Source organism: Cydia splendana, chromosome 21, assembly GCF_910591565.1.
Source record: "Cydia splendana chromosome 21, ilCydSple1.2, whole genome shotgun sequence".
In the NCBI taxonomy this organism is placed as follows: Eukaryota; Metazoa; Arthropoda; class Insecta; order Lepidoptera; family Tortricidae; genus Cydia; species Cydia splendana.
The window spans coordinates 12,907,873-12,971,880 of record NC_085980.1 but is presented as its reverse complement, the minus strand read 5'-3'; the positions used below and the strand labels follow the sequence as shown (position 1 = coordinate 12,971,880).

Genomic DNA, 64,008 nt, shown 5'->3' with positions numbered 1-64,008 from the left:
GATTTCTCACCAATTTACATGAAGTTTTTAAACCTTAAGGCAGAGAAAATCTAAAAGTCGTGACGTGTGGGGCACGAAATGTAAGCACTGACTTTATATCAAGTCAATGGCGGCGAAAAGGTTAATCATCATTCATCATCATCATTTCAGATTATATACGTCCCACTGCTGGGCACAGGCCTCCTCTCATGCGCGAGAGGGCTTGGGCTATAGTCCCCACGCTAGCCCAATGCGGCTTGGGGACTTCACATACACCTTTGAATTTCTTCGCAGATGTATGCAGGTTTCCTCACGATGTTTTCCTTCACAGAAAAGCTAGTGGTAAATATCTAATGATATTTCGTACATAAGTTCCGAAAAACTCATTGGCCAGGATTTGAACCCGCGACCTCCGGATTGAAAGTCGGATGTCATATCCACTCGGCTACCACCGCTCTTCGAAAAGGTTCATCAGACGCCCAGTAAATCGTCTGACAATCTCGACTGACACTGGAAATGACGTTCGCAGGGATCAATTTCCTTTGTTTTTGACGTTATCATTATATTCTTGTTGTTATTACGCAGCTTAGAGCATTTAATAACTGGAGTCGCCTTTAAGAGCTTACCCCCCTGCCGAAAAGCTTGCAGAATTGTGCAAACTTTTGTATGGTTTGACGTTTATGTGACATGGCTATTTGTACGTTACGTACAAATCATGTAGAAATAGCCATACATTTGACGTGCCCCTCCCCCGCAAAAACCGACAGCCAAGTGAGCCAAGGCGTCTGCAGTTACTCATGGTATAATAATATACTCCGCCTGGTACTCCATTCCCGTCTTTTCTAGGTCACCTAACTGACACAAGCCTACGTCATCATGCGACAGCGCTATATGATAATATGCGATAGCGCTATATATAGCGGCCATGTTGTTGTGACATAGGCCTGTGTCACTCTGGGAATAGAAGACCATGTTTTATTAGACTATGCAGTTACTAAATGCTCTAACGCAGTAATAACATTTTCACAGATAAGACATTTATTATTTTTATAGTTCGCTTTTTTTAGCATTAGAAAGAACTTGAAAGAAGGTAAGCGATCTTGACACGTCTGTTAATTGAAAAACGCTTTTTAAAAATCAATAACTATTACTTATGAAAGCAGAAGAATATAAATGATCGTATTAGATTCATAATTGTTCATCATCATGGGATTAGTTGTCAAGCGGACCCCAGGTTCTCATGAGCCGTGACATTATGCCGGGATAACGCAAGGAAGAAGAAGATTATATTCATAATTGTTACATATTTGCCGTAATTTATTTTTAAAATGTGTTTTTCATTTAAAAGACAGATCAAGATTGTTTACCTTATTTCTAATGCTAAAAAAAACGTACTATAATTCAGATTGAATCTCCAAGCTTCTTCTTCTCTCGTGTCGAGGTTCCTCTAAAAACTCTAAACAGTGGATGCCCAGAAAGCAGCGGTGCTGATAGCCCTGACCGTCGCGTCCCTCAGGTCAGATTCCGAGCAGGAGTACGGGCACGCGGGGCATGCCAACAGGATCGCCATGGTTTGCGGTGCTGTGTTGCAGGCGCAATGAGTAGAATGGCCGCGAAGCAGTCCCCAGACGGCCATGTTTTGTTTACAACGGCCGACCTGGGACCTGAGCTCCAATAATCATACATTTTGAAATGTATTGCAGGCAGGCGGCGACAAGATAGGCGTAGTGGCGTTCAAGGTTCAAGGTTAAGGAGCCAAAAATTAAACGCTGTATGTACATAAATAATTTGATGAAACATTTTATTCTTAAAAAATATGAGCTTATATAAAAATATAATATCATGGAGACCGAGCTTTGCTCGGAAAACTTATAAAAACACAAAAATGCGCGTTTTCCCAGAGATAAGACCTAGCTAGATCGAATTATCTCCCCCGAAAACACCCATATAGCAAATTTAATCGAAATCGTTAGAGCAGTTTCCGAGATCCCCGAAATATAATTATCGTCAGGTGACACGCAAAACTCACCAATTACCATTGGCTGAACTTGTGGTGGTAATTAGTGAGTTTTGCTTGTCACCTGACGATATATACATAAATATACAAGAATTGCTCGTTTAAAGTTATTAGGTAGATTAGTTAAAGTATCTTTCAGTTCATTTGATATCAAGAAAAACGATTATCCTAATCTATCATTCCATTTTTATTTGATTAAATTATTATATTTAAAGTGGTACCGCAACGTTAACGGGTAGGTATTTAAAAATGTACCTACTATTTACTTTTCCCCCAAACTTACAACATTTTAAAAGTTACCACTAAAACATATTTATCATCACTAAGTATAATTTAGTAAATACGAAATAAATGCCAAATAATTAACGTTTTCTGTAATTATTTCTATTAGCAAATAGGTACTTGAGTAAGTAATAGCACATTTACACATTGCACATTTAGTTTGGGACGCCACAAAACTGAGTAGAAATCAAGTAGAAATCCCCCAAAATTTGTAAACATTAAAAAAATGAAAAACCTATTTACTATTCTTAAGAAAACTAATTATTTAAGTACTTGAAATATTCTCACGCATTACTAACATAATATTTATATACATCCTTAGTAAATAAATCATTATCTAAGTACTTAATACTAATTTTAAAAGCATGCAAAATAAGCTTTGACCAAAATTACATTGATTGAATAAGATGCGTAAAATCTAATACAATTTCGTGCTTCGAATTTGACAGGTAAACCAGATGGCGCTGTACAGCTCCACACATTTTGTGGTAAGAGCGTTTTCACATTGTCCGATCCGATATGGGATATAGGATCCTACATCCGCGTAGTCAGGCCGCGGGGACACGCCCGGGCGCCGTCTTTAGCGGTCACGCACACTACAACAAGCATTATGCCTACACATACGCACACAATCAAATATTATCCGTCCGACAGCTGACGGGGGGCTCCGACATGGCTTAATTAATCGAAAGCGCCTTTCCGATATCGGATGTCGGAAGGCGTCTATGACAAAAACAGGTGCAGGAGTGTTATTGGCATTAAGTCCGCCTTTTTAGGTTATTTATCGTTTTTTAGTAATAATGATTTATTAAATGCATAAATAAATACCTATAGAGAAACACATATAAATCTTATATTTTACTTCTTTCCGACATCCGATATCGGATCGGACAATGTGAAAACGCTCTATAGAGAGTTATAACTCTGATTGTCAAAAGTTGACGTTTCACAATTCAGTGACCGCAAACATATGGCCCAGTACAGCGCCATCTCAGTAATCAGTGTGTTTATTGCTTTCATAGGTTAGACAGGTTGGTACATTATATTGGTTCAGCTATGACACCCTGTAGGGCACTGCAATGTGGCTTAAATCTAACTTAATTACTATGGCTTAAGGCTGTCTCTTCTACATTGCTTATAATGGCCATGCGATCATGCATCATATTATATACATGTATATCTTTTAAACGGTTACAAATAATAATCTGTTTTGGATGTCAAACTAAGGCGTTACGTTTTAAGACTTTACCACTCTATTACAATCGATTAACTTTGGCTTTGACTAACCCTTAGCCTAAGCCTGTTTTTCTGTGCTGCGTGATAGACTAATTCCTAAGTTCTAAAGCGATGTGATGTCCCTCCACGTACTTGAGCAGCAAATCGTACTTTCGTTTCACTTTACTGTAGTCGGCTGTAATGTGGAACTTTCGTACCAAGTGCACTAGGTTGGTCTTGACCGACATCAGCGCGTAGTTTTTACCTGAAAATATGAAGAATTTATTGTTTAATAATTAATAATTAATCTTAAAAAAAAGTAAAACCGATTTCGTTTTCATCAGCAGTTCCACGTTATCAAATGGCACTTTTTCTGAACGTAAATACTTGCTTTATTGATGAAAACATAAAAATCGCTATATGTATGCCTATAACATTCGAGGTAGGGATTGCAATCCGGTCTGGTTTTGAATCCGGCCGGATCCGGCCGGATTTTGGCCTCAATCCGGCGGATCCGGTCGGATCCGGCCGGATTGGTATTGCGTATAAAAAGTTCATCAAGTCACGTATTTTATTATGTTTTTTAGCGTTATGTGCGAAGATAAGGATATTTTTCAATTAAGTAACATAACGGCTGTTTTAAGTTTCAAAAATCAACGTTTTTATTATTACATTACCACTAAGTCTTATTACAATAATCAGTCTCACAAATGAAATCTTTTTCTCTTAAAATATCTATACCCCAACCAACATTTCCCACAAAAAGGTGCTTTCAATTCAACCATTTTAGTTTGAGCAAACAAAATCAATGAACGTGTATACCTATACAAGTATACATTAAAACATTTATTCACACAAAACATTTTCCCGCTTTATTTAGTAGCATAATAATAACAAAATAACATACTAAATAATAATAAAAAATAAATATTATAGGACATTTTTACACAAATTGACTAAGCCCCACGGTAAGCTCAAGAAAGCTTGTGTTGTTGGTACTCAGACAACGATATATATTATACAAATACTTAAATACATAGAAAACAACCATGACTCAGGAACATCTCATCACACAAATAAATGTCCTTACCGGGATTCGAACCCAGGATCGCGGCTTCACAGGCAGGGTCACTACCCACTAGGTCAGACCGGTCGTCAAAAGTCAACATAATATATTCCACTAATTACTTTTAATTATTCCACTAATTACTTTTAATTAATCCACTAATTACTTTTAATTCGACAAAACATTTAACTTAACTGCTGAAGTGCTGAATGAAGTTTTATAAATATTTATTCATAATATTTTAAATGCAGGTAACACTATAACTAGGCTATAATGGTTTGTACAAAATAAAATGAAAGAGCATGTACATTAAATTACAATGTAACAACACAACAAATTGAATATAAACCAATCTAGTACTTACGGTGCACGGAAATCTCAACGCTACGACGACACATATTTCGTCGGCTAGAAGACTGGCGTCAACTAACAAACAGGTTGTTGTGTTGCTGTTTGCGAGCGAGAAAATTCGAATATTGGCGAGTACTTTTAAATTTTAACAGTGTTTTAAGCTGTTATTTTATATTTTAGCGCTTTGATTCACTTTACCGGATCCAAGACCGGATCCGGTGAATTTTGCCGGATCCGGTATCATGAAAAATGTTCCGGGTCCGGCTGGATTACCGGATCCGCCGGACCGGATTGCAATCCCTAATTCGAGGAGTATCCTGGATTCCTCATGAATCCCATCATCAGAACTGAGATTTGATAAAAACGGGACCACCTTGGAACTATATACTTTCAAACACAAAAATAATTTTCCAAATCGGTTCACCAATCACGGAGTTATGAGGTAACGTACATACAATAATAATACGGTTGAATTGATAACCTCCTTTTTTTTGAAGTCAGTTAAAAATATTGTTACATTCATGTCTTATTAGAAGGGCGAGCTTGTAGAATCCATAGAATCGCTATGTTAAAAAATATCACTTTAAAGTCAAGAAATGAAAAACGTGTTTTTAATTCTCGCAAAAATTTTCCCATTGAGTGTTTTATTAAATTTTCTCTCATCCGAAGCGTCAGACCCGTTTTTTTTTTTAATTATGTTGGAGTCGTAACGTGCTCTTTATCAGTGAAGATCAAGCTAAAGGAGCCCACTGATTAACAGTCCGCCGGACGGTATCGGCCTGTCAGTTAGAACAAAATTTTGACAGTTCCGAACAACTGACAGGCCGATACCGTCCGGCGGACTGTTAATCAGTGGGCCCCTTTAGGCCAAAAATTCACCTATGCAGTTCCGCCTTCCAAGGCTAAAGGCACCATAGCAGCCAGGGTTCTGAGGCAGCTTGGAGGGGTCCAGCCAGCGCTCTGGCTTGAACTCCATGCGGTCCGGGCCCCATATTGGAAGGCGGTGTATGCCCCACAGGGACACAATGCAACCGCTGCCTGCTGGGAGGGTGTAGTTCTCTGGAAGAATTAATAAATAATTAGGCTGTCTTATTATATAAGTGGGAAGCCGATGAAATCCTAGAGATTTTTTGTTTTTCTTTTTTAGGGTTCCGTACCCAAAGGGTAAAAACGGGACCCTATTACTAAGACTCCGCTGTCCGTCTGTCCGTCTGTCTGTTACCAGGCTGTAACTCGAAAACCGTGATAGCTAGACAGTTGAAATTTTCACAGATGATGTAGGTGTTTTATGATATAGGAGGCAAACGAGCAAACGAATCGCCTGATGGTAAGCGCTTACCGTCGCTCATGGACACAAGCAACACCAGAGGGGAAGTGCGTTGCCGGCTTTTAAGATGGGAATACGCTTTTTTCTTGAAAGTTTGAAGGCCGTATCGGTCTGAAAATACAGGCGACTGTTCATTTCAGACTGCAGGCAGTCAGTTTCTGGAGAAACGCACAATTGAGGACGGCCATCTATGTGGTGAAGATGGAAATAATGTCACGTAAGCAGTACCGTCTTTACCATAAGGGCACACTGGGCTCGTGCCCAGCGCCCCCATCCTCAGGGCACCCCGTAGGGCAGGAAGAGTATATTTGATTACCCATAATAAATAGAAGATCATACTATAAAAATGTTAGTTTAATTCGTTTTCGCTACTTTCCAAAAGGGCCCCAAATTCTTATGTGCCCAAGGGCCCCAGCATAGTTTAAGACGGCCCTGCACGTAAGGCTTGGGGTAGCGAGCTGCAAAAGTGCGTAAAAAGCACTAGGAAGATTAAGGGCCAGTTGCACAAACCACATTTAATGGACTGATTAACGTCAATCAGCAGTGTAGTATGAAACTTCCCATACAATAAAATTTAGCGAACGCTTTAACGGTGACAGACGGTTTCGTGCAACCGACCCTAACGCTACGCTACACGCTCGCCGTACTGCAGGACGCTCCTTATTGTGTAACGAGTAGACCGACAAAAATTAAAAATAATAAGAGCATAAAGCCTGAAGAATCCAAGTCAGGAAAAAAGCCCTAAAATCATCATTAACTTACTAAGTTTAAGCTCCTTGTCGATATCCCTCGCGATGATGGGAGTCACAGGGCTGATTCGCAGCACCTCTTTAATGACCGCCTCCGTGTACACCAGCTTCGCCATGTCTTCCTTGCACAAGTCCGCACTGGAGCCTAGGACGGCCAGTATTCTGTAACAAACAGGAAATATTTAGACCAATTATTTGGTGAACCAAGAGTTTTGACCGAAGGGTTTCAAGTTCGGGCAGTTCGGTCGGCTCCCTGACACTGCATAACGCATCGCAGCCAGTGGCGGATTTGCAGTCTTTGCCGCCCTAGGCTCCAGGCCCTGTAGCCGCCCTTTTCTCAACACCCATCATATTGACTACATTTTGTGTTATTTCTTGTTCAGCGAATTATTTGTCACAATTTGCCGCCCCTAAATATCTTGCCGCCCTAGGCCCGGGCCTACTGGGCCTTAGGGCAAATCCGGCACTGAACGCAGCCATAATGTGTTTTTTAGTTTTAAGGTTTTTTTTTTATATTATGCTGCTTTTAAGGTAATTATCTATTATGGGCCACTAGTTGCCTAAAATAAAGATTTTCATTTCATTTAAACTCCAACCCTGTTAAGATGACGTCCGAATAACGACTACTCTTTCTCTCTTCTCCTAGACGATTTTGACCACAGCTACTGCATTTTATTCCTTAGGTACGGGAACTAAGCTGGTCCGCCCGGTCGTGCGCCCTCATGTGACTACAGTATCATCATCATCACCATCATATTAGGACGTCCACTGCTGGACATAGGCCTCCCCCAAAGAGTGCCACAATGACCGGTCTTGCGCCACCCGCATCCAGCGGACTCCCGCGACCTTTACCAGGTCATCAGTCCACCTTGTGGGGAGTCTACGCACGCTGCGCCTTCCGGTACGTGGTCGCCACTCGAGAACCTTTCCGCCCCAATGGCCAGCGGTTCTACTAATGTGCCCCGCCCACTGCCACTTAAGTTTCTTCTTCTTCCTCGCGTTATCCCGGCATTTTGCCACGGCTCATGGGAGCCTGGGGTCCGCTTGACAACTAATCCCATGATTTGACGTAGGCACTAGTTTTTACGAAAGCGACTGCCATCTGACCATCCAACCCAGAGGGGAAACTAGGCCTTATTGGGATTAGTCCGGTTTCCTCACGATGTTTTCCTTCACCGAAAAGCGACTGGTAAATATTAAATAATATTTCGTACATAAGTTCCGAAAAACTCATTGGTACGAGCCGGGGTTTCAACCCGCGACCTCCGGATTGCAAGTCGCACGCTCTTACCGCTAGGCCACCAGCGCTTTTTAAGCCACCCACTGGGCCACTTAAGTTTAGCGATCTTAAAATTATGACATTTAAATAACACTTGTGACTGTGCTATCGAAATCGCTGCCGAGTTACCTTGTTCTGACTCTAATAACTTTTGATAAAAGAGAATAGAGAGTATAGAGGGGCCCTGTCATAGTAAATTTTGTAGTCACAGTAAATCTATCGACATACGACTAAAACTCAAAATGAAAACGTATAAAACTATCGAAAAAATTTATATATATGGATAAATGATTTTATTATTTTTATATCATTTTATCATTTTGACCCATGTTCATTCACTGATACCTATGTGTTAAAATTGTTAAATATGAAACGGTGTCGTCAACGCCATCTAGCCGACCATAGGCCAAAGGTGTGTGCGCCATCTATCCGAGTATGACTTTTTCTTGATTTCCGAGGCACGTTTTTTTCTTAGACTTTATTCATCTTATACGGAGTTACATATGTCTTTGCTTTTGATTGAGCCTGGTCACGGCCACCATTGCCTTGACCCTACCTAATGGAGTCACCTGCGTGAATCAGGTGTTTACGGCACACGAGAAGGCACATTCGACTCGCTTTTATGATAATTCGAGACATGACGACCAATGCTATAATGAGTAGCACTCACTGGGTGGTTTTACTGCTAATTGTAGAAAGTTTGATACAAAAATAGGGGTAAATAAAACTAGTTTGCGGTCATAAACTTTTGTATAATATATCTTTCCCATTTATTAAATGGATAAAAAATATGCTGAGAATAAAAATAATAGCATTTCATTTGCCCTCATTTGAAAAGATTTGGAGACTGAAATATCTCCTTCTTTTTAATAGCCAGATATAATGGTTTAAGACTTCAAGTGAGAAAAGATAACATATTGTCAAGAATTATGTTTAAATTTTGTAAATTTGTATGCGAGTATTGGTTTGAAACGAAAATGACAAAATCTGTAGCATGGAATCGGTTCGGTATCATAAAATCGGTCGAAGTCATAAATATTTTATTTTGTATTGATTCCGAAATATGGCGACCATGTCACAAAGCGAGAGGCAAGGTCGAATTGCTCTTTAGGGTTTTTACCGTAGACAAGTTATCAGTAGGTATGGCACGTGTCAGGTTTCGCAATGTTTATGTACATAAATTAACAATCATTTCAATCATTTGTGTATTGTTTTTCTTTGTCTTTTCTTTTATTTTGTAGTTTGACAGTGCCTTGGTTTTATACTGTGTAACTTATTTGATCAATAAATAAAAATAAAAAAATTTGACGAGGGATCCATTTTGTTGTGTATTTTTTAACATACCTAATCTGAATATTTTTATTTGTCACATTAACGCAGTAGGTATAAATTTTAATGTTAAAAAAAGAATGAGCATGGATTTTAAAATACCTTAGGTATATTATTATTATTATACCTAGTTAGAATATTTTTTATTGACACACCTTAGTAAAATATACAACATAAGGAAAAAAACAATTCACAAGTCATAGGACAAAGTTGTTATTATTTAGGATTTTTATTTATCTCATATAACACTATTTAGTTTTTAAAAATTGTTCCATAAATAGCTAGACATCATATTAATTTGCTATGCCCTACCAGGGTGCCATGTGTTCGTAATTTTTTTTTATTGTAACAACTTTATTATGTAGGTTCCATGGTTCGCAATAAATAATTCTATTCTATTCAAGGCAGACAACAGATGGTCTTATAACTAAAGAGAATATAATCAAAAAGTAAGTAACTCTGTTAATGTAGACCGGTAGGGTTTGTTTTAGCTTCTTACTCTACTCAATACTACTCTTAGACATCGAGTATCCTGTAGCTATTACAGTTGTCGTCTAGAGCAGCGGTCGGCGACCTTAGCAGCCAAGGGCCACATAGTAGTTAACGAAGTTGACGCGGGCCGCACTTTGTTAATATTTGTGACTTTAGCAGTCTATCAATATTACATACAAAATAGCTAGGGAGGCTAGCGGGCCGCAAGTGAGAGGGTCGCAGGCCGCATGCGGCCCGCGCGCTGGTCTAGAGCTTCTTATCACTTTGTGAGTTTAAAGGACATCTACTCTGCTGCCGAATAAATTCAAAGGGCTTTTGATCTCCATTATCTGACTCATGGAAATGGTCGAAAAAGCTCTTGAGTAAGCACAAGGTAGCTATTGAGGGAGTGATTACATAAAAAATCCCGATAGGTCAAAGTGTGGCAAGGGCCAACTGAAATAATACAATAAGATAATAATTTAAGGTCCTTACTGTTAACTTTTGTAGAATTAAGTACGATAGTTGCGGGTATTTGAGATCGTATTGGTATAGTTGTACCTTCGCATTCTCATGGCTTTATTGATATCACCGTTGGACTGTTAAAATATGTATGATAGTCGAAGGTAGATTGGTTTGTACATTTAATGGTGATACCTTCAATAATTATAAGATCATTTGTTTGGTTTAGACATTGTGGGTATATTAGATTGATGTTTACCAATATACCCACAATGATTAATTTTAATGACTAGCGATTAATATAAAAGTCGAGAGCCACGTGGTTCGAGGAACAGTACTGTAAAACGATTCATGGAGTTAACATCTAGTAATGTTTTGTGAATAAACAGTGTTGTAGTATTTCACCGTTTCATTTGGACTTCATCATCGGCCGCTATCCTTGTTGTCGGGAGTTATCAGCTCCAGAAGGTGGGATGTAATACTGGCTCACTAGAAAAGGTACACTATATATATTTTTTTTTTTTCGTTTATTGTATTTCGTTTCCGTTAAGCGTTTAAAAAACTTAACGACGTATGATGTAAGGTGTAATGAGTATGTGATAATACTACTTTAAAGTAATTGTTCTGTAAGACAAATTAATGCAGTTTAATGCAACGTAATTGTTGCTTTTATACAATTTTGTTTAAATAAGGATAAAATGGTGCCTTAAGTGCTTGTTTACTAGTATTTATTAGAAAATCGAACATTATTTAGTCCCTTGTTTGATTATGAGATGAAATGGAACTTGTGTGTAGATATTAACTTCTGTGTGCAATCAGGTTTGCGTAAATACATACTTTGAGTTAAGCAAGATGTATTCATTTGCGACATTTATATTAAATAGAAATCCTGCTTTTAAATCACAATGATTACTTGATTAGCATTATGAATCCTGTCTTTGTCCTTTTTTATTCTTTAGTATGGATTATTAAACTTGTTAAAAACGAAATCTTAATAAGAACATTACATGTCCGTTACAATAACCCGTTTCAGCCATGGACAAGATACCCACTGAGCGACGGCTGGCAACGCCAGATGATGGCGGAGAGCGCCAGGAGAGGCAGAGTCGGCGGCGCAGCCGGGCACCAGACGAGCGGCGCAGTCGCGGCTCCAGGAGGTCACGCAGCCAGCAGCGGCGCAGTCGCGGCTCCAGGAGGTCACGCAGCCAGCAGCGGCGGGACTCCTATCGACCGTGCAGTCACCGGAGGGACTACGAGCGGTCGCGTTGTCGACACACAGCGGAGCGACCGTCTCGCAGCCGTTCTAGAGGTACGCGACGTTCATGTAGTCATCGTAGAAGCAGTCGCAGGACGATTAGTGAACATAGATATTATGCGAGGGTTCGAGGTAGTCGAAGTGGAGGTCGGAGATCTCGCAGTATAAATAGAAGGACAAATGAAGCTTTACATAACGTTAGATCGCGTAGTCCCCATATGGGTGATAGTCGTCGCGATTTAAGGGTTAGTGAGGACAGTAATGTGCATGCTCGTGCCTCAATAGCTAGGTCCCTAGCTGGGCATACAAATGCAAACAATAGTGATTTAAATGAGAACACTGGTATGACTTTATTGTCCTCTCAAGTAAATCAGGTTCAGAATAATGAAAATCTAGATAGCAGCAACAACCAAACGGAGTCTAACGTCTATGGGCAGCGCGGAGAGCCGCAGGATGTAGCGGGTGTGTTTAAAGAATTTATTAAAATCATGAAAGCCGAAAATGCTAACTCTAAACCATCTGTGAGATATCCTGTTGCTACCAGCGCAGTTCCAGAGTTTGATCCAAGCAAAAGTAGTCAAACTATAGATATGTGGCTTAATAAAGTTAATGAGTGTGCTGCTATTTACAATTGGTCTGAACCTGAAGTGCTGCACTATGCATTACCTAAATTGAGCGGTGTAGCGCAACGTTGGTATCAATCATTGCCTAGTATGAAATATACATGGCAAGAATGGCAGGTAAAATTAAGTACTGCGTTCCCAAGCATCGAAAATTACGGGATTTTATTAACAGAAATGCTAAACTTACGAGCCAAATTTGGCGATTCTCTTGAGAATTATTTTTATGATAAAATGATTTTGTTACACAAGTGTAGATTATCCGGCAAAGATGCCGTAGATTGTATCTTGCTGGGTATTGATGACAGATCCGTGCGAACAGGAGCAGAAGCTGCACAATTTAGTGATCCAGATAAATTATTAGTTTATTTGCGGAGTGTAAAATCAATTAAAAGACCTGAGAGATCCTTTCAAAAACCATCTTCTGCTTCTGATTCGACGCCAAAATCAAAACCATTCATGAAAACTAGTAGAGATAATAAGGTTTTAAAGTGTTACAACTGCGGAGAGGAAGGTCACCCAAGCTTTAAATGCAAACAGCCGCAAAAGAAATGTGAAACATGTTCAAAACTAGGACACTCGTCTGAATTTTGCTTTACTAAGAATTCGAGTAATAAACCGCCTGTAACGGAACAGAAATCAATTAATTTAATAAATGGTTCTAATAAAGATGACAGCAAATACTATAAAACTGCTGTTGTCAATGGTAAAGAGTTCGCGTGTTTTATAGATTTCGGTGCGGAATGCACTATGATGCGAGTATCTGATGCGGAAAAGTTTTTAAATATGAGCTTTGATGACCTTCCCATTCTAAATGGGTTCGGTAAGGGAACTGTAAAACCTGTAGCTAAATGTACTGTGGATATGTCAATTGAAGGGGTTGGTGCTAGGGTTCTGCTTTACATAGTTTCAGATGAGTTTTTGTCGGTACCTTTACTTGTAGGTCACTCATACACGGAACAGAGTCATATCACTTTCGTGAAAACTCATGAAGCGGTCATTGTGATTGATACAAGTAAAAAGGCGGATAAAATATTACTTTATGCTAGCGAAGACACTAAAGTTGATGGCGTTAGTACTGTAGAAGTTTATTCTAAGCCAGTGTATTCTGGCGAACTTTATATTGAGCATCAATTAAGACAGGAGCCACGTAAAGAATATGAGGTATGTCATGATTATTGCCGGATTGACAATGGCAAAGGTCAGATAACTATTAGGGGATTTCCGTCTCGACAGTTTGTAATACCGAAAGACACACTGTTAGTTCGCTCTCATGCAGCTAATGTATTACAGGTTAATTTGATAGAAACTTGCAGTGATGATTCTGGTAAAGTAGATATTCAGCCTAAAGACTTGTTAGTTGATACTGATTTAGATCCTAATTATTTGAGTAAGTTAACATCTTTATTAACTAAATATAGAGAGTGTTTTGCCTTTAATACTAGTGAAATAGGATGTACCAATGTTTCCGAAATGGAAATTCGTTTAAAGGACTCAACCCCAGTGGTCTATCGGCCTTACAGATTGTCCCACACGGAAAGAGAAACTGTTAGGCAAATTGTTGGTGATTTGGAAAAGTGTGGTATTGTAAGAGAGTCGTGTTCGGAATTTGCATCGCCAATCGTATTAGTTAAGAAAAAAACAGGGGAGACACGTATGTGCGTAGACTTTAGAAAACTTAATAAAAACACAGTCAAGGAACATTATCCAATGCCACGAATCGAAGACCAAATAGATAATTTAGCCGGATTTAAATACTTTACGACTCTGGACTTGGCATCTGGTTATTACCAGATCCCAATGTCTGAGGAATCTAAACCATTGACCGCTTTTGTGACCCCAGACGGTCATTTTGAATTTAATCGTATGCCTTTCGGGCTCGTAAATGCGCCGTCTACCTTTCAACGTACCATTAATAAAATACTAGGTCACTCTCGGTTTAAAAACGCGTTTGCTTATATGGACGATATTGTGATTCCATCTACAGACATTGATACTGGGCTAGAGGATTTACGTCACGTTCTTTCCTTGTTCAAAGAAGCCGGATTGACTTTGAAATTATCTAAATGCCATTTCTTTCGGAAAAATATTGAGTATCTTGGTTTTGACATTAGTGCTGATGGGGTCAAGCCTGGTAGTAGAAAGATTGACGCCGTTAAGAATTTTCCAAGGCCACAGGATCAACATAATGTCAGACAGTTTATAGGTCTTGCAAGTTTCTTCAGGCGATTTGTGCAGGGCTTTTCTGTGATTGCTAGACCACTTACACAATTATTAAAAAAGGATTCAAAATGGAAATGGGGTGAAGACGAAGAAAGTGCATTTAATACGTTGCGTAAAGTATTAGTCGAACGGCCTGTCTTAGCATTTTATAATCCAACCTTTGAAACGCAAGTACATACGGACGCGAGTAAGAGTGGCCTTGGTGGGATATTACTACAAAGACAAAATCCGAACACTCCTTTTAAAGCAGTTGCATATTATAGTCGCCAAACCTCGCCCGAAGAGCAACATTTTACGTCCTACGATTTGGAAACGTTAGCTGTTGTCTGCTCATTACAGCGTTTTCGTGTTTATTTACTGGGGCTACATTTTAAAATCATCACGGACTGTAACTCACTGAGAGCAACTCTGGAAAAAAGAGATATGATACCCAGAGTGGCTCGTTGGTGGAATATCATGCAAGAGTACGATTTTGACATGGAGTATAGGCCGGGCACTAACATGCAGCATGTAGATGCGCTTAGTCGTAATCCCGTTGACCCTGCCACAGCGGTAGTAGAATATGATGTTAGAGTATGCGAAGTTAGAGAAAAGGCTGTCGATTGGATCACAACGGTTCAACAAAACGATTCCGAAATTAAACGCACTATGGAAATCTTAAATGATTCCTCATTGGATAATGTCCCCGATATTAAAGCTAATTATGTCGTCAAACGCGGTTTACTCTACCGGAAAACAGAAAGTGGCGAACACTGGGTTGTTCCTAAAGGGGTCAGATGGCAGATTCTAAAGTCTAACCATGACGATATAGGCCACTTCGGGTATGACAAGACGTTGCACAAGGTTAAAAGTCAGTATTGGTGGCCTAAGATGAATCGATTTGTAAAGAAATATGTGCAGAGCTGTTTAGAATGCGCATATTCGAAAAGTCAAGGGGGTAAGAAAGCAGGTGAACTGCATTCTATTCCCAAGGTAGACTCTCCGTTCCATACTTTACATTTCGATCACTTAGGACCATTCATTAAAAGCAGGCGAAATAATGTGTACTTGTTTGTGATCATAGATGCTTTCACTAAATTTATCGTATTGGTACCAGTCAAAAATACTAAAGCATCTACCTCTATTAAAGCTCTTGAGCATTATTTTGACCTTTTTAAACCCCCAACAAGGATCATTTCTGATAGGGGTAGTGGTTTCACCTCAAAGCGTTTTAAGTCTTTTGTAGCTTCTCTAGGAATAAAGCACGTGCTTAACGCCGTTGCAACGCCGCGTGCAAACGGGCAGGTAGAGCGCTACAATAGGACCATACTGGGAGCGCTGACGGCAGCAAATTGCGGGAAACCTGAAAATGTTTGGGATGAGGCAGTTTCTAAGGTACAGTGGGGACTGAATAACACAATTAATCAAGGGACGGGTAAAACTCCATCGGAAGTGCTATTTGGTCTTCAACTTACGGGCAGAAGTGATGCTCTTTTAAAATCAAGTTTAGGTGATAATGATGCAAACACAAAAAACCTGGAATCAGTAAGAGAAGAAGTAGCGGAGCATGTACAGAAAAATCAGGAAAAACAGAAGGAAAGATTCGATAGGCATAGGAAGGTAGTGAAGTTCAACTTAGGAGACTTAGTTAGAATCGAAAGAGAGATACCTGCGACTGGCCAAAGTCGGAAGTTAGTACCTCGGTTTCAGGGACCTTATCGTATAACACAGGTACTAGATCACGATCGATATGAGATTTGTGATACTCCTTTGTCTAAGAAAAATAACCGCCCTTTCAAAAGTATAGTTTCTGTTGACAAAATGTTACCCTGGCTTGTATTTAACAGGGATGCAGAAAGCAGCGATAATGATATGACTTTGTCCGAGTAATTCATAACTTAGGTATGTAAAAATAAGTATGCTTATGAATGGTTATACTCAGTGAGATATAAATATAAGAGTATATAATATAAGCATTCGATAGAATCATACTTTTACAGTATAAGGAAACAAGAAGGATTTCCCATTACTGATTATCCTAAAAGAATCACTATGTTACTTTATGCACAGTATAAGGAAACAGGAAGGATTTCCCATTACCGATTATGATAAATAGTAATTAAGGATGTGATAGAATCACATATGACAGTATAAGGAAACGTGAAGGGGTTCCCATTACTGATCATAAGTTAGTGAAGATTCGATAGAATCATTTTAGACAGTATAAGGAAACAGGAAGGGGTTCCCATTACTGATCGTAGTTGTTTAAGAGATTTAATAGAATCATAATTATAATAATATAAGGTTTCATTAAACATGATTAGTAAGGCGATGATTTGAACATGTTAGAGTTCAATGCAGTTGTCCAATAATTATTCATGATCTTAATGAACTGTTAGTTCCACTATATAGGTATCATGATTGTGATTTAAATATATAGTTGTATACCTTATGGATTAATTGTAATTAACAATAATATAGTACATTTAAATATAATAATAAAGCCACGAGGACGTAGCTTAGCCAGGAAGGCCGACTGTTAACTTTTGTAGAATTAAGTACGATAGTTGCGGGTATTTGAGATCGTATTGGTATAGTTGTACCTTCGCATTCTCATGGCTTTATTGATATCACCGTTGGACTGTTAAAATATGTATGATAGTCGAAGGTAGATTGGTTTGTACATTTAATGGTGATACCTTCAATAATTATAAGATCATTTGTTTGGTTTAGACATTGTGGGTATATTAGATTGATGTTTACCAATATACCCACAATGATTAATTTTAATGACTAGCGATTAATATAAAAGTCGAGAGCCACGTGGTTCGAGGAACAGTACTGTAAAACGATTCATGGAGTTAACATCTAGTAATGTTTTGTGAATAAACAGTGTTGTAGTATTTCACCGTTTCATTTGGACTTCATCATCGGCCGCTATCCTTGTTGTCGGGAGTTATCATTACTCTTCATAAAATCTTCTTTTGGACATCCAGGTGTCCTAACGAGCACTAGAGTTGAGTAAGAGCTCGTTCTGAGGTATGCTGTTGTATGTAGGGTTACCAGATGTCAGGAATTTACCTGACATGTCAGGAATTTTGCCCGTTTGTCAGAAATGCGGCCGGAATACGAAAATGTCAGGAATTTTAGTGAATTAACAGATTTTTCTATTATGTACCTATTCAAATTTAAACAAGATATCCAGCATACACAGATATCGCTTACGGTTGGCCAGTCGCCGATATGAGCGTCAGGAAAAATATTCGCAAATCAGGAATTTTGTCAGGAAATCCTAGGATCTGGTAACCCTAGTTGTATGGAGCTCCTCAAATGTCACTTTATTGGTTGTAAGGGACTGAGCAACTTACTCTTCATAAATCTTCTTTTGGACATCCAAATGTGTTCCAACGAGCACCAGAGTGGAGATGAGAGCTCGGGATGATGTATCATGTCCTGCCGCGATGAGGGTATCCAGCTCCTGCTGGATCTGATCGTCTGTGAAGGAGCCGTCTTCGGCCAGGTCGAGGAGGAGATCCAGGAAGGCTATGAAGCGGCGAGCTGCGTGACAATATACACTTTGCAGATTAGAAATACCTCATAGATTGGTAATGGTACTGGCGGCCTAGCCAAGGTGACAATTTTTAATTTAAACAGACTTACATGATGTGTTAGCTAGCCTAGCTTCTTGGCGTTCCTTTCTCCTTTTGTGTAGAACCTGAAAAGAATATTAGAATATAACGAAAGTTTTCAGAAAAATGTTTTTTTTTGGGAATAATATTCAGGGACAATCAATTGTTTAAGTACCTACTACAATAGTTTGTAAGATTTTATTTCTAATGCAACCGTCGCTCTTATTCTCTTGATTATAGAGCTCAGTATAAATATCAAGCAAGTACACTTAGAAAAAAAATCGTTTAAAACAATTGAAATTGCATTAACGTTTAATGATTTAACCAGTACCATATGATATGAGCCTATCGAACCAAGCAGTAAAGCTTACTGTTTGTACGTTACCGTACGAACGAACGTACATTAATTAATATTGTAATAGCAGTTAATCTTAATGAAATCACTTTAATGTGTGCTTGATAAATCATATTTTTTTCAGTGCAGTACTTTGCGTAAGCTTATTAGATATAGACGATATAGTTAATAGAGTGTAATGAATTTTAGAAACGCGCCTGGGTTTTCCACATTGCGTAATATGGTCGGAAAGCGGCGAATTTAACTTATGTTACTGCCATCTAATTAATAGCTGAGCATTGCGAATATATTTCGCGTTAGTAAAAATGGAGATTTATACAAATTATTTAATGACATCATTCTAAGTCAAGAAAAGTGGTCATTAAATTAACAAAGTATATGTATATGTATATGTATATGTATGTCACTTTATTGCACATAAACAGGTCATGGGATATCTAATTTTTAATCGAGGTAAACGTCCTGTTAATGACCCATCGTTATACTGTCTTCGATCTAAAAGAAAACGAGTCTTGTTTCGCTTTTTATGCAGGATACTTTTCGAAGCAAAAAAGCAAGCATAATAAGGAAAAGATACAAAAAACCCAATGGACTTTCGGAAAGATCGTTGCCCTCTATTCGTTTTTTTGCCCGCGCAAGGTTGTCTTGCCACTTCGTAAAAATGTGGGCGTTTTCTAACGTAGGTATTTCAACGACCGGTTGGTAGACTTGGTAGTCCCTGGCTATGAAGCTGATGGTCCTTGCTTCGAATTTTGGGTTCCGTACCCAAAGGGTAAAAACGGGACCCTATTACTAAGACTCCACTGTTCGTCTGTCCGTCTGTCCGTCTGTCCGTCTGTCCGTCTGTCCGTCTGTCCGTCTGTCCGCCGGGCCGGGGCCGGGCCGGAGGATCCGGCGCTTCGTTTTCTATGGAAAGCACCACGTGATCACCGATCAGCCATCATAGAAAATGACGTGTCGGACGCCTCGGCCCGGCCCGGGCCGGTCTAGCTAGCTAGCTAGGCTCTTTTTTATCTTTATCTTTATCATACTTTATTATCCCTGTCCGTCCGGCTCTTCTCTTCTATCGTTTGCATTACTTAATCGAATCTTGGAAAATTTTGTGAGCAGGTTCGATGAATATAATGAAAACTAAATAATAAATAAAATACCGTAGTTCTGTAGAAAGCGACCAACATTTTTATTTTTGTCAAAGTGACTTACACCCTAACTCAGTAGCTTTGGTCGCTTTCTGCATTGATAAAATAAGTTTTTGGCAAAAATTCCATTTTTGGTACAAGCTTTTATCGCTGACTGTACTTTTCATTCCACAGACAACTAATACTCATCGAGAGCATTCTAAAAACCCCAAACACAATTAGGTTGCGTTGTTTTATCACAGAGTTCTTATGGCCACCTCCTGTCTCCATCATCAGATCAGCTCGATGGTACCATAATATTGCATTGTCATCCGATTTATACATGCATGCAAAATTTCAGCTCAATCGGAAACCGGAAAGTGGATCAAATTTAACTTGCAAGATTTGATTACAGACCGACAGACAGACAGACAACGGGACAGGTGAAACGAAATAAAAAGCTTGTAAAAATTGAACTGGTCGTTTTCTGCATAACTACGGGCTTAACTATTTGGAATAGGAAATGGGGGGAATCGGGAGTCTCCCGTTGACCACGAACGCTGTTAAGGATTCGAAACGTCGGTATGTAACTTATTCATCCTTACTTGTCCTATCATGTAAACAAAGACTTCTCGAAGACATTATCACACTTTTCTCTGCGATTACACAATAATCATCACTTAAGATGTTGTTGTATACTTAAAGAAACTCACAAAGTATTGAAATCAACCAAATAACCACTGAATAATATTATTATCATTTCTAATAAGAGTTTCATCAATCATCGCAGTAACGAACGGATTACCTCAAAAACATCTGACATTACGATGTCTAGATTGTCAATGAATTGTATTGTTGGAATAACACTGACGTCACGTTTGTTTACACGATAAGACACGTAAGAATGAATACCTACACTTTAGGTACGCATGATAATCCGTTTACATAGTTAAATAAACCTTTAAACGAGCAATTCTTGTGTATTTATTTTTTAAAAATAATTATATATATATTTCATTCATTCATTCATTCTTTTAAAATTATGGCTTCAGCCCATTGGGGCAATTTCGCCAGTATCAAGGTCGTAGTAGCAAGGTAATACGATTGATATTGTACGGCTAGTACAAGACAGTGTACGGTGATTTAGCTCTTGTAAAGCGATAGCGAACTTTACAAGAAACACGTGGACAACCGGCCGTTGACTCCAAAATGATGGTTTTTAAACGTGCTTCAAGATTAATTCTCCATTCACTGCACACTACCACGTTAGTTTACTGTATAATAGGCTATCGATATTACACTTTAAACAATATTAATGAGCAAAAAACAAAGCAATTGATCACGACGCGTGACCATCAAGATGGCGCTCGAACCGGAAGTCCATAATTATATATTTCTGGGATCTCAGAAACGGCTCTAACGATTTCGATGAAATTTGGTATATGGGGGTTTTCGGGGCCCAAAAATCGATTTAGCTGGGTCTTATCTCCGGAAAAACGTGCATTTTTGAGCTTTTATATGTTTTCCGAGTTTTTCTCGCTCTCCCAGATATTAAATATTATATAGGACATTCTTACACAGATTGACTAAGTCCCACGGTAAGCCCGAGGAGGATTGTGTTAATGTGTACTCAGACAACGGAACGGATAGTTATATTTAATGAGTAATATCGCAGTAAACCTTATTCAAGTTTGATTTCAATGCCTTGTTTTTGATTTATTATGATGTTGATGAAACTGCGACACTATAGGGTTGTGTATAATACTTTTATTGTTCCGCTCTCTAAAATCTGGTGTAAACAATCTAAAGGTCATCAGAGGTAAACTAGTATACCAACCGACGCGTCTACAAAAAAAACCGGGCAAGTGCGAGTCGTACTCGCGCACGAAGGGTTCCGTACCATAATGCAAAAAAAAAAAACGAAAAAAAAAGCAAAACAAAAACGGTCACCCATCCAAGTACTGACCACTCCCGACGTTGCTTAACTTTGGTCAAAAATCACGTTTGTTGTATGGGGGCCCCATTTAAATCTTTATTTTATTCTGTTTTTAGTATTTGTTGTTATAGCGGCAACAGAAATACATCATCTGTGAAAATTTCAACTGTCTAGCTATCACGGTTCGTGAGATACAGCCTGGTGACAGACAGACGGACGGACGGACGGACGGACGGACGGACTGACGGACTGACGGACGGACGGACGGACGGACAGCGAAGTCTTAGTAATAAGGTCCCGTTTTACCCTTTGGGTACCGAACCCTAAAAATATAAATTTTGCACCTGTTTAGGTTACATTATTTTTTATTATTACTTTGTTATCGGTCTGTTAATGGACGTTACATAGATATGATGCATTTACGCGTCAGACACCGGGGGTAATACTATATTGTCATTACTACACCTAAAGGGGCCCACTGATTAACAGTCCGCCGGACGGTATCGGCCTGTCAGTTGTTCGGAACTGTCAAAATTTTGTTCTGACAGGCCGATACCGTCCGGCGGGCTGTTAATCAGTGGGCCCCTTTATATTCGTACATGTCTGTGTCGTAATTACTTATAAGTAGTGTCTGGCCCGCAATCCTATTAGGGGCTGTCCATAAATTACGTCATCGATTTTTGACGATTTTTGACCCCCCCCCCCCCTATAATCATCCAAAAATCATGCTTCAAATTACCCCATTTCCTCCTACTTCATGCTACCGTCATCCGATGTCCAGACCCCCCCCCCCCTAATTTGAAATGACGTAATTTATGAATAGCCCCTTAAGAGGCCAATTCGAGCGTACGCTAACATCAAAACGATATCTATTTATTTAAATATGAAACAAACGGTCATACAAAAAATATTGTTACAGTTTCTTCTCTTAATCTAGACCTATAAATAAGTTTTTGGCAAAAATTTCATTTTTGGTACAAGCTTTTATCGCTGACTGTACTTTTCTTACGACAGACAACTAATAATCATCGAGACAATTCTAAAAACCGATAACACAAATAGGTTGCGTTGTTTCATCACAGAGTTCCTATGGCCACCTCCTGTCTCCATCATCAGATCAGCTCGATGGTACCCATAATATTGCATTGTCATCCGATTTATACATGCATGCAAAATTTCAGCTCAATCGGAAACCGGGACGTGGATCAAATTTAACTTGCAAGATTTAATTACACACAGACAGACAACGGTCAGGTCAAACTAAATAAAAGCTTGTAATAGTTTCCATTTTTGTTAAACATAATTATATTTCTATAGAAGCACGGAAAAGTGCCCTATATTGGTTTAGGTTCAGCTGATTAATAAGAGGTTACACTGAATATGCGAAATCGTTATACATAAAATGATGTCAGTTATCGTGCGTATCACTCGCACCAATAAACAAGCGAGCAAACAGGTAGGTACCTATACGACCGAAATGCACACTAGCTGAGTGACATCTTTTCTCTCTATATTAGATATTCTCTCTAATTCAAACACTGACATCAGAAGCCACTAGCCAGTGTTTGAATTATCCTCTTAGATTAGAAACGTACGTGTTAACCAATACCATAGAGAAATATAGTAAGAATAAGAATAGAGTGCTCACTCCATACATCAGTTTTGATACCAAAAGGACTATTATTAGAGATGCCCCGAATAGTGAATTTGGGCGACCGAATATTCGGCATGACATGCGAACATTTTGAGTCATCATTATTATGAAAACTATTCGCCATCAAAGCACAACGTTTGCTAAGATATATTTTTATGTTGAACAGAATTAATCAATGTAATTAGAGTCAATCAAATCAAATCAGACCCATGATAAAAATAAAATATTTTGAAATCAACGACTGCTCAAAAACGTGCCTTCGTATTTAACTACTTTCCAAGAATACATTTTTAATATTAAATATACCTAGTTTTTGGTTATTTTGGTTAGTTTGCCGAATATTCGTGGCATCTCTTACTATTATTTTTGCAGTCGACATCTAGCATCGAGTAGCGGAATTATCAGTAAGTACTTGATACTAGAATTCTCTGGTGTCGCGACTCACGAAAACTCACGATGTATTGAACAACAATTTAAAACTAATATAATATAATATTAAAAGCAGAAGGAATTGAAAATAGAGTTCCGGTTAATCCGATTATAATATTAGCTGAAAATTGTTGAGCATTAGACTTTTCGGTTGTCGGAACATCTATTGTCAAGTAGCAGTACCTACTGATAATTCCGCTACTCGATGCTAGATGTCGACTACGAAAATAATAGTCATTTTGATACTAAAAATAATGTATGGAGTGAGCACTATGTATTTTTTTCTCTATGCCAATACGATGACTTCATGCACAAAAATGTTGTTGTTGTCTTCATATCTCGGTTTCAAAACGCACGCTCGACATTGTACATGTATTCAAACTTCACCTACATTTATAAGTTGGATGACAATACATTATTATGGTACCATCGAGCTAATCTGATGATGGATACAGGAGTAGCCATAGAAACTAACAGCAACACTCCTAACTGTACATCGGTGGACCTTATTACAAAAGGCTTAAGGTAAGGTACACCGATGTACAGTTAACTGTGTGGGTGATAGAACTCTGTGGTGAAAAACGCAACCTAATTGGGTCTTTATAATGGCACGTATTTAACCGGTCAACTAATTAATCGAATTTGGGTAGTTAAAAAAAATATAAATGGCTACTAAAATTAATAGTTTGGAAACAAAAACGGAGCCTTAAAATATATCAATATGAGTTGTATTTTAATGCATACACATATAGCTTTTGATTATTTTTAGGCTGGTACCAAGTATTTATGTGGCAACTGAATTAATAAAACCGGGCAAGTGCGAGTCGGACTAGCGCACGAAGGGTTCCGTACCATAATGCAAAAAAAAAAACGAAAAAAAGCAAAAAAAAAACGGTCACCCATCCAAGTACTGACCACTCCCGACGTTGCTTAACTTTGGTCAAAAATCACGTTTGTTGTATGAGAGCCCCATTTAAATCTTTATTTTATTCTGTTTTTAGTATTTGTTGTTATAGCGGCAACAGAAATACATCATCTGTGAAAATTTCAACTGTCTAGCTATCACGGTTCGTGAGATACAGCCTGGTGACAGACGGACGGACGGACGGACAGCGAAGTCTTAGTAATAGGGTCCCGTTTTACCCTTTGGGTACGGAACCCTAATATTGGAGACCATTTATGAAGCACATTTTAAAAAGAAAACGGCTATCTATTAATTAAAAAATGAAGTTCTTTTAAAATATTTTGTTTGGTCATTACACGGTCAACCTAACACGCTCCTCCTCGCTTCGCTCGTCGTCGCACCTATCTGTTGACTCTAGCAGAACACGGTGGTAGCTATTGAAATTAGTAATTAAAAATTTAAAGATCTAATGGTATAATGGCCATTGGGCGTTTCATGATTAGAAATTTCGACTATAAGTATACTGACCATTGCGTATTGGTAAAATAATTTGAGGTGTTTTGTGTAAAAAGTGACCAATATTCAATAAATTTAACTGCTTTCGTGTTAAAATACTACCTACCTGAAACGATATGCTCAGTTATGATTAACAACATTCCACATTCCAAGTCACGTGAGATGGCGAAGAATAAGGCAAAGTGGCGCTCTCTTGTGTCAGAGGCCAAGATCCTTTTTCGGTCACTGAGCCAGTGAAGTAAGTATTTTTACTTACACTTCTAGACATGTTGTGAAGCGTAGCCATGGCGATATCCTCCTTCTGCTTCATCGCCGTGAAGCGGTAAATGAAGTCGGGATGAAGCCAGAAGCTGGCCAGCCTCTGCGCTAGCACATCGAACGCTGTCTCTACGGCTTTCTTGTATTTGGTGTCGATGACCGATCTGTCGTCCAGTGATATGCCAACAGCCGTTTCTGAAATGCAAGAGTTGTTATTGGATTTTGACAATAAGATTAAAAACTGTCATATACGAAAGAAAAAGTGACTAAGACCTCCAGTGCCCAAATCTGGAATTGAACAAGCGCCCTCTGCATTTACGGCAGATGGTTAAATAAACCGCTCGGCCACCCGGGCCACGGCAGCATGGATCGAGTTGTCTGAAGTATTTGCATTCTCTTAAAGGTTAAATCACAAATTACAAATTGTGTCTGAAACTGCCTATGGTCATGTTATTCGCTCCATTTGTTTTGATGATAATGATTCAATGATATTTTTGATGATATAAAAGGACGTGATGTTAATAAATTTACATTATTTTAAAAGGACCTCTGATGCTCGCGCGGGTTCGTAACTTCGTACCTGGTGTAAAGGTTACTTCGTACCACAACGTGGTAACGTGGATAGTGTGATGGGCACATTTGCACCCGGTGCAGCTCGCGGAGGTCTTATAAAAATATTTTATAAAAAAAATCTAAAAGTACTTAGAAACATTCATGTCTCAAGTCTTTAACTCTTTAACGCAAGTACATATTATATTGCTATGATCGCCAAGTCTTAATTCTATAAAATATTCCTGCGCCACCGCACAAGAACCATAGCCTAGATGACAATCGTACAGACAAACGCATATTGAGAAGTAAAATTGATCGGGATGACAGATGTAACGAAATTTGCATTCATACATTTATGTTTTAAAGCATTCACTGTCAGGGGCGTGGCCTAGGAACAAACGTATGACGGTGGACGCACATGTGCGTCGGGGGCAGTGAACGTGTTAAACGATTTAGAAACGCAACGACGAAACGAAACAACTAAAAAGACCGGCAGCGGAAAGGACATGAAAGTCATTTGACAAAAAATAATAGGGTCCCAATTGTCACTTTTCGGGTCCGGAAGCCACAAAATGACAAATCGTTTCACTCGCGACAGAGTTATCTTTATATTCTGTATAATTAATGAGATCCCAACCTTTTTGGTTAATGTATTGTATGTCAAACCTTAATAAATAATTTTGTTATTTTTTTTGCGCTTTACTTCTACTTCTACTTTGCAGCGGTGGCGGCCGAGTGGATCTGACGGCCGACTCTAAATCTATAGCAAGCAATGCCGCTTGCCAGTTAAATATGGCCACAAAATTACTGAATACCAATTTTAGCAGTAGGCATGGGGCGGAAGGGAAATAGAAAGAGCGAGAAACAACACACTCCAGAGTCCTTTAATTAAAAAAAACTCAAATCTCATATTTAAAAGGACCTGTAGCAGCTATAGCTTCTAAATTTTGAGCCAACAATGGCAATGCCGCTCGCCGGTTAAACATGGCCACAAAATTTTAGGCTGAATATCAGTTGGGGGGAGAGTCAAAGCGTTTGTGACCCTCCTCCCTCAGATGCGGGTGCCCCGGCGGAATTCCGGGGATACCAGGGATACCGGGGGGGCGTCCTGGTAGAATGTTCGCGGAGAATATTGTGGGAAACGCCGGTGTGGGTTTAGTGGGTAGGCTCCTCCCTCTCTGTTCACAATTGAAAAGAGCTGGGAAGTGAGAGTCCCACATACCCCCCCATAATGAGCCCACCTCAGGGCCAGGGGGACGATGCGTAACAGCATGCCCACATCGACAAAAAAAGGCTGAATATCAGTTATAGCGACTAACATGAGGAGTAAGGGATAAAAACAGAAAGAGCAAAAAATATATAACTTACGGCACACACTCTCCAAGGTTCTCTCAGTCAGATACAGCTTCTAAGTCTTGAGCGAGCATTGCCGCTGTCCGGTTAAATCCATGGCCACAAAATTATAAGTTTTAGCAGCTAGCATGAAGAGGAAGGGGGGATAGAAAGAGCGAGAAGCAATTGTAACTTACGGCATACAGACTCCAAGGTCCTCTCAGTCAGATAATCCGTGGGGTCGAATGGACCTCTACCAGCCTCAGCTTCTAAGTCTTGAGCCAACAATGCCGCTTGCCGGTTAAATATGGCCAGGAACCCGTCGAGAACGTGCTGACTGAACGTAGGGTTCAGTAGCTTGCGGTGCCGCTTCCATGTGGGCACTGAAAGGAAAATGGGTTTTAAAAGGAGAAAATTGTTTTTGTGAAAAAAAAAACTGGCGAGTGTTTGAGATTCTGTAGTTAGTGTCACTGTTTGTTGTCGTTGAAAATCTAGACTTTTATTACTAGTTTAGAGTTTAGATTCCACGAAACGATTTTGTTTCATTGCATCATACCATATCGTTGTGTAATTTTGAAACATTCTAAATGAAATTATGATAGTTAGTTTTTTTTTACAATCAAAAGATAAGATTTATTCAATAACAAAACTTAAACTATTATCAAAATTAAGTATAAACTAAATAAATTAAAACTAATAAAATAAATAAATAAATAAAACTTACCCACCTTATCTTAGGTCCCCCAGATCTGTTCCCTGCGGAAGGGTGCCCATAAGGCTGGCTACGTTCCCACGCTAAATAGCTATGCCTATTCTTTGGCCTATTAGGAATGAGCCAGCCCTGGGTCACCCGTAGTTAGTTATATTAACAAATTATAGTTATTACTCTTAATTTTAAGGTCTTGAGTAAGCAACGTCCTCAGGTGCCGCGGCTGTGGCCATAATAACAAGCTTGTAGCAACTTTTTTGAAGTGAAAACTTCTTTAGCGGCGCTTTGCACTTTTTGGGGTGGGGAAAAAATGATAAACTCGAGACAGCGTAAGGCGTAACGCGTAAGGCGTAACGCGTAAGGCGTAACGCGTAAGGCGTCTCTCCTCTCTTTCTACCGCACGGCGAAAATGTATGCCTGAGCCTGCTGTTTCATGTAGGCGGCGCAGGGCGCTTGCGTGACTTATGTTATGTGTGACGGACAAGGTCATTGTTTTTTTCATTTAAATGCCATCTAGTGAGTTTCCTTCAAACTGGTATTAATACTCACAGTGATGTGCTTAGGGGTTTCAAGTAATGCGACGATACAACGCTAGATGGCGTTAACGTCAATTACACATAGTGCTGCAGACATTTTGCACTATATGGCCCTGTTATTAATATTTTGAGTTACAATGTCGTTGAGTTTTCACTTCTGCCGGCACTCCCGGAGTTGTTTTTTTAGTATGAGTTAAGTTTATGGGACTTTCCTTGTACCCCTAGTGTAAATTTCATTCGTGACGTGACGTACGCGTTTGCGTTAAGTCTCATGTTGTATGGGATCTTGAGTTTCTAAAATAACCCGCTTGGCACGCTGTTCAAAATCCCACAGGAAATCAGACTTAACGCAAACGCGTACGTCCGTCACGCTATCGAATGAAATTGACACTAGGAGGGGTTCTGTGGACGTCACAAAATATACAACCTTCAAAGTCAAATTTTCGTACGTAATTCTTAAAAGCATGTTTATAACTTTCTATTACGCACTTCAAATTTGTATGAGGAAAGCAAAGAATATAATACTCATGGAGGAAAGTCTTAGAAAAATGTATCCAAATCGTAAATTTTTGTAATGTTTACAGTAAATACGCCGGTTTTCCCGAAATATTTAGCCAAAATTTTTCCTGTATAAATACAGATAGTTATTCCAAATATATTTTTCGGTTTAGTGAGACATTATTAAAAGGCGTCAAGCCATCCAAGCCAATAATAATATATTTATTCTAAAATGGTTACATCGTTCAAATAAAATACCGCTTTAAAGTATAAATCTAGACACGATAATATATGCAAACCGATGTTTTATTAAACAATCTATTTCTATTCCTAATGTGTTCGGCAGAAACCTATGCTAATAACCAGAATAAATATATTTTGGGTAAAATCGGTGGCCTTTGCTAACACGGCATTAGCAGAAGCTTTTTTTCAATTTGATTTAAATAAAGGAGAATAAATAAGTTGAATTAATCCTGAATTTAATGTATATATATCGGTAATATTTAAACCGTGGTTAGCATAGGACCTAAGATGTATAATGAGATAAAATTTACTTAGAAATACAATAACAATGTAATATTAACCATACAAAATAATTCGGCCTGGCCCGCAATGTAAAGCATCACACAAGTTCAACTGATTTCGTGTCCTTGACTGCATAGCAAAGAAAAATCGACTTTTCAAAAACCATGTTGATTTTTTTACTTTTTTGTTTACAGGGGCATTATTAGATGCATAAGTATTGAATTAACACATTAAAATTAACAACATGATCAGATAAAAGTTACATTTTGTACGGTAACACAGCAGAAAAAGTTTGCTCCCATAGAAAATCAGGGACACACATTTTTGTACGGAAGCAATTTTTTTTCTGCTGCGTTACCGTACAAAATGTAATTTTTATCTGATCACATTGCTATTTTTATGTATTAATTCAATACTTAAAAATGCCCCTGTAAACAAAAAAGTAAAAAATTCAACATAGTTTTTGAAAAATCGATTTTTCTTTGCTAGGCAGTCTAGGGACATGAAATCAGTGTTCTAAAGTTGAAAAAGATTCTCGTCAGTAACAATTCTTACCATCGGCAGTGATGAGGCCATCACCGACCCAACTGGAGCCCATCTTGTAAATGTAGCTCTTCTCTAAACATGTGTTCAGCGCTGTCATGGCGTCCTCTGGGTCGTTGATAACTACAAATATCGAAATACATAATATTATAAGAGTTTTATAAACAATTTAAGACATCCGCGTACATATTTGAGCGTTTTCCAAAAAAAAATTACATTTCATTCATGTCTTCATAATATTGACTTCTGGGCTCATTTTACTCAGAATCATTTGTACATTCACGCCTTATTCATAAAAAATGCGTCCCAAAATTTTGTATAAAAATATTTTTCCAGTGCGTCACGTTCATACAAATAAACAAATTATTCATACAAAAATATGACGATCTGGAAAGGAAATCTTGGGACATATTTTTCCATGTATGAGGCGTGAAGTGTGTCAATATTTTGAAGACATGAACGAAATGTAGGTACATTTACTGTTTGGAAAACGCTCATTTATTAGTAGGTGCGTATGATTTTGAGAATATTCTGCAAGTTCCATATTGCTAGTTTACACACGTGTAAACTAGCAATACACACATTGAGTTATTATTAGTAATAGGTATTAGTATAGAGAAGCCATACCAATGAAATTGTCGCAATCGCCACCTGTACTGCGCGACCAAAACATCGTAAAGGGGCCCACTGATTAACAGTCCGCCGGACGGTAGGTATCGGCCTGTCAATTTTTTGGAACTGTCAAAATTTTGTTCTAACTGACGGGCCCCTTAAGCGACGTAAAATTCATGGCCGCGAGATTCACGCTCGACCAGTCAAATTAGATTTTTTCCAGGAATTAATTCCCAGCAAGCTGGAAATCTTCTTAATATCTAATATTTGGTTCTAAATTAGTGTAATCCGAGTTTGTTCCGTTCCAGGAGTTGTGGAATTATTTTTGCTTTGTTTTTAAGTTTTTTGCTTGTAGTTCCAAAACGGCACGTCTGACGGAAAATTTGCTCTTATCATGTTAAAAATCGACATCAGAATCCGAAAAGTACCTTAATATGAATTCGTAGTCAAAGATTGTAAAAAATGGCCGCCACTTTGAATTTTTTGTTGTATAATCGTGTTAAAATTCGAAATTTTTTTTCACCAGTGTCTGATCCACAACAACCTTGCTGGTACCTAGTGACATTGTAATTGATGGTGGGTTCCTGCTACATTGAGTGGTTTTGTCAATCCAAGGAAAAAGTTATCTCCCAAGGCTCCCAAAGTTTATCCACACCTCTTGGGATGGACAAAACTCGAATTATACGCATTTAGGACCAAATGAAGGTATCAAAATGATGTCCAGCTTGCTGGGAATTAACTTCTCAAAACACTTTTTATTGATCTAATTTGACTAGCCTACCTATATGGTTTGTTGTCAAAATAACAACAACTCATGGCGCAAGACACAGGTTCTCTGTGCCGGTTCTATACGTAGTAATAATAGTTCAATGATTACACATTAGATTTTTTTTTTATAAATGTATTTGAACTATGGGACCGCTTGGACAATTTAATCCCAAGGAGCATTACTCTTTTGATTTTTTTTTATTTAAACATCAAAATAATGAACACTGCAGATAGGACTGTGGGTATTATTAATGTATTACTTACGGAATACAACGTTAGGCCCTGCCCAGATAGCTAAGACGCCGCCTGCCTTTTCTGCTGCTATGGTGGCCTGTTTAGCATTCTCCCAGAATCCTGAAACAAAACACTGTATCAAAACCATTGACATAAAATCTCAGGACTGGCCAGGTAATAAGAATGGGGCCAGTACAGCGGTGTGACACCGCTACAACGCGATTGGTTGATAAGTTCGCATCACGCACGCGATTGGTTGATGAGTTCGCATCACGCGCGCGATTGGTCGCAACTAGCTGCGTTAGGCTGCGCGATTGGCTCGAATTTTAGAGGATATAACCAAACGGAGACGACATGTCTATAATTTTCGGTACAAAATAGTCTGCTGTTTTTTGCGGGGGAGGGGCACATCAAATGTATACGTAACGTCAAAATAGCCATGTCAGATAAACGTCAGTCCATACATGTGGTTGACATGTGGTTGACCATTGGCCGCCTATTTTCGACAGAGAGGAACGCCTGTTAATGACCACTCCGCTAAGGCTCGAATTGATGAGTCACACCGCTGAAATAGTACAATTTTTAGTGCCCGTAAGGCCAGTCCATAGATATAATACGTCAATGATCAAAACAATTCTAACAAACCTAAACACAATAAGGTTTCACTGTTTTATCACATATTTCCTACGGCCTACCACGAACCACATTCGACGTGTTGCCTCTCTGTCGCACTTGTAAATTCGTACTTAAGTGTGACAGCGAGCCAACATGTCGAATGTGGTTCGCGGAAGGCCCTCAGCATCCATCATCAGATCAGCTCAATAGTACTAGAGTTAGACCAAGAAAAGTCTGCAGAGATTTTGATAGCCCACGCAGTGCAAGTATTATTTAAACGTCAAACTTCGATGAAATTATGACGTATAACGTATAATTATCACTTGCACTGCATATGCTATCAAAATCGCTGCAGACTTTTCTTGGTCTAACTCTATAAGTCTTGTCTTACATAGTTATGTAGGTAGGTACGTCATGTTTCAGCTTAATTTAATAAAATGGGAAGTGGGTCTAATTTAGCTTGCAAGTTGAATAAAAGCTTTAATTTTTTTAACAATATTTGATTAATTTTAAACCCTTTACCGCATACGAAGCCATATATGGCGGATATGATATTCAACTCTATTGGCAGCTATTAAAGTTCATATTTAAACAAATATTTTTTATTACATGCAATAAGGGGTTAAATAATTTTAATTCAAGAACAAAAGCGTTTTATAAGTTATTCCTAACCTAACTGCTATCATAAAAGCTGAATGTTGCCTTACCATCGTAATTTTATTTTTAACCCTTTATAAATGCATGATTTTATTCTTTTCGCACGAAAGTTATATATGTATCACATACTTGTTTGCTGATTCTAGGAAATATAGTAAATAATATATATCATTGATTTTCACTGTGAAATCAGTGTAAAAGTTGCATAGGCTTAATCATATTTATGTAAATATAGGTATAATTATTAGTAAGAGATATAGGAAAAATTGTAGTGCCATCAGAAAGGTACACTATTTGTGACAAAGTTTTTAAATATATAATAATTACTAACCCCGAAAAATCTGCCCAAAATCAAATACTAAAAATTATTCCGGGTTTTTCCAAGTTTTCCGACATTTCGCCTTATTTAAGTGAAAATTCGGAAAATGGATTAGTTTTACTGTTGAAATAATATACTTACAGGAACAAATAGAATTTGATAACAAAACTTTCTTGAGACACAGACATATTAAATATATTATATTAAGAACGGGTCACTCACGTATTTTAAGTCGAAAATCGCTCGACTTGTTTCACTCCGTACCGAGGAGTGATCAGAAGCTTGCGTTTATGGTGACGGACCGACATGTCGAGCGCTTTTCGACTTAAAATATGTGAGTGACCCGTTCGTAAATATTTAAATAGAATTTGACTAATTATGCATACAATTTGATGTTTAAGTTGTCTAGGATGCATCGTGGCTGCATCCTACACTATGCATTTAAGGTTTATGTAAGATAAAATAAACTCACGTTCACTCCCCCCAATCAGCTTATACATATGCCCGACAATCGGCAACCTCCCCTCAAACGTCGGCACCAACGCTGCCAGCTCCAAATACCTCCGCCTCCTCTTCTGCACTAAATATAACATCAACACGGAACAAGCCAGCAGGGCCCCGACCACGACTATTGATAACATGTTTGAGACAAGCTTGGATGTTTACTGGACGATTTTGGCGAGTTTTCCTTATATATGGATGTAAAATTGAACAGATATTGTGCATTTGCGTAACAGGTTTTGTGAGGAAAATGTACTAAAATTTATTATAAAAAAGTTACTTTTTTAGGGTTTCGCAGTCACCTAGAAACCCTTATAGTTTCGCCATCTCTGTCTGTCTGTCCGAGGCTTTGCTCCGTGATCGTTAGTGCGAGAAAAGTGCAATTTGGCATGCATACATAAATCATGCAGTGCGACAGAACGGTTGAATACCACACACAAAAAAGAATATTTTTTAGGGTACTTACCTCCTAATACAAAATGTTTTTTTTTTATTTTTTTTTTGCTTTGTCACAATAGTGTGATACTGAACCCTCAAAGCGCGAGTCTGCTTCACACTTGGTCGGTTTTTTATCGATAACCTTGACTAAAGGAACCCTGACTTTATTCCTACCAGTTTAGCATTAATGCGTAGGTATTCTGTGTCATGTTTAGGATAAAGTGTTATACCTACGTTTATTTGTACAGTCAGCAACAAATGGATAGTGACGGCCAAATTGGCTACATAAACTTAAAGTGTACCTATTCATCCTTACTTGTCCTATCATGTAAACATTGTAAACAAACACTTCTCGAAGACATTATCACACTTTTCTCTGGAATTACACAATAATCATCACTTAAAATATTGTTGTATACAAAGAAACTAACAAAGTATTGAAATCAAAATAACCACTGAAATAGTAGTTTATGTGACTGCTATATGTATAATGAAAGGCATTATACGAGTGTGGGTTTAAGAAACGAACGCAGTGAGTTTCTTAAAAGGATCACACGTGTGTTTTAATACGTATTTATGTACAGTTACATACACTACTTTATCTACACACATATTATATACTTTCTATGATATATTCACTAACCTCATATCTCAGCCGACGTGGGGCATCGTTGCTGCCTCTGGTGGAACTCGCAGATATGAGAGGTAGCGTCTCCGAAATATCGTTATCGCTCCTTTTACACGAAACTTTTGTTTTAAGTTTGTTTAAAAACAAATTAATTTTATACTTAAAACTAATTAAAAGATAAACAGTACGTCAAAAAACATACTGAATTGACGTTTCGTATCGATAACTGTTTTAATATCTATGGATACTAGAATAGAGACCCACTTGAGTTTTGAAAGCTGTTCCAAATTTAAACTCATAACCTTACAAAAATCTATAATGTAAAAACATTAAAGTACAGATTTTACCTACTGCCACAGATAAGAAAGTTCTCATAGTAAAATTGGTTGTAATAATGCTGGTCATTTCCTACGGTTTCTGAACGCATTATAGAGCACTAATGATATGTGCGTAGATAAAATATAATTTCTAATAAGATTTTCATCAATAATCGCAGTAACGAACGGATCACCTCAAAACATCTGACATTACGATATGAATCGTATTGTTGGAATGTCACTTTGACGTCACTTTTGTTTACTAGATAAGACACGTAAGGATAAATACACTTTATATATGCTTTGTTATATTAAAATAGGTTCAGATACCTAATATTCCAAAATCGGACAGCTCCGACATCTATTTACGAGGTAATCTTGATAGTTTATTATTTATTATACAGATAACGGTACAGTAACTTTGTGTGATATAATAATAAAAACAATTGGATTTTCCTCGTCATTGCTTTTAGTAAAAACAGGTTTGCAAAACGTAAGCAAAATATCGAATGTTCTGTCATAAATAACTGACGACCGGTCTGGCCTATAGTCTGTATCCTTAGGTATTAAATATAAGTAAACAAAATCTACCCTCAAATGGCTCCTTAAGCCAGTTGAGGGTAGATGAAAACATTACACGATCAAATAATGTAGGTTAAAGTCAGGTCGTTCAGTGACATATCCAGGCGGTTTTGTATTGGGTCGGTTAACCAATAAATGTTATAACTACCCGAAAATGTACAAATTATTTGTTTATTTTTATTTAAATACCTAAAGATACAGAGTATAGGTAGTGACCCTGCCTATGAAGCCGATGGTCCTGGGTTCGAATCCCGTTAGAGGTATTTATTTGTGTGATGAGCACAGATATTTGTTTCTGAGTTATGGATGTTTTCCATGTATTTAAGTATTTGTATATTATATATATCGTTGTCTGAGTACCCACAGCACAAGCCGTCTTGAGCTTACCGTAGGACTTAGTCAATTTGTGTAAGAATGTCCCTATAATAGTTATTTATTTATTTATAACTCGTTTGGTGCCATCGTACCGTACACTTTGTAGGTTTTTTTATGATATAGAGGCAAACGAGCAGACGAACCGTCTGTTGGCAAGCAGTTACACCCATGAACAACTGGGCTATAACCGCAAAAATCGAAGTTTGCTAATTGCGGGCGTCAGCTTTCTCTGTCACTCTAATATCGCGTTCATTGGAGTACAAGAGAAAGATCCCCGCAATTTTTCGAATTTTGGTTTTCGCGGTAGACCCTCTGGAACTGGAACACCAGAGGAGTTACATTTGCGATGCTGGCCTTAAAGAGTACAGTCTTTTCTTGAAGGTTATCTTCTTCTTCTTCCTCGGTCCCTCATTGCTGAGGATCGCGACCATGTATGCTACGTCTCCACAGTGTGCGATCATAAGCCATATGAGTCACGCTCTGCATGTTGCCGCCAACCACCCTCTTCACAACATCAGACCATCTCGTGGGCGCTTTTCCTCGCGCTCGCTTGCCCGAGGTATTTGGCCCAAGATAATCTGCCTTTCTAGGTCATGCATCATCATCATGCATGCATGGTCATGAAGGTCAGTCCAGAAATACCTCGGGCAACCGTCCATTTCACAGTTTAGGGCCGATACAGACGGACTGCAACCCGACTGCAATTTGCATAGGAACTGCACGCTAACTGCAACTTCGGCGTGCAGTTCCCATACAAGTTGCAGTACCTAGGCAGTTTCCGGAGAAATGCACAAATTACACACAAAAACTTTTATCAAGGAAATTGACAATAGGGTATTTGACTACTTAGTCAAATCAGTTTCTTTTTTCGAACTGTCAAAACGATTTTGCTACTATGGAATTTATACGAAACAGTAGCATGTGACATCACAATCAAATTACCTACTCTTTAGTAGTTTTATACGGGTTTTAAAATAGAAATTGTGTCTAAAACTAACTGCTGTCTACGTTTTTCTATTAATCTTCTGGTGCTTTATTTCATGCATGGTGTAAAATAATTTATTTTAAATACCTACAGTCTAATACTCTATTATATCGTCAACGCTGCAATAGGAACAGCAACCGCAGCCGCCATTCGGATGTAACCTTAACAGTAACAAACACAGTTTTTTTATCCATTATTTGCAAGTCAGCTTTTCTTTTTTTGTGTAGACGTCATAAAAACGTAGTTTCGGGGCGTGGATTTGAATGAGGAAAAAGGTGTGACCAAAAACCGGTACATGTCTCTTAAATTTATGCGGAATAGAGTGATATACGCAGTTGGAAATAAGTGTTATATTTAATATACTACATTATTATTGTTAAATCTTACATGACGTCTTTAAAAATATTTTTTTAGTTCGTTTTCCATAAATATTGTTTGGTAGATAAAGTTCCCAATTCTGTACCTACGTTATAAGCGCAATGTCACCGTATGTCCTAAACAGTCTTCTATATACCATTGAGTTACAAGGTCCACAAACCAGCACAATTTTATTTTAAAAAATTCGACAACCAAATAAAAATCGACCCTTGTCTATGCTAATTCTGCGTCTGCACTTTAAGTCCCCGTAGGTTCGTGTTCTTCTCTCAGTCTCACTTAGCGTAAGCGTGAGCGAGATGAATGTGCAAGCTCGGGACCGTGGATATCATGGTTTTTAATTTTAATTTGTTGTAAGTTTCACAAAAATAAATTATCGATGAGTTCCCTCAAAAATAAAATTGTGCACATTCAGTTTTTAGCTTTTGTGCATAAATGGTAACAATTTTTAAAATGTGCGTCTTGACTCTTGACCTATGTTCTTAATCTTTTTCTATCGTGCGAAAGTCAAGAATGCAGGATTCGAATCGATGAAATCACTAGAGAAAATCCTGAAGATTGCTAATTAAATTTTTGGCAACCGTATTGTGATCTAAAAAAGCGGTAGGATTTTTCAAAAACTTCGCTCTCAGAACCTATCAACATACGACATATTAACGATGACGCAACAAAGTGTAAAGTTCCGCAATACCTCATATCTTACATTAATGGGGACACTGCCACACTTTGTCATTTCAAAGTCTCTGTAGAGTCAGCTTGCTCCGACTCCATTTATTTCGTTGGTTTGTAAACTTACTTTTGCGAACATTTTAAAACGGGTTCCGCGGCTCCCACTAAGCCTCCCCAAAGATATGATATCCAAGAGCTTTTCCTAGATAGATTTACTTCCCAGGATACCTACACAAAACCATCATAACAACATGGGCGAAGAAGAAATGTCAACTCTATGATTATCGGCGTAAGAGTGATTTTAGAAGTGTAACTAAGACTAGTAGTAGTTTTTGTAAGCGAGGCGTAAAATACTACTTCGTTAGAACTGTCCAAGTCGTCAGCTATAAAATACTGAGCTATGCGATATTCCACAGACTTTGAAGTTTTAAACTTCGTATGTCATCAGATTTTTACGAACCACCATATTTTACGATGCGATCATTTGTTTTATCTAAAAGAGATAAAAACGAATGAGACGTTGGAAATCAGAACAAAAGAAGATCAACGGGAAAAACGATAACGAGTACATTTTACGACATTGAAAGATAAATCCATATTGGATTTTAACTGTAGTTAAAATACATTTTTTTCACGCCATGCACGAAATAAAGTGCTTGAAAGTTATTGGTAAAATACAATTAATTACGTTCAAAACATCGGAAATAACTGCAAAAAACTAGGTAACTTGACCGACGTCACTTATACTAGTACCTATGTGTCTCATCTGTCATCTCATAAACTCCATATAATATCACCATGTTACAATACATATTTATAATGTTTCTAGCTGGCAACATTGCAAACGCTACATAATAATTCAACGCATGTCGCGTTACATTATGTTTTCAACGACGCCTTTTAGCGTCGTCCCGGGTCAATTTACATGAGCTTTGTACCTTAATGGCATTTATTAGTTCAGACAGATGATGTTAGACACAGTGTACCTTTGTAAACAGTAGGGGAAATCTTGTTTAATCCTTGTGTATTCGGGCATGCTCGGAGCGTGTGCTAAGGCGTTACAATTACTTTTAATAATGACTCGGTTCCGTGTAGGTGATAACCTTAAATCATCGTATTAAAATTGCATGGCTGTAGTTGCTAATTAAAATAAGAAAAATTAAATCAGTGATAATGTGACACGGCACTTTGCATGAATGATTCAGTTTAACGTTTTTAGGATTGTCTCGAATATAGTATAGTTTTGTTTTATGGCAAGGAAGTCATTGATGTAGCAACAAAACAAATGACAACCATTTGGCCAATTAGAAAGTAATTAAATCTGATGGTGTTGCTACTTCAAATTAAATCCTAAATTGATGGAATAATATTAAATAAATATTTAAATCAAGACTTAATATATAAATACAAAAAAGGTTGAAATATATTTAAATAATTAAATATGATTTTTTTTTTTTTTTTTTTTAATTTATTTAGAAAAACAAACAGCCTTTTACAAATAAGTCTTACAAAAATTATTAAAAATAGGCCTAAAGTTTCATATATTACTAGGTTGACTATTACAATAAAGGTAGTAGGTTACTTAATTATAAATTACCCGAAGGTACGAGTATAGTTGTGAATACTACACGCAAATAAAATAAGAAAACAATGCAAAATATAACTAAAAATATTATGTAAACCTGTGTTGTGTACAATAAAGTGATTACTACTACTACTACTATAACTAAAAACAAATTTTTCAATTACTAGAAAACAAAATATGCCGAACTTTGTTCTTGAAAACGGACAAACTATGAATAAAAATGTCTATATCATTAAGCGATTCATTATACATATTACAAGTGCGCCTAAAGAAAGAATTTTTAGCATACTGTGTGCCACAGGAAGAAATAGAAAAGGTAGGTTTAGAACGTGAGTGGTACCGAGAAATTTTGAAGGAAATGTTTTCTAATAGTGGGTTGGAATCTATATGATTTCTAATAATTTTAAATAAGAATAAAATATCTAGATATGCTCTTCTTTTTTCCAAAGGAGGAAGACTATGTCTAGCTGCTGACGAAAGATAGTCACAGTTATAGCGGCCGGTTCTATAATCAAGGGACTTACAGAAAATTTTCTGAATCCTTTCAAGTCGAGACTTATGAATACCGAAATGTGGGCTCCAAACAACACTGCCAAACTCCAAAATACTACGGACGAAAGAGTAATACAAGACTTTTAACGTGAACGTACTTTTGAATGGTTTACTTAAACGCAAGATCATGCCTAACTTTTTATATGCTCTCGTCACAATATTATCTATATGTTCATTAAAGGAGAGTTTAGCGTCCAGAGTAATCCCTAAATCTCGAATCGACGACACACGTGAGACACTGCTACCAGCTAGTTTATAATCAAAAGTGATAGGATTATTTTTACGGGAAAACGTGATAGTATAGCATTTCTCAGCGTTTAGAATTAAATGATTTCGCTGACAATAGTCCTCAAATTGTGACAAATCGGATTGTAACGCAACACAATCATCATAATTTCTAATAGTCTTATATATTTTAGTATCGTCTGCGTAAAGAATGTGGGAAGAAGACTGAAAAATAGTATCAATATCATTCACATACAAAACAAATAGAAAAGGTCCCAGGTGCGAGCCCTGGGGAACTCCTGAGGGAATGGGTAGAAACTTTGACCTATAGCCCTTGAGTGCAACCGCCTGACTTCTATTACTAATGTAGGACTTTAACCACCTAAAAAGGTCACCGTGTATACCGATCCTGAAAAGCTTCTGAAGTAAAATAGAATGATCTATTTTATCGAAGCATTTAGAGAAATCGGTATACACGGCGTCAACTTGATAACCGGCATCCAAAGCATTAATAATATGGTCGGTATAAGTGACTAAGTTAGTGTCGACGCTTCTACCTTTGAAAAAACCATGTTGGTGCACAGAGATGTGTCGCGAGACTACAGAAGTAATTTCATTAGTCACAATTTTTTCAAAAATCTTAGCGAATACACAAAGTTTCGATATTGGTCGGTTGATTTATTTATATATGTCGAACTTACATATAAAATTATTCCATGGATTTCATTAGTTACTGTTATTTTGATTGTGTTATCCCAGGGACAGTTAGGCTTGAGATCATTTCCTGGTTAGCTTTCGCCCTGGATGGGCAACTTTTACATAGAAGAGTGAAGCGATAAACATCATGCTCTGGTAGCATCGATCCGAGTTTTGGTTAGGCAGCAGCCGCTGCATCCATGAGCTAGGAAGCTCAGATAGTAGTTATTTTGCCATCAACAGTAAGTAGAATGTAATGGTGTCTACAGGTTTATTTCCTTTGTTGAATCCTTGTCCCTGCATATTTGACCATTCGTTTTGTTTCCAGTCTGCTGGTGAAACAATGTGGTTGGGTGGGTTAGTCAGAGCTGTGAGATGAATCCACTCTAGGAATTTCCAGCTGGTAAGAAACTCAGAACATAATAATGTCCCTTGAAAGGTTAAGATACCACATGTTTCTAGTTGTTAATGTTGAAATGTTTCTTTCAGCTGACTGGGTGTTATGTTATGTTATGTTACGTTACTATTATGTTACTGCTATCTGGTGAACAGTTCGCCATGAGCAGTTCGTCTTTCTGCTGGATGGAGGAGATGTCATCTCCAAACTGAAGCCTTGGTCTTTCTGCGGTGCTCCGTGTTGTTGGGTCAGTTGCCTGCTGCTGCATTTGGCTCCGGCACAGCGGAGGATGACACCACGGGCTTGAACTGGCGGTAACATTTGTTATGAGGTTGGTGTACCTTTTCCTTCCATCCTAGAAGCATTCATTAAGATTTAAATTTGAAAATTTAGTATAAATCGTATGTGATGGCAAATGATAATTTAGGGACTAACAAACTTAGATAGGTCTGCTTGCAAATCATTGTGGAACCATTATTGGCACGACCCAGCTCTATCGTCTGACATTATAAATATAAGGTGCTTAATGCTAGCTTAATAAATGATTTACTTGTAGGACAACTTCCCCAGTGTGAGAATAGAAATAAATTATGTGTCACAAAACTAACTTTTCATTTTGACATCCTTTAGGAACAACTGAATAGTTGATGGAAATAAAAGTTAAGCACCTGTTTGAGCTTTTGGTAAGATTTAGATTGGTTAATTTAGTAACTTTAATTGTCCGTGGGTTTCCTCTGGGCAAAGCCCCTGCCGGGCGAGGAATACTCACGTGACAATTTGAAATGAAATGTTAGTTTGGTGACACATCATTTATTTCTATTCTCACAGTGGGGAAGTTGTCCTACAAGTAAATCATTTATTAAGCTAGCATTAAGCACCTTATATTTATAATGTCAGACGATAGAGCTGGGTCGTGCCAATAATGGTTCTACAATGATTTACAAGCAGACCTATCTAAGTTTGTTAGTCCCTAAGTTATCATTTGCCATCACATACGATTTATACTAAATTTTCAAATTTAAATCTTAATGAATGCTTCTAGGATGGAAGGAAAAGGTACACCAACCTCATAACAAATGTTACCACCAGTTCAAGCCCGTGGTGTCATCCTCCGCTGTGCCGGAGCCAAATGCAGCAGCAGGCAACTGACCCAACAACACGGAGCACCGCAGAAAGACCAAGGCTTCAGTTTGGAGATGACATCTCCTCCATCCAGCAGAAAGACGAAATGCTCATGGCGAACTGTTCACCAGATAGCAGTAACATAATAGTAACGTAACATAACATAACATAACACCCAGTCAGCTGAAAGAAACATTTCAACATTAACAACTAGAAACATGTGGTATCTTAACCTTTTAAGGGACATTATTATGTTCTGAGTTTCTTACCAGCTGGAAATTCCTAGAGTGGATTCATCTCACAGCTCTGACTAACCCACCCAACCACATTGTTTCACCAGCAGACTGGAAACAAAACGAATGGTCAAATATGCAGGGACAAGAATTCAACAAAGGAAATAAACCTGTAGACACCATTACATTCTACTTACTGTTGATGGCAAAATAACTACTATCTGAGCTTCCTAGCTCATGGATGCAGCGGCTGCTGCCTAACCAAAACTCGGATCGATGCTACCAGAGCATGATGTTTATCGCTTCACTCTTCTATGTAAAAGTTGCCCATCCAGGGCGAAAGCTAACCAGGAAATGATCTCAAGCCTAACTGTCCCTGGGATAACACAATCAAAATAACAGTAACTAATGAAATCCATGGAATAATTTTATATGTAAGTTCGACATATATAAATAAATCATATTTAATTATTTAAATATATTTCAACCTTTTTTGTATTTATATATTAAGTCTTGATTTAAATATTAATTTAATATTATTCCATCAATTTAGGATTTAATTTGAAGTAGCAACACCATCAGATTTAATTAGTTTCTAATTGGCCAAATGGTTGTCATTTGTTTTGTTGCTACATCAATGACTTCCTTGCCATAAAACAAAACTATACTATATTCGAGACAATCCTAAAAACGTTAAACTGAATCATTCATGCAAAGTGCCGTGTCACAATAAGTTAAAGGCGAGCTCGAGCGATGTTTCAGTTTGTACAAAAATGATTTCATACTCGTATGTCCGGCTGTTATCCTCTATAGTTTTCAAACCAAACCTCGTGAAATTTTATGAGTAGTTTCGATAAAAGTACTTATATATTTTTTGTCATAGTTCAAAATGAAGGTTAGGATTGCGAGGTCTTCAGCTCACATAAAGACATAGACATGGACATCCTTTATTGGTAATGATAAAGTACAGGTCACAACTTACATATTATTCAATTATTATAACTAAGACATAACACTAACACTATTATTTACAGTCAGCTGTAGAGAAAAGTCAAAGCCCCCCCCCTCCTGCATAGAAATTTGTAAGCAAAGCTAGCACCTTTGCTTACAAATTTCTACCACTAACTGACTGACTGTATGTACCTATACTGTTTTCCTGATACAAAAACTGCCAATAGCATTCGCGTCGACCTTAGTAATTATTCTTGGTACATCATTTACTCTTGTTCTTCCGTTAATATGGTTTCTTACCGTACCGTACTGTTTCATAAAGCGTTACTGTGACTAAAGCTGCCAATAACATTACTCGTCGGTCTCGGTACTGTACATTATTTACTCTCACATTGCTTTTTTGCCATTTTATGGACCATTAGATATGACAGTAAGATGCCCGTGGACCAAACAAATGAAGGTAGCTCTTCACTTTCACTTAGGTAGTAGGCAAAGAGTAAAGAAAGTATGTAGTAGGTATTAGAAATAGAAATATTCATTTGCCACAATACGTTACAATTAGGTCTCGAAAATGTGAAAACAAGATATTTAGTAATAAATATAATGTATTAATGTATTTTTTTTTTAACAAATAAGGGTTCCCCCACATATGTCGACGCGCATTCGGCAAAATCCGATAAGTAGGTAAAAGCTTTATGTCTGCGCAATAAACCCGAAAAAGACGTCGTTCGGCTCGGCTCGCATACGACTTTTTCGCTCTTATTGCGCAGACATAAGGCTTTTTCCTATCGGATTTTGCCGAATGCACGTCGATATATCTGGGGAGACCCTTAGTACCAGAAAACAAGACGAAACGTTTAACAACAACACAACGGGTGCTAGCGACCCGCCCGGTTTCGCACGGGTTAACAAATTATGCACCTAAACCTTCCTTAAGAATCACTTTATTGAAAGGTGAAAACCGCATGAAAATCCGTGCAGTACTTTTTGAGTTCATCGCAAACATACAAACAAACACACAACAGACAAACGCGGCGGGGGACTTTGTTTTATAAGGTGTAGTGATCACGGCACTGTCACACTTCGCCGCTGCCAAATTGATGCAAAGTTGACAGAGTCCTTCTTAGCTAAGTTTGCGCCATCTAATAAACTCCCAAGACAGGTTGGTCGTCGTGACCCGAAAAGATTAAATTAGTCAGGTAAGCGCCCCAGACCGGCACTTAAGGCTTAGGGGTGATTGCGGACACCTGGGGCGAAACGGCACCGTTTACATTTGTTTATGGGCGTTTGTTGTCCGGATTTCTGGGGGCTTAGGGTAATGGCCACTATGAACCCTTTTATGGAGGTCAGGAACTAGCATTGACAGAGGAGAAAGTAAATAAGTGTTTTGGGACCTAGAAGAGTGACAGTCGTTTAATAGAAAAGTACAAAGGAAACAACATTTAAGTTTTAGTTTTACTTTTCGATCGACGTTCATTGATATGATTCGTCTTTGCTACGACCTCCATATTAAGTCCCCTAACCCCTAAGTTATTTTGTTTATTATCCTCTGTTGTGGATATTTGAGACGAATTATGACAGGTTTTCCTGCTTAGAAATCTGTTGACTTAATATTTCATAAATAATATAAAAGTGGGGGCGAAAATTGATTATTGTTAATATACTAGTAACTATGTATTAGAGAATGGTAGATATTTTTCACGTACAGTCTGATCCATTACTTTTAATGTTGACTATACCATTATTTTATAACTAGAACTAAAAAACACCGGGTTTCTTGGGCGGTCTCTTGTTTGAGATGTAGGGTTTGGACCGGTGGTACTTTTCCTTTTTGATGTTGATATGTGCATTTTACAATAATTATGCCTTAGTTAAAGAATAACTAAATGATCTTTATATTTCCTGTAATCTTCTATATACCATCAAAAATTGTCAAGAGACAATAGCGACGTCAAGGCGTTTCAGTACCATTTTCCGCAAACTTCTCTTGTCAGGCCTGCGGTAGACCATGTCGGTCTCGACTCTCGCATCGGTCTTTTTAGCCATCAAAAACGGTCTCTCTGGTGTTACACCATAAATCGTTTGCAAATAGACGATCCCAATGATGACGATGACTTATATCGACCGGGATATGAACCGTGATTACCTTTTGTATTGTTTTCGAGCTCCCAACAAAAACAATAACAAAAGGTAGGTAATCACGGTTCATATCCCGGTCGATATAAGTCTAGTGAAACTAACCGTGAATTATTCAAAACTGTTATTGATGATGATGACTGCCAATAAAAATATGTTGATTGTCTATCTCGCGTGAATTCCAAATTAACTGATTGTCTGTAGGTACGGCTGTTATGCGTGGGAACCAGGGATGTTGCGGATGCAGATTTTTTGACATCCGCGGATGCGGATATTTAAAGCCTCACATCCGCGGATGCGGATGTCAAGATTAGGTACTTAAAAAACGTCAAATATTACATATTTAGTAATTTTTATTAAAAAAAAACGAAATGTGTAGTATTTGAGCAAGAATATAGGTGCGTTTTATTTAATAAACAGTAAACAGTAACATGGCCGACTTTTCTTTATAGGTAATCCAGACGATTTCTTTATAGGTAATGATGTTTGCGGATGATACTAATGTGGTAATAACTTCGGATAACATAAACGAACTTAAATTAAAACTAGAAAACGCATTGGCCAACTTCCATGAATGGTTTCTTGCCAATAGTCTTATATTAAATACTGAAAAAACTAGCATTGTCATATTCAAAACCAAAAACAATAACGACCTATTACCTGAGATAGTATTCAATAAGTCTAGAGTTAATACAACAGAAGTAGTAAAGTTTCTTGGAGTTTACATAGATGCTTTGCTAAATTGGAAAATAGAATTAGACGCAATTGAAAGTGTAGTAGGCTCAGCTTGTTACGCTCTAAAAACATTAAGAGAAGTTTTAACACTTGAGCAGCTAAGGCAAGTTTATTTTGCTCTTGTTTAATGGAAGCTGCGATATAGTATCAAATTTTGGGGCAATACGTATGACTACAATATCAAAACGGCTTTAAAAATTCAAAAAAGAGCAATTAGGGCAATAGTTAGGATACCACCATGGATATCATGTAGAGAGCACTTCATCCGATTGGGTATTCTAACCGTACCTAGCCTCTACATTTTGGTTTTGCTTTCGGATCTTGTGAAAAATCTGTCAAAGTATGAAACTAAAGAAGAAAGGGAAATCCGTCTGTGTTCAAGGAAAAAGAACCTTAAAACAACCATTAGTCCTAATCTTAAAGTAGTCCAGCGCTCTACGCAATATCAGGCTATTAAGGCATATAACAAACTTCCAATTCACCTAAAAATGATTACATCACACGCGGAATTTAAAACTAAATTAAGAAGTTTGCTGTTAGAAGGCTGTTTTTATAGTATTAATGAGATATTTCAAGGACATAGTTCATAAACCTATAACCTGTAATATTATATACTTTTTTATTATTATTATTTGATTTGCAATTATCCTTGGATTATAATTATGTAATTGACATCGTATATGCCATGATTTTTGATTTTTTTTTTGTTTTCCTAATTCATAATTATATTTCTTAAGATTCTGAATTGTATAAGTATTTCTATATTTCTTGACATTGTATCTCACTTTTTTGTCATTTTTAGTGATGGCTGTAATTTTTTTTTTTTTGTGTATAGCTTTTTGACATTTTAGTGACGTTTGTATTTTTTTTTTTTAGTGTATGTTCCTAATATAATATATTATACTGTACTGTATGACTACCTAATGTAAGTTAGCATGTAAAAACTTTTCAAACACAATACTGTATTGTTCATGAAATAAAGAATTGAATTGAATTGAATTACCTAGCACTTACGCCGCCGCTAAGACGTTCCTGTATCGACTTGGTCGATATCCGCATCCGCATAAGCTCCGCCAGGCGTGGCTCACTTCGCGATTTCATCGCGTTGCAACAGATAGCTACAAGTACATCCGTCCCACACCAATTTTACCACATAGCCATAAGCCGCGCGTGGCGCTGTCGCCACCTAGCGGTCATATCTGTCTTAATCGTAACAGACGCGTTTTGTTAGAGAGTGAATCTTCTGTACCTAGTACTATTATTTATTCTGTGGCTCCGCATCGATTTTATGCGGATGCGGATGCAGATGCGGATGTTGAAAATAATGCGGAAGTTCCGCGGTTGCGGATGCGGATGCGAATATTCGCCACACCCCTGGTGGGAACAATCAGCTCACAGCCTCGCATCATTAAGGTACAGCTAGCAGCGGGTTCTTGTTAGCGGAGCGCTGTAGTCTGAATTGATTTTAGAGAGACGTTTACAAGAAACGTGAACCGTACGAGGATACGGCAGAAAATATTAGATTTATTAGGTATAGGTAGTAGGTAGGTATAGGTATAGGTAGAATCATACTATCTTTGTCTTACACTTAGTACTAGCACCCAAAAGAAAAGGATGAGTAGGTATAGTTTTCCTGGTTCTTAAATTGGTTTGACCAACTATAGGTAGATAGAGTTAGACCAAGAAGTCTCCAGCGGTTTTGATAGCCCACGCAGTACAAGTGTTATTTACACGTCATAATTTCATAGAAGTTTGACGTTTAAAATGATACTTGCACTGCGTGGGCTATCAAAATCGCTGCAGACATTTCTCGGTCTGACTCTAATATCGGCTGTACACACTCTTCGAGAGCCTGTCGCCGAGAGTCTCGGCACCGCTTCGATCCAATCGGAGAACGAGACGAGAAGGGAGTAGCATGTACACACTTGTTCTCGGCCTGTCTGGGGGTCTCTCGACGAGTGTGGAGTGGACAGCCCGCATAAGGCAGGAATCGTACGTACGTCTACGCCGCGTATGGGTGACGTAGTATGGTTAGTACCAAGTCGTGTCGTTATCGTGCCAAATAAAAGTGTGTAATCATGCGGGCTGTCCCGACAGCACATTATGCCGTCACGTTTGTCTTGGTCGGAGCTGGATTCCGGGGCTACGTGACTGACGTGACCGAGTAGGTATAAATCTTCGAATCAGAGGGCATAGCGCGAAAATCGGAAATTACGTTATCAGAGAGCTTAGCACCAACCTCGATTTTTAGTGTACCGTACAAAACTTTGTTCACGGTACACTTATGGGATCACTTCGGTCTTGCAAAACAGTTAAATTTGGATTTTATTGGCCTCTATTGCTCTATTGGCCTCTATTCCAAACAAAGGCAGTTTGAAAGGGAATCTAAAGCTAATTTTTACGATACACACTTACAGGCGGAATACTATTTTTCAGTACTTGGGACTCAAATAAGAAAAACGGGATATCTATGTACCAGAGTAGTTAACTTTTATGATCTTTTCCACAGAAGTGACCTTTTTGTAAAATGTGTTTGATCCTCTGTCCTTGCAAAAAAATAATAAATTAATAATACTTAATCTATACTCTGTATCTTTAGGTATTTAAATAAATGTAAACAAACAATTTGTACATTTTCCGGTAGTTTTAACATTTATTGGTTAACCGACTAAATACAAAACCGCCTGGATCAGTCACTGAACGACCTGACTTTAACCTACATTATTTGACCATGTAATGTTTTCATCTATCCTCAAATGGCTCCTTAAGCCAGATTTTGTTTACTTTTATTTAAATAGGTACTTAAAGATACAGACTATGGTTTCCGTGTGATTTTTGCCTATGATTAAATCATGTAAAAGATGAATATAAAAACTAAAAAATTTCGTTACATGTATGTAGGTAGATTGCTGACACTATTATCTTTTTTGTGTTTTCTAAACATACTTGTTTGTTATCTTACTTATCTTGCATGGCGTCTGACGATCTATTGATCAAGCTTTAGGGGATTCCCTTAAGGCGACGGTAGCGGTGGGTAAAATTTCAGATTCTGTCAATTTACCCCATTTCACACACAAGCGCACTTCACGCACACTACCTCACTTTACTGGGACAGGTCAGTGACCCATCATGTTTTTTTAAGATTGGACTTTTAGTTTAGTATTGACCACTAGCCTCCTTTGAGGGTAAAAGCGTTTCATTGAAAGATGAAAGAGAAACAATGCATTTAATCTTGCTTTCCTTGTCTGTTCATGTCACACGTGACGTACTTACCTATTTAATTAATTTGATTGTTGACTGTTTTACTACCTAATATTGCTTGTCGAGATACGCGTTTTGTACAATTAAAGCGAATAAAACAAGATGTCATTAAGTCAGATGTAAAATGTTATTTACTACTCTATACGGTTTTTCATAAGGTGCAAAATCCATTCAATAGGAATTTAAATAAATAAAGTTTCAGCAGGGTGGCAATTCCATTTTGGCGGATAAAGCGAAACAGAATAGTTCTATTGAACCTGCTTACAAATTTTCACGAGAATCAGTTGAGAAATGTGATCTGCAAAGGAGAACATACAAAAGCATTTTTGCCCAAGCTGAAACGGAGGCCTTTGCTAACGCTCGGCCAATGATGGTTTAGGTACACCTATAAAAAATGGTTGTCCCTGCTGTAATTTTAATATCTTTATATTTCAACGGTATAGTTTTGCCTTCAAAAATAATCGGTATCGCTAAACAATAGCGGTACCTTACTACTTATACGTTCACGAAATCGGTATCTGCATAACTTGATTGTTAGTAAACTAACCTGGAAAATAATCTCAAAATCACCGAAACATTTATGTACAGTCACCTGCAATAATATGTTACGTCATTAGCGCCAACTTTGCCTCCAGGGAAACTTTGCCCAAAACGACAATTTTAAACAAATTCGTTAATGTAGAAAAAATTATAATAGTTATGGCCACCCTGCTATTTTTAGTAGAAAATAGGTTATATTTCTGACAAAACTATATACCAAACTTGTGCATAACTTGACTTGGGAATTTAGAGTTTGAGCGAGTTGTCTAATATAGGGTATATTTCGGCGGGCAAAAAATTGATAAATAATGAATGCAAGTAGAAAAAATTGAGAACCCTTTGACAAATATTTCCGGGTTTGAGTTATAACACATGAAGCATAGATTATGTCTATTGAGATTTAAACTAAAAAGGCCTAAATACACAAAAGTTTTAGCGGTGGGCAAAGTAATCCGGTAATTTGGCATCTATACCAACATTGCCCACCACCAAAAACGGATTAGGGTTGTCACTTTCATCTAATTTACCCAACTTCGCAAGTAAAAGAAGGTTATGTTTGTACACTAAAATAACTTTATAAATATATACTGTATTTAATTTGTCTTATTATCCTTTATTTAGATGTTTTATCCCGTTAACGAATGAAAAACACAACAAAAATCATATTTTTGGCCATTAAACTATTGTAACAGATTTTCTCAAAAGTGACAACCTAGCCTTTGTAAAATGCTTAGGCGAGCCTTATTTGGAAATGGGCAAAAACGGGTAGGCAACATTGCCCAGCAAATTTATTTTAAAGTTTTTACACTTATCGCTAAGTTATTAACAGGGAATGGTAGGATTGCCCAAAACCTTTAAGTGATCCTTAGACATCATCATCATACGAGCTGTATATGAATACCAAATTGACGTGGGCAATGTTGGCGAAAACCCCGGATATCTTTGCCCGCCCTCTAAAACGCAAAAAAATGAGTAAAAACACGATAATTTTTTTTTTTTTTTCAAATAAACTGATGCGTTTGATCACAATGGACGTGCTGAGCAAAAAAAGTCATATGATGTGATGTTTTTTGAGAAATTCGTTTTAAAAAATAAGCGGGCAAAGTTGGTGATAATGACGGTACCTACTCTTCGAAGGCCGCAAAAATATGTGACATGGTCTTATGGTTCTATAAATAAGATCGTGTCAGATATTTTTGCGGCCTTCGTTGTGTAACATAAATTGCAGGCGACTGTACATTTGGAATAATTATTTTATTTGGTTTTAACGAAAGTTTCAAGTTTAGTACGAAAATACTTCAGATATGCAATATGCACAAAATGTAGACCTAATCGAAATAAAACATTGCTTTTTATAGGTAATTTATAAAACATTCGATACATAGGTATACATAACAATAACTAGAGCGCTATTGGCCTGTAAGCTTCATCTCGGTCTCCAAAGCCGCAAAAACTCGCTAGTACTTAGTGCTGGTCTAGCCGTTATTTTTTCTTGAAGATTTTCAGAGAACAGCAGGTACACGCATTATACATATAGACGGAACGAACCGCATAATCATTATCATTTATTCGTCGCAATCCATGGTATTACAGATCTAGGTACAAGACTTTCAAGTATTACTTATACGAATTACATAACTCTTCCTGTTAATAGGCATTATTTTAAGATAAAAGTTCTATAATATAATACAAGATTACAATTGTCATCAAAATTCATTGACGTACAGAAGTCAAATACGTTTTTAAACTGACGCAAAATGATACCAGCATAATAAAAATTGATCCCAATCACTCCAATCAGTAAAGATGAGTCTTTAAACTTTTTTCATTTTAAGCGAGTTTTGAAGGAACATAATACTTAAATTCGATGTAATCGTATTGTTTTAAGATAGTTTACTGCGGTTTTCAACCATTATAACAGCAAATCAAATTTAAATGAGACGCGAGCTGATATTTATGTACCCTATTTTATGGAATACAATTTATCTACTGGTATACTTTCTCGTGTGCGTATATGATTTAATGTCAATATAATTGTCAAAAGCAAGAAAATCAAGCTGTCATTTTAATTTGAAGAAGTACACGTGTGCTCCGGTGTAGCCCCAACGGGCATCTGACTTGAAGAAGAATTTTGAGTGATGTCGTCAATGTATGGAAATTGTTCGAAAGTTTACATTTGAGATTGAATTTCTGTGTTGTCTTTGTGAGTAAAAATATAAATCGATAATAAATTGGTAGCTGAATTATCTAGCTTTCAGAATCATACAATAATTCAATTACTGTCAAAGACAAATTTGTTTTGCTTCCGTCTCAAACGGAACTCCATATTTTGATTTTTTGATACTTTTAGTGTCGATTTGTAGAGAATAACAGCAAATTAAAAATACAATGGCATGAAGAGTCGGTACACGGTTTCTTCGTGAACAAATTTACGTGTAATTTTATGCAATTATTAAACATTTATTGAACAAATTATGGTTACAAAGTGAGGTCTAAATCGAAAACGTCATATACCGGCCCCTTAATGAAAACACAGAGGTCTAATATGTTCTTATTTTCCTCGTTCTACCGCTTTCTCGTTTGGACCCTATGGGGGTCCGCGTGGGTTGGGTAATCTGAGTACTTACCTAATCTTTTTTATAGGAAAATTCTCGCTTGTTCTTTTAACCTTGAAGTTCTTACAATCATTTTCCATTTTATTTTATTTTCTTTATTGGGGAAAACAACAGATACAGGCCAATAATATTTACATGCAAAATGTAGATATAGCCTACATCCTAAGACAATTCCCACTAGGAATCCACAACCATCCAAGTATGCAACCAAATGTATTGTTCCATTGCAAGTATTACAACACAATGATTATGAAGCTTTTGTTTTTTACCCGACTACGGCAACGCAAAAGGAGGGTTATGTATGATAAGGACTATCATTTGTAAAAATCAATAATGTATGGAAACGTACATAATAGTCAAGTGTAAAAATATGGATGTAGACAACTTACTCAAAAATATGTCCCATAGTCCCTAATTCGCTGAGATAAGAGCTATGGGACATATTTTTGCACCAAAACGTACGTTCTGTACGTTTCGTCAAAATTGCTCATGTGTAAAAGACGCGCTTGTAGTACTGTGAGTTTCCTTGAATTATTATTTTAATATTTATCATTTCTTATTATCGTTTTTTTTAAGTTTATTACAAAGATAATTTATTTAGGTACATACAATATACATATATACAGTGGTACTACTAAACGAAATTAATAACTAGCTTAAATCTAAAATAGGCCCCTGAGGCATTGTACCAAGGATGCTGGCGGCATTTCCTCGCTGTATCGCAATGCTGATACGTTGTGCGAGGTAGCCGCCAGCTCTTTTGGTCACCAGTTACGTCAACCAGACGCTTCGCGATTTCTGCGAACAACTTATGCGCGCTGGGACCCCATGGACCTAGAGTTTCTACTCCAAATGGTACAAAATGGTACTCTCTACCGAGGCTCTTATATTTGTTACGTTTTAAAATTTCGGCGTATTCCGCCGCCCCGCCCGCTTTTACATTAGTCCGTTGGAGGTGGGACGGTGCCAGTGTGTCTACACAGGTAACATCCCACACTAACATCCGTCCCAAGCTCCAGGGACCTAAGGACACCCTATCGGGCCTCTTACCATCATCTCTGATAATCCCAATCGGCTCAAGAAGAGCAGGCACATTGATGGTAGCAAGAGACCGACGGAATATGTCATTAAGCGAAGCATGTCTCGAAAAACGGCCTGCACTTTTTTGACAAGATAATCCGTGGTGTCCCAGTCGGTCCACGTCCGTGCCACAAGAGCATATGTGTGGCGTACACACCGAAACCCCGAGTCGCAATCCAGCCGCCAGTCTAAGGGAGGTCGGATCCAAGAAAGTACCAGTATTAAATTATCGTTTTGTTGTAGTTTGTGATATTTAATTCCGCAATTTCATTTTACGGAGAAAGTAACGAGCATTAATTGCACGAAAAAATACGCATATAATATGGTGGCTAAAAAATAACTGCATTCCCGTTACCAGGGAGGTTTTGAGATTATTCTGAGCAACTTTTGCTATGGGACCAACCCTGAAATCACGAAAAAAATATTACCCTCCCATAGAAAATGGAACAGCCAAAATGTATGAAACAGCCAAATTTTTTTTCGCGATTTCGGGTTTATCCCATAGTAGAAGTTGCTCAGTATAATCCCAAAACCTCCCTGGCAACAGGAATGTAGTTTTTTTAGCCACCCTGTATAGCCGGTCAAACAAGTTTGTCAGTAGAAAAAGGCGCGAAATTCAAATTTTCTATGGGACGATAAGTATTATTATATAGTATTTTTAAAATTTTCCGCTCTTTTCTACGGACGGAAATTGCTTGACAGAGTATAGGTACGTAAAACGGATTAGCCTGGCACGTTAGTTTTGGCGGAATATCAAATCATATCATTATACCTATGTGGATTTCTTCTTAGACTTTCGCTCTAATATAATGAATTAATGTTTGATATATTCCCTTAAAAACACTGGCATAATTTTTTTCTCTCTTCTACTTCTATTTCAAATCTAGTAAATAAAACGTTTTCAATAAAATGTCTGTATAAAGTGAAACTTTTATAGTAAGCGCGATTGTAAAACGCTTAGTCAAGAGTCCGGAGACACGCTCCAATGTTAGTAGTTCCCTATTGGGTTGTTAAAGTCGACTTTAGAGTTGCTGGGGAACTAGACTTTCCATACAAATATATGAAATACAAATATAGAAAGGTATTTTATATCAATTATATTTTGTATCAATAATTGTAAGATAACAGAATAAAGATAGAGTCAGACCAAGATAAGTCTGCAACGATTTTGATAGCATACGCAGTGCAAGTTATTTATACGTCATAATTTTACAGAAATTGTAGTGCGTGTGCTATCAAAATCGTTGCAGACTTGCCTTGGTCTAACTATAAGACTTACCTATAGAGATAGACTCTAGACGGCAAAAATAGCCGTAGCCAAGATGAAAAACTTTGATAGAAAATGCCAACCGAAATTAAAATAATGTATGGAAATAAGTACGGCCACATAATGAGGAGGGGAGATGAAAGCCTTGAAAAGCTGATCATTGTTAGAAACACGGAGGGCAAACGAGACCGGGGACGATCTCCAACTAGATGGAGCGATCAATTAAAAGGGGCCCAGCCTCAACCAACTTTTGCTCGGTCATCAGAGACGCGATGAACAGGCACCGTTGGAGGCAGATCATCAAAACCAGGTGTGGAGCTTCCACATCCACCGATGGCCACGATCCTCATGAGGGAGCGACCACAGAGAGAGAGATGGAAATAGTCACGTGACTTCGTATCGATATATTTTTACTTTTTGTTTGGCGTTTGTCGGACAAGTCGGAGCAAAATGAAAGCGCGAAAGACAGAATTAATTTATTAAATATACTTTTGTCTGATGGAGGTGAAAGCCTCGTTATAAATTCATTTCTCTCCGCTGCTACATTACATCAAAACTTTAATAAAAGTTTCAAATTGATGTAAAACAACATTGTATGGAGAGCCGTTCCTTCCGGGCTCTTAAGAAACTGCAGCGGAAACACGCATCCTTGCAACGATCACACAAAGTGCTGTCTGTCTGATATTATTCCCAACCGACGCCAAGAAAACCAGTATAAGTGGCGTTTACTTCACTTCTTACAATCTTTAAGAGCGTTTCTTTTATTGCTGCCATTTTTATATATTGTGACCTTTTTTGGCACTTTTGTGCTATTTCTAGTCAGGATCGCGAGCTCTTTTGATCCTAATGGGAAAAAATGCCCTAGAGATTTTTCTTATTGTGTTAAACTACATTTCTTCAAACTTCATTTCCCCATATACCTAATTTGTGTGGCGGTAACAAAAAGGAAAGTTCGAAAAATGTACTTATGGTAATTTTAGGACACTTTTTTTCTCCTAAGATAAGGATGAAAAGGGCTCGCGATCCTGGCTAGAAATAACACAAAAGTGGCAAAAAAGGTTACAATATATAAAAATGCCAAAAATTAAAAGAAACGCTCTTAACTACAGCAAAAATTATGCACTAGGTACAGATGTAGAGCATATTCACGGAAACTTACGAACGTGTCTTGCCATTTCACTCAGTCACGGTACAAAAAGTACTGAGGTTGACTGAAGTAGCATGACAAATACGAACATTCTTTATTTTTCAGCCGTCTATATGTATGTACATTAATGTACAATACCTAGGACCTAGGTCACTTGTACATTGGCTAGTTTTAGACGATAAACTCAGTAAAATAGGAATATCAACCATGAAAATCCAGTCTAGACACATTCGTTGCGTTTAAAAGACCTCCGAAGCATAAGGTCATATAAACTTAGACAATTTGCTACTATTCCTATGAAAATGAACCTTCCTGCCCATGGCGCTTACGTCGCATTTCATTGTTGTACTAGAGAATATGATTATCCAGTACAAATGCGATAAAATAGTGAAAGAAAATGGCGTAAGCGACATTTACAATACGGTGCTTTTCAGAGATAACGGCTCCGTTCTACTGTTTGGGCATTTATATTTAAAGTTGTACCCTCAACTTGCATTTTAGTTTTGGAATTTTTATATCATTTCCACTCAGAATCGTGAGCTCTTTCGATCCTGCTATGAGAAAAAAAGTGTCCCCAAAATTTCATACATTTTTTTTGTCCGTTTTGTTACTGTCATAAAAAACCGCAACCAAACGGACCAAAAACTATGGGGACACTTTTTTTCTCAGTAAAAATGGTAAAAGCTCGTGATTCCGAGTAGAAATAATAATTATACAAATCCCCAATTCTAACACAAAATATGGTACATCTTTAAATAGAAATGCCCTTTTATAAGACAGCAGTTTCTGTGAATATATCGCTCCTTGAGAAACACAGTGTCATTAAGCGCAAAACGTGTTTTTTGGGTACAGAGCTTTAAAATTTTCGAAATCTTCAAACGTCTAAAACTGCCGTACTAGAGATAAAAGAAAGAGTTTTTTGTTATATTTTGTTAGATTTTAAACTAATCTTGTGAGTCATTTGAGTAAACTGTGTTTTTTTTGTTTAATTTCTAAGATAATTCAAGTAAAAGAAAATTGTAATGTCACTATTCCGTTTAGTTTTGCTTAATGTCACATGACGACTTCGCAATATTGATTCAATTTATGGAACAGTGACACTATATCCAGTTATTTGATATAACTTAACGTTTATTTCAAAGAAAAAGCGCAATTAGAATCATTTTACATGGATGTTAATTAATATTTACTAAAGTAAGCGACTTTCAGTCTTAAAAAATTAGCAAATAAGACTAGTTTTTCTTTAAAACTAGAGTATTCTTAGCTTGTTTTGTTTGGCTATATTTTTACGATCAAAAATTACCAAAGTAAATAAACAAAGGGGAGGATAATAATTGGGGGATGCGATGTAAGGGACCCGAATGTCATGTAACGGACCCCAGACCAGCCTCTCCTGCACGTGGTCACCCTGTGGAATACCAAACAAGCCTGTGGCGATCCACCAACCCGCACTGAACCAGCATGGTGGGCTTATGGCCCAATCTCATTTGACATGTACGACTCCTCGTTACGGCGCTAAGTACCCTGTAAAAGTGGTGCAAAGAATCCCCGGGCGGAAGATACCCACGTCATCATCATCCTGCTAGGCCTTGTTCTCATTTACTTGGGGTCGGCCTTCCCTGTTCTTTTCCTCCATTCTGCACGATTGAGTGCAACGTCGGCGTCTATATTCAGGTCTTTCAGGTTTCGCTGAACCGTCGTCAGCCAGGTGGCAGGTGGTCTTCGACGTCCTCGCTTCGTCGTTGAAATATCGAGCGCTACCTTAACCATGTAGTCTACAGGACGCCTCTGTACATGACCGTACCACCTCAGACGTTTTTCCGTTAGCTTTTCTGTTATTGGCGCTACTTTGAAACTACCCGGCGGAAGATACCCACACGCTTTGTCGTCAAAAAGAAGTGGCAGGACAACATTGTCGGATTATCAAATTACTCCGACAAGGTGGCTGTGTTGACGTAAAGCATATCCCAAATCCCAAAGCTATATACCTACCTTAACCGCAATCAAAGCCTACGCATCAACATCTACACATTGCGATGATAAGATTGTAGAGTATTACGAGATTATGACCCTCTAAATAAATCTACTGATGAAAAGCAGGAAACATGGACCATTGTCCTTGGTGAAGTCAGATCAAGCACACATACATAGTTGGACCACATATGGCCTTGGCAGCAGAAACGACCGTAGTTCTAGGTCTATTCCATTTGCCTTTGGTCGAAACATGAAAGTAGATAAGTAATTCTTTCTTTCTCAAAAAAAAACTTCAAAGTCGCTGGACCTGGACTTCGCCTGGCGGAATATCACACACGAAATTGACTACTTATATAATTGACCGAAGCGAAGCGAGGTCTACGTTTTGACTCGGGCATTTTGCTTTCGTATGTCCGGATGTTCTCCTCTACAGGTCGCAATTCTTAACCGATTTTCGTGAAATTTTGTGACCGAATTTTATGACTAAATAAAAATTTTTTGTCAATCCGGTTTTTGAAAATTTTTAAAAATGGCGGAGTCGTGATACCTGGCGCCTAAACAAATAGTCGTATCGATATCATAAGACTTTTTTCTTTTTGAAACATGTTTACAGAGTTAATAGCAAAAAATGCAGAAAAAAATTATCGCTGGTTTAGGCGGTATTTAAATATTTAATTTTAACTAATTTTAATTTGAGAAGGAGTAGCTAAATTTCGTCAACCCATCTAAGAACTATTTGGCTCAGTTTGTAAACGTTCGCTTTTTCTGTTTGCACAGAGGGTCTGGGTTCGATCCCCAGTAATTGTATGCTGGGATATTATAACTTTTTGTATTTTTTTACACATAAATTTCGTATTGTTTTTCTTTAATTTACTATACACCGTGTTTTTATTGAATTCCGTTAACTTCGGGGTATAGTTAAGTACGTTTATAAGAACTAAATGGCATAGTTAATTTTCAAAAAAAATTTTTTTTTTGTTTTCTTTTTTGTTTTTTTTTTTGTTTAAAAAGTAATTAAATGTAGCATATAGCGTTGTTGTAACACGGGCATTACATTTAACTCAACCAAACAATTGAAATCTGTGACATATCAATGTCATTTCGTACATCAATCGACCGAGATTGTACTTAAGTTTAGTAGCAAATGTATGAACTCATTCTAAACACTAATCAATATGTAAGCCGGCCCTAAGGCAAGTGTACATGCTTGTAGAGGCCTTATAGTAAAAAAATAAATTATGGATTATCTCCGAAATGGACTTAATTAGAACATCGGTGTCTTTGAGAAAGTTACTTGATTTAAGCTCAGGAATGCACCCTTGAAATTAACGGAAATCAAAAAAAACACGGTGTATTTAAAGCTCTTAGCACCATGTTATTTCAAGCTCTGCTCGCGAGGTCTACAGCTCACAGAGCCACTAGTAATATTTTCATCTGACTAAAGTTCAATTAGATATTTGACCGAAGCGAAGCGAAGGTCTACGTTTTGACTCGGGCATTTTGCTTTCGTATGTCCGGATGTTCTCCTCTACAGGTCGCAATTCTTAACCGATTCTCGTGAAATTTTGTGACCGAATTTTATGACTAAATAAAATTTTTTTGCCAATCCGGTTTTTGGAAATTTTTAAAAATGGCGGAGTCGTGATACCTGGCGCCTAAACAAATAGTCGTATCGATATCATAAGACTTTATTCTTTTTGAAACATGTTTACAGAGTTAATAGCAAAAAATGCAGAAAAAAATTATCGCTGGTTTAGGCGGTATTTAGATATTTAATTTTAACTAATTTTAATTTGAGAAGGAGTAGCTAAATTTCGTCAACCCATCTAAGAACTATTTGGCTCAGTTTGTAAACGTTCGCTTTTTCTGTTTGCACAGAGGGTCTGGGTTCGATCCCCAGTAATTGTATGCTGGGATATTATAACTTTTTGTATTTTTTTACACATAAATTTCGTATTGTTTTTCTTTAATTTACTATACACCGTGTTTTTATTGAAGTCCGTTAACTTCGGGGTATAGTTAAGTACGTTTATAAGAACTAAATGGCATAGTTAATTAAAAAAAAAAAAATTTTTTTGTTTTCTTTTTTGTTTTTTTTTTGTTTAAAAAGTAATTAAATGTAGCATATAGCGTTGTTGTAACACGGGCATTACATTTAACTCAACCAAACAATTGAAATCTGTGACATATCAATGTCATTTCGTACATCAATCGACCGAGATTGTACTTAAGTTTAGTAGCAAATGTATGAACTCATTCTAAACACTAATCAATATGTAAGCCGGCCCTAAGGCAAGTGTACACGCTTGTAGAGGCCTTATAGTAAAAAAATAAATTATGGATTATCTCCGAAATGGACTTAATTAGAACATCGGTGTCTTTGAGAAAGTTACTTGATTTAAGCTCAGGAATGCACCCTTGAAATTAACGGAAATCAAAAAAAACACGGTGTATTTAAAGCTCTTAGCACCATGTTATTTCAAGCTCTGCTCGCGAGGTCTACAGCTCACAGAGCCACTAGTTATTTATGTAGGTATTAGGTACATCAATAGGTTTAAATTTAGTTCCGATCACAGACCCGTGAGCAAAAATAAAGTTTAAGACTTAAATCCACCGTAAGCAATTAATTCATAAATAGGCAAAACACCTAAACAGAAACACACTCTTATTTGTAACCACGATCAGTTTAACTTAGAATTACGAAGTAATTTTGACACCTTACAAGAAGAGATACCACAAATATACACATTCAGAAGTTCAAATTCAAAATAACAACATTATAAATACTTTAGAAACAGCCAGTAGCAAAATTAAACCAACCCGGAAAAACAACAAAAAAACTCACAAGCGACACATTACGTTATTGGAACTAGCTCTTCTGAAGGAGGTACGAATTCTTCATCATCATAAGTATTAACTTTATTAACAGTTTCAACTAAAACAGTAGTATTAATTTTATTAAAATAGCTTTAACTTTTTTGTCATTCAAGACACATTGAGACATTTTCTACTGTAAGAGAACAATAGTTTTATGGGTAATTAATAGGTAAGTACCTACCTAGTGATAAAAATTGACCGAAGCGAAGCGAAGGTCTACGTTTTGACTCGGGCATTTTGCTTTCGTATGTCCGGATGTTCTCCTCTATAGGTCGCAATTCTTAACCGATTCTCGTGAAATTTTGTGACCGAATTTTATGACTAAATAAATTTTTTTTGTCAATCCGGTTTTTGGAAATTTTTAAAAATGGCGGAGTCGTGATACCTGGCGCCTAAACAAATAGTCGTATCGATATCATAAGACTTTTTTCTTTTTGAAACGTGTTTACAGAGTTAATAGCAAAAAATGCAGAAAAAAATTATCGCTGGTTTAGGCGGTATTTAGATATTTAATTTTAACTAATTTTAATTTGAGAAGGAGTAGCTAAATTTCGTCAACCTATCTAAGAACTATTTGGCTCAGTTTGTAAACGTTCGCTTTTTCTGTTTGCACAGAGGGTCTGGGTTCGATCCCCAGTAATTGTATGCTGGGATATTATAACTTTTTGTATTTTTTTACACATAAATTTCGTATTGTTTTTCTTTAATTTACTATACACCGTGTTTTTATTGAATTCCGTTAACTTCGGGGTATAGTTAAGTACGTTTATAAGAACTAAATGGCATAGTTAATTTTCAAAAAAAAAAATTTTTTTTGTTTTCTTTTTTGTTTTTTTTTTTGTTTAAAAAGTAATTAAATGTAGCATATAGCGTTGTTGTAACACGGGCATTACATTTAACTCAACCAAACAATTGAAATCTGTGACATATCAATGTCATTTCGTACATCAATCGACCGAGATTGTACTTAAGTTTAGTAGCAAATGTATGAACTCATTCTAAACACTAATCAATATGTAAGCCGGCCCTAAGGCAAGTGTACACGCTTGTAGAGGCCTTATAGTAAAAAAATAAATTATGGATTATCTCCGAAATGGACTTAATTAGAACATCGGTGTCTTTGAGAAAGTTACTTGATTTAAGCTCAGGAATGCACCCTTGAAATTAACGGAAATAAAAAAAAACACGGTGTATTTAAAGCTCTTAGCACCATGTTATTTCAAGCTCTGCTCGCGAGGTCTACAGCTCACAGAGCCACTAGTTATTTATGTAGGTATTAGGTACATCAATAGGTTTAAATTTAGTTCCGATCACAGACCCGTGAGCAAAAATAAAGTTTAAGACTTAAATCCACCGTAAGCAATTAATTCATAAATAGGCAAAACACCTAAACAGAAACACACTCTTATTTGTAACCACGATCAGTTTAACTTAGAATTACGAAGTAATTTTGACACCTTACAAGAAGAGATACCACAAATATACACATTCAGAAGTTCAAATTCAAAATAACAACATTATAAATACTTTAGAAACAGCCAGTAGCAAAATTAAACCAACCCGGAAAAACAACAAAAAAACTCACAAGCGACACATTACGTTATTGGAACTAGCTCTTCTGAAGGAGGTACGAATTCTTCATCATCATAAGTATTAACTTTATTAACAGTTTCAACTAAAACAGTAGTATTAATTTTATTAAAATAGCTTTAACTTTTTTGTCATTCAAGACACATTGAGACATTTTCTACTGTAAGAGAACAATAGTTTTATGGGTAATTAATAGGTAAGTACCTACCTAGTGATAAAAATTGACCGAAGCGAAGCGAAGGTCTACGTTTTGACTCGGGCATTTTGCTTTCGTATGTCCGGATGTTCTCCTCTATAGGTCGCAATTCTTAACCGATTCTCGTGAAATTTTGTGACCGAATTTTATGACTAAATAAAATTTTTTTGTCAATCCGGTTTTTGGAAATTTTTAAAAATGGCGGAGTCGTGATACCTGGCGCCTAAACAAATAGTCGTATCGATATCATAAGACTTTTTTCTTTTTGAAACGTGTTTACAGAGTTAATAGCAAAAAATGCAGAAAAAAATTATCGCTGGTTTAGGCGGTATTTAGATATTTAATTTTAACTAATTTTAATTTGAGAAGGAGTAGCTAAATTTCGTCAACCTATCTAAGAACTATTTGGCTCAGTTTGTAAACGTTCGCTTTTTCTGTTTGCACAGAGGGTCTGGGTTCGATCCCCAGTAATTGTATGCTGGGATATTATAACTTTTTGTATTTTTTTACACATAAATTTCGTATTGTTTTTCTTTAATTTACTATTCACCGTGTTTTTATTGAATTCCGTTAACTTCGGGGTATAGTTAAGTACGTTTATAAGAACTAAATGGCATAGTTAATTTTAAAAAAAAAAATTTTTTTTTGTTTTCTTT

The 64,008-nt window shown here is 37.4% G+C and overlaps 1 protein-coding gene across 1 annotated transcript; it reads right to left on the bottom strand.

Annotated features, from left to right (window-relative positions):
• Positions 1–3,560: 3,560 nt before the first annotated feature.
• LOC134801367 (cytochrome P450 4C1-like) lies at positions 3,561–33,923 on the bottom strand. The gene is made up of 12 exons (XM_063773907.1): positions 33,776–33,923; positions 31,743–31,832; positions 30,111–30,221; positions 27,465–27,670; positions 26,998–27,133; positions 25,402–25,598; positions 18,265–18,319; positions 17,973–18,162; positions 6,978–7,148; positions 6,466–6,575; positions 5,790–5,969; positions 3,561–3,758 (listed from the first exon to the last, which is right to left on the bottom strand). Exons 1-12 carry the CDS (start codon positions 33,894–33,896, stop codon positions 3,604–3,606), a joined length of 1,722 nt encoding a protein of 573 aa, XP_063629977.1. The 5' UTR covers positions 33,897–33,923; the 3' UTR covers positions 3,561–3,603.
• Between the last annotated feature and the right edge of the window lie 30,085 nt (positions 33,924–64,008).

Excerpts from the sequence above, each read along its gene's own strand:
- LOC134801367 (XM_063773907.1), bottom strand. The coding sequence starts at position 33,896 with ATGTTATATTTAGTGCAGAAGAGGAGGCGGAGGTATTTGGAGCTGGCA. Across the intron at positions 27,671-30,110 it reads TGGCCTCATCACTGCCGATG|TGCCCACATGGAAGCGGCAC; the intron begins GTAAGAATTGTT and ends TTTTCCTTTCAG. Across the intron at positions 18,163-18,264 it reads TAGGCTAGCTAACACATCAT|CTCGCCGCTTCATAGCCTTC; the intron begins GTAAGTCTGTTT and ends ATTGTCACGCAG.